Source organism: Podarcis tiliguerta (assembly GCF_965153285.1).
Source record: "Podarcis tiliguerta genome assembly, chromosome: 2".
Taxonomy (NCBI): Eukaryota; Metazoa; Chordata; class Lepidosauria; order Squamata; family Lacertidae; genus Podarcis; species Podarcis tiliguerta.
In genome coordinates this window covers 82,528,854-82,597,885 of record NC_139535.1, presented here as the reverse complement: position 1 = coordinate 82,597,885, position 69,032 = coordinate 82,528,854, and the positions used below count along the sequence as shown (strand labels likewise).

Sequence of the window (69,032 nt, the reverse complement as noted above, 5' to 3'; positions counted from 1 at the left end):
ATTATTTTCCCGTGTGATCAAAACAGCAGTGACAGAGCTTTATTCCACATCTGTTAGGTAATGGGGAACTGTCTCTTTGCTTCTCCTTATCCTAAGGTTACACTGACATCTAGTGGAACTTTGCAACGTAGCAGTATAGTGAATGCCTTGAGTGCAACAATTTGAGCAATGAAACAAAACGTGTATGGTGCCATTAGTAGAAGAGTTCTGCACTGGTTTAGGTTCTAATTTACTGCTGGTTTGTTTTTTTTTAAAAAAAAAGACATTGCTGTGTTGCATTGTATTGATGTGTTTTCTGGCTGTATTGCTGATTTCCACCCTGAGTATAGATGGGCCAGAAAAGTCGCTTACAAAAGGAAAAGGAAAGGAACCTAAAGGTAAACTGCAAGTTGCTTCACACTTTCCTTTGCAGAGGAAAGAGGGTGGATGGTTACTTTTTCTTCCTTTGCTTTCCTTTGCTCCTACAGCCAGGTAAGTCCACTACTGTCGGTCATTTATACCTCCCATTTACCCATTTGCCTTGCAAATCTTTCTTGGGTTCTAGAAGTACTATGATTCAGATAGCGCACCTCAAAGCTGGGGTGAGAACACAGAGCATCCCAAACAAAGGCAGGTCAAGCAGACCGTAGACTGAAAAGCAGAGTCCATGTCCCTACCTGACCTGGAATTATATCTGACCTGGTTAAGGGAGTGGATTAAATTAAAGGATACTGATGTGTTAGATCTGGAGGGAGTAGACACTCGATTTGGATGGCATGCATACCTAATAGATGAAAAGGTAGGAGTCCACATGGGTTTTATGGACCATATTATAAGGAAATCACTGTATAAAATATGGATGAAATATAAAGGGATCCTAGAACCCAAAACACCTTGGTGGAGCTCACCCTTAGAAATCATGACTGTAAAGAGAAAGAATATGAATAACAATTGGGCAACATATAAGGTATTATTGGAAGAGGAAAATAACAAACTTAAATTGAAAGAATATAAGGAAGTTAAAAAATATTTGAACGATTGGCTGCAATATTTTCAAATTAATCAGAGATTGGCAAAAGATAAACAAAAGGGATATGAGAAAGAAATTTCAAGACTGGATGAATACTTAATCCAATCTAAAAGTAAACATTATTTCCAAATTATATGATTTGCTCCTAGAATGGGAGGTAAAGGAGGAGCAAGTGAAGACAGTGATGGTAAAGTGGGCCCAGGATTCAGGGGGAAATATTATGATGAGCTAATGGGAACAGCTCTGGAAAAGAGATATCAAATTTACGGCATGCTATAATTTAAGAGAGAATGTAATGAAAATGCAATACAGATGGTACCTGACCCCGGTCAGACTGGCAAAAATGTATAAAAACTGTAGTGATGTCTGTTGGAGATGCAACAATGGGGCAGGAACCTTTCTACACACGTGGTGGGAGTGCAAAGAGATAGTGGGATTCTGGGAAAATATCTATAATGAATTGAAAAAGATGTTTAGATTTTGATTTGAAAAAAACCCAGAATCCTTTCTCCTAGGTATCATGTCAGAGGAAATAAAAAGAATGGTCAGACCAATATTTATGTATGCAACTATGGAGGCAAGCTTATTGATTGCCAAAAATTGGAAAAGCAGCAGTGCCCCAACTAAAACAGACTGGCTATCTAAAATGATGGAATACTTCCATATTGCCGAACTAACAGGGAGGATAAGAGGAGAATAAGGTACAAAAAGTGAATAAGGAATGGGCTATCTTTAAGGAATACATCAAAATTTATGTGGAAAAAAGTAGAATTTCTGACAGATATTGAGTGAATCCAGAAAATGATTAGAGTGAAAGGAGAGTAAAGTCAAGACAGAAGAAGAGATTAAAGAAATAATGAAATGTGTTTAAGCTAGTTGGAAAAATAAAGTAGCGTAACAAGAACGGCTGGAAGTCAAGTCACTTGGTGGGTGCCCGTGGGGGGTTAGGTGTGTAGGCATGTTGATATGTATAGTAAAGGTAGGTATTATATAGAATAATGTAGGTATGTTTTATGTTATGAAAATAAGGTAGTGTGTTGTGTATGCGTATTGTGTAAATGTAAGTGTTTTATATGTTAATTTAAAAAATCGAAAAAAGAAAAGCAGAGTCCATGTCAAGCAGAGCCTATGAAAAGCTGTGTTTCATTATTGAGAAGGGAGACTAAGAGCCACACAGATTGAATTATTATTATTTATTTATTTTTGCAAGTCACTGCCTCTAGTGTCACTCCATCACCCTGCAAAAGACAAAAAGCAGCACTTGGTTAAATTCTCCCTTCTTACAGCTACTAGGGGTCTAAAGGCCTGGATCTGGCAGCTGCCACATGCCCCAAAAATTGGTGTAAAAAAGGACTGGACAGATTACAAGCTTGTGGGATCTGTTTTCTTTCTCCAAGAGCCCCATGGTTTATCTGCTGATGTTAAGTGTAATGTAGTGGCTTAGAAAGAGGGGCAGGCACACACTTAACATTAAGGAACAGAGCACCTCTGAGTGTTTCTCAATCCAAGAGTTTATTTTCAGTACCGGAAAGAGGCTCCCAGTCATTTCACACAAAAACTCAATCCTTGTTTCCCCCAAGTTTCCTTTGTTTCAGCAGTCTCATTGGGAAAATTAGAGTTGGTAATTGTTGGTGATCTATTGAAAAATAGCCCAGAGATTCCAACCTACCTTCTACCTACCCCTGGTGTAAAATCAGTGTGTGAAATTCAAATGCAAAAGTCAAGAACCACTTGGGGTGTGTGTGTCTATGACTGACACTGACACACACACAAAATGTCAGGTGTTGATTTGAACTAATTAGTCAAATATTTGAGAAATGTAGTCATTCAGCATGTCATAAAGAGATTGAGGGAAAGAGAAGCAGGGCTACCTCTTGGGGTCATTAGGGTTTCAGTGGCAGCTTGAAATTGCACTGTGCATTGACTTCTTTTGTTAACAATCTTTAGTCTATTCATAGCAACAAGCTCTGCTTATTAGAAGAAGTGAATGGGCTGTAGCCAGCCATGCTGCATCCTGACCAGGGCCTGATCAGGAATATAAAAGAGGATTCATACCCTGAAAGCAATACAGTGTGGAGGAAAGAGTTGTATCACATGCTTGGTGATGCCTTAGGTACCACTTATTAGAAGAGGTGAGTGGCTGCCTGCATCATTGCCAAGGAAGGATGTTCCTTTGATGGTCTTCCAGCCAGCTGGCTGAAGCACGTGTCCCCCACTTGTCCCACCTCAATCCAGGCCTGTATAGACCTGGCTGTAGAACATTAATTTTTCTCTCTCCCAAGGGCCATCTGACCACCTCAGCCTTTCTGCTCTCTGGACAGGAGTAGTACTGAATCTCTAGCACTCTGGACAGCACCTTTGAGGCTGCTTTGCTACTTGAGTGGTAGAAATACCAGAGACTGTTAATAACATTGATTTCCATTGTTCCAAATTTGTTTCCCCATATATTACAAATAAGTGATGCACAGGCTTCTTATACTCACAAGTTTGTTTTGATGTTGTGTAGATGACTGCATACAAGACTCAACATCTGTGCATGTATTTGTCTTGGAAGACAACACTCTATGTTTACTGATTTATTTGTTTATTTTTTTAAAAGAGCAACCATCAAAGTTTGCAAAGAAAAGAAAAGAAATTTTCTTGGGAAAATAAATGTCTTCTAAGAACATTGTGGCTCAACTCTGCTTTAAGCCCATTATTTGCAGTTAGCTATGGATGAGTGAAGGGAGCGTCTCAAACAGGGAGCTGCTATGCAGAGTTACCCTGTCATCAAACAAAGTGTGGAAAGGAAGGGAAGGCAAGGGCAAGATAAATCTGTGGAAAGCAAAGCATGCAGCCCAGAAGGAGCCTGATTTCTCTTGTACATGAGCAGCTGATAGCGGCTTCCTGGGCTTCTGAAAACACATTGTGAGTGCTTTAGTACCAGCAGATGGCGACCTTTATCATGTAATCTCTGCTTCCTATTCTGCTTTGGCATCTCTGCAAGCACATTTCCTATATACAGCAGAACTGTAAAGCTGGAAGGGTTATTGATATCGATGGGGCTGGCCATAACTCCACGAGACAGATACTCCACTGCTGTTAGCAAGCTCTGTTCTCTTTGTAAAACTACTGGGTTTTTTTTATTAAACACATGAAACAGACTAGAAATACAAAGCAAAGCAAATTCCCGCATATTTGCCGGTGCATGCTGAGCAAATAGAACAACCCAAAGTGTTCTATACAAATAGAACAACCCAAATGCAAAATTTCTATGTCTCTAGCAGGCAGGTTCAATTCATACAAGAAACAGCCAGCCTAAACAAATGTGGGGAATATGGTCCCTCTTGATCACAGGACTGGGGAACCTTTTTCAGTCTGAGGGCTGCATTCCCTTCAAGGCAATGGCAATGGTGGGCAGCACCAGAGGCAAAAGTGGGTGGAGCAACAAATAGGAATTTTACCTTTGTACTGTAGGCTATTTTCTGTGCACACACTCTAGCCTCCATCCAGACAAGCAAAAGGCATCATTTGAGTTCAAGGAAACATTGCAGCCAGACAAAATGAGTTGTGGGTACAAAGCAGGGCTAGTGAAGGGTGTGATCAAAGAATGGGGTGGCCTGGAAGATTTCTGAGGGCAAGAAAGAGAGGGCTGGAAGGCCACATCTGGTCCCTAAGCCTGAGATCCACCACTCCCACCCACAACTATCATGACGGCTTACATTTGTTGCTACTAGTTTCCAGGAGAGCATCTGGCTAGGATCCAGCTAATAACCTCCATTAGTTGAAGTCTACACAAGAGCTCCCACTAACACAATGAGGGGCTTTCCTTCCCTCTATTCCCCACCCCCCAAAGTGGCTCCGTGGGTCAAGAGAACTCCCATAGCAGCATGTAAGAGAAGGGGATTGTCCCACCTAGCAAGCTGAATAGCTTGTGCTGGTGAAATGATTCCTGTAGCACTACGCTAAACTCCCCCTCCTTCAGTGCTTATACACAGCAGCAAAGCAAACAAAGAGCTCTGTGGTACTGAAATGGCTGAACATTCCCCTATGAGACAATAACAATGTAAACTTATGCATGTATACTCAGGGGCATCCTCATTATGTTCAATGGGGCTTACTCCCCAGTGCAGAGGTGGGAACCCAGATGTGGTTATCCAGATGTTGCTGGCTCCTGGTTGGAGCTGACGAGAGTCAGAGCCCAGCAACATCTGGATCCCTAGCATGCTACTTTGTACTGAGTCAGACCATAAAAGGTAAAGGTAAAGGGACCCCTGACCATTAGGTCCAGTCGTGACCGACTCTGGGGTTGCGGCACTCATCTCACTTTATTGGCCGAGGGAGCCAACGTACAGCTTCCAGGTCCTATGGCCAGCATGACTAAGCCGCTTCTGGCAAACCAGAGCAGCGCATGGAAACGCCGTTTACCTTCCCGCCAGAGCGGTACCTATTTATCTACTTGCACTTTGGCGTGCTTTCGAACTGCTAGGTTGGCAGGAGCAGGGATCAAGCAACGGGAGCTCACCCCGTCGGGGGAATTCAAACCGCCGACCTTCTGATCAGCAAGTCCTAGGCTCTGTGGTTTAACTCACAGTGCCACCCACGTCCCGAGTCAGACCATAGTAGGTCCATTTAGCTCAGCATTGTATTTGCTGACTGGCAGTGGCTCTCCAAGGTTTCAGGCTGGGGTCTTTACCATTTCTTACCTGAAGATGCCAGGGATTGACATTCTGCATGCAAGTCACATGGTCTACCCACTGCGCTAAGGCCCTGCTTCAGTTTATTTTAAGATTGCAGCCTAACAGCACTTTTTGAGACTCTGTCATACAGGATGAGTGAGTGGTAATAACGTGGGAAAATGGAAGAGAAAGCAAATGCACAATTACTTTACAGATGGATTTAAAGCAAGAGTCAGCATAAGCCCTGATGTGTGAAAAACACCCTCACTTAGTTATTTGTTGTTTGAGTGAATCATGACGGCATGATAGACAAATGTGCAGTCCAATTTTACAAGGAGGGGTCTAAAAGGTGAAGAGTCACCATCTGATAACAGAGAAATAAGTACAATCCAATTACTTAAAGAAAATAAGCATATTTTGCATGTACCTCAAGGTGATGTATAAACATACCATGAAAACAGCTAAAAGTATATTTTAAATTGTATTTATGTTTATGTCCTCTCAGGCATTCCCAGACTATACATGAAGTAATCACTATTTGTCATGAAATATCCACCAGTTTAGGCTGCAATCCAATATGTACTTATCTGGAAGTACGTCCGATTGAACTCATTGGGATTTCTGAATAGTACAGGACTGTGCTGTCCATTTTCCTTCAGAGGGGAAGAAGTATCCATTGTGGATGCATTAGAATTCAGCCGTATCACATTCCACCCACCACCTCAAACTTTTTCTTTCGCTTAAGCACTTTCCTTCCCAAAACTCCATACACTTAGGGTCAAATGCTGTGCTACATGGATTCGTGACTGGATGTCCCAACTATTCTAGGACTTGAACACAGCTATGAGGAGCATAGCTAAGATGCAAATGAAGCTGCCCTGAATTGGTCTGTAGAAAAGGGGAATTTCAGCAGGTGTATCTTGTCAATGCAAATAGTTTCTAAATTAATTTTTTTAAAAAAATGCTTGTTGTTGTTGTTTTTAAAAATGACATTGTAAGTTTCCAAGACTTACAAAACAGTGAGGGAATAGATATAAGAAAAATCGGAGTGACTCATTCCATTGCCTAGAGGGGGAACTTCTGGGTTTACAGAATGTGGAAGACAGAAACTCCAGTGTTTGCTGCTCCCTTTGGCTAAATGAGGGGATCTAGTCACAGCTATTCTAACAGAATGGACTTCTCCATTGTCTTTCATGGACAGCTTTCACTTCCGCCTCAGGGGACAACAACAACAACTCATGCTCAGTGCAGTCAGTAGATTATCTCATTAGACCCGACTCAGGCAAACGTTGGCTTCTTTCCACTGTTGCAGGGCTGGCCCTACCATGAGGCAAAGAGAGGCAACTGCAGCATCTTGTTCCTTCTAAGACCTCTGGCCATTCCTCTCTGTTAGAGAAAAGAGTTTTGTAAGCTACATGACATGTCTTTGCTCCTCGCCAAACTAGCGAGTTTCCTCAGGTGTTCATCATATTCATGCATCAGTCCAGTTGGCTTCCATACATAGAAGGGTCACCATCTGGTCCTTCAACTCAGGCAGCAAAAAATATTGGATTGTCCCCAGTTGTTGCATAGTACAGGGAAGAGACTAATGCTGAAAGAGCAGGCTCTTATGCAAATATACACCATGCCACATTGTGAAACCAGCTTCCTCCTTTTAGTGTACACACTGTTGATGACAAAGGCCCTGCAGGAGAGAGAAGGTGCTTACTAGATCTGATCCATCTACCAAAGGAAGAGGAGGCTGATTTCAGGCTTGCTTTATTATTAGAACGCCAAGATTTACCAATGGGAGCCTAGTGCAAAAGAACAACAGGGTATCCCTGAGCACATTCTGAACCTAGGGATTTATTTTCTGAACTGAGCTCTCGGTCCTTTTTGACAGAACAACACTCCTGTTTAGCTTTCTTCATGTCAGCACCCTGCTGGCAAATGTGATTTTATTGCTGCTATTGTTAAAAGGATTTGGAATGAGAAAGCTTTGCCAACCTATTGCAAACCACACAGAGAACTAGCAGTAGATCCTGATCTTTCTTCTGCCTGCCCCTCCACCAAAGTAATGGGGGGGGGGGGGAATGACAGTCAGCTCTCATAACATAAAACCCCATGAGTTACGTACATAGAAAGGCCCACATCATATAGAGCTTAACAACATTATATTAAAAGGGCATGTGCAAGAGATTTTATCAAATGACTGTCTTCTTGATTGTTTTGAGACCCTAACATTGATTCAGTCTTAGTCAGTTTTATTGCACATAGCCAAAGGCTGCCGCAATGTACACAGAATTATTTGACAATTAAAAGAAAATATACTGAATTGGTAAAAAAAGACTTAAAACATTTGTATTATTAAAACATTACGTACTCTAAACAAAGCTATAAAAGTACCCCAATGTACAAATAAAAACCTTAAACAATAAAATTCATAAGCTAAAATCATCACATGGTCACTAATGTTAAAAACAGTATCAATTAATACAGTGTGCAATTTATACTCAGAGTTTGGTGACAAAGATAGAGCATAGCCTGAGGTAGATAGATGGGATCAAATAAATTCATCTCCTTTACAGTTAATGGCTACCTTGGCTATATAATTTGCTCTACTTTTCCTAGCAGCAGTTCCAAAACGTGCTACCCGCCAGGTCACATACTTATCTGTGTCTGCAAGGAGATATAACATCATGTCAAGGGGGTTCTGGTCAGGGGACCCTGTCATTATAGGTACCAAAAATCTTTTTCTTGCATCATTATATAACGGACAGTGCAAGATATAATCAATAAGGTCCTCTACTTCAGAACATCCCCTAATGCAAACACGTTCGTTTTTTGGTATGCCTCTGTGTCTCCCATCTCTATAAGCAGAGCTTATTGTATTTAGTCGTAGCTCTGTAAAAGCTTTTCGAAGCTGTGCAAAAGTCAATTTATTATTTGGCATTTTGGTTAGACCTGTTTTCATCTATGTGTTTGAATTTTAACCTGCCCTGTCTCAGGAAGCTTGGCCTGGGCTGACAACATTTTAACTAAGTTGTAAAAACCCTGCTGTTACCATAATCCCCTTCCCAATCCTTGGCCGCAACATGCTTTGCTTGCATTCTGAGATATTGCATTGCTGCTGGGAAATGCTCAAGCTGGACTTTGTGAGGAATGCTGTTCCACAACAGAGCAGCAATCAGCGAGAAGCAGTCTTTGCTGCTTGACCTGCTTGCCACATGGGAGATGGAGCAACTGCCATAAGCAAGCACAGGAAAAGGGACCATCTTTGAGGCATTTACAACTCAGGGAGTACACATACTCCCATACTGTATAGGGATTGGGGGAGGATTGCCATGTTGTTGTTGTTTAGTCGTTTAGTCATGTCTGACTCTTCGTGATCCCATGGACCAGAGCATGCCAGGCACTCCTGTCTTCCACTGCCTCCCGCAGTTTGGTCAAACTCATGCTGGTAGCTTCGAGAACACTGTCCAAACACCTCGTCCTCTGTCGTCCCCTTCTTCTTGTGCCCTCCACGTTTCCCAACATCAGGGTCTTTTCCAAGAAATCTTCTCTTTTCATGAGGTGGCCAAAGTATTGGAGCCTCAGCTTCAGGATCTGTCCTTCCAGTGAGCACTCAGGGCTGATTTCCTTAAGAATGGATAGGTTTGATCTTCTTGCAGTCCATGGGACTCTCAAGAGTCTCCTCCAGCACCATAATTCAAAAACATCAATTCTTCGGCAATCAGCCTTCTTTATGGTCCAGCTCTCACTTCCATACATCACTACTGGGAAAACCATAGCTTTAACTATACGGACCTTTGTCAGCAAGGTGATGTCTCTGCTTTTTAAGAAGCTGTCTAGGGATTGGGGGAGGATTGCCATGTGGCCCTCCAAACTTTTCTGGATCCCAACTTGCATCATTCTTGGCCATTGGCTTTGCTGGCTGCAGTTTATGCAAGTTGGGAGTCCAACACGGGGGGTGGGGGTGGCATGGGTTCCTCACCCCACTGCTGTCCTTCACAGGCTAATAGTTTGAGCCAAAGCATCTAGCCTAGCCTCCTCTATGTTGTATTTCCTTTCCATGGCAGGAAGATTTTCATGTTGGCCACTTTCAAGCAAGCCCACCCCTACGTGCATTCTTTCAGTGTGGTTCGGTCACATGGAGAAACTATAACAGGTGCCCTCCTGGATGCTAGAATCACCTGAGGCTATTCCCATAACATTTAAAACACACCCACTGCATAGAATCCTGGGAACTGTAGTTTTTTTACGGATGCTGGGAAATGTAGCTTTGTGAAGTGTAAACTATAGATCTCAGGATTCTTGTGCCATTTGTGTGTGTGCTTTAAATGTATGGTGTGTGCGCAGCCTCACTCTTTGAAAAACAGTGCACCCTCTTAATTAATATGACTAAAGGGGAAATATATGCTGCTTCTTTGTTCTCCCTATCGCTTGGATGCCGACTTTGCATATTTCTAAGGATAGGTTTGCTTAGAGAAGGGCTATGTTTTATGCAAATCTGTTTCTGCAGAAAAATGCCAAACATGGTTCTGGGGATATTGTGGGGCCAAGGAAATCAATGGGAAAAGAAGAAGCCAAGGGAGCCAATAGTCATGCCACGTGAGTACCAGGAACAAATGATGAATTTGTATGTCTTGCGTTACTTATACTGGTCTCAGATGCAGCTGGGGTGGTCATGTGAAAAAACGGGATGGGACTCCCGCACCTGCCATGGTTGTGCAGAAGAAGGGTGTTTAAGAAGTATAGCTTGTCCTGAGAGACGCAACAGCTGAAATTCTCTCTTCTACACCACTATTGAAAGGTCTGCAAGGCTTATTCCCCCCCCCCATCCACTCTCCTTTTAAGCCCTTCTGAAAGAAGTGGGGCAAATTAGTCATGAGTAACTGCTTTCGTTAATTTCAGTGGGACCTAGTCATTACTAGCTTTAGCTGGATCGGTGCCATTTGATCATTATCTTAAAGACAGTCTTGTTAACTTTGTAAGCTTTGCTTACATTTACAAATAAAAGCGTTAGTAGGAAATGCAAAACTCAAAACCAGCTTTAGTATTCAGGTGGAATTTGTATGTATATATGTGTGTGTGTGCGTGTGTGTGTGTTTGTGTATACTGTATATATCTCCTTAAGAAGGAGTCTCCTTAAGAAGGAATCTCCTTAATGAAAGAAGGAATTGCTTAGAAGGAATTGATTTTAGATTTCTTATGGGAGTGCATATTTGCTTTGAACAATTCTTTGTAGAGGTGTGGAAGCTAATTCTGTTGCTGAGTGGTTTTTTCCTGGGGGATTACAGACACAGCCCAGATCATACCATGCCAATTCTATAGCTCAGCTTAAGGATAGATGCCACCTTGTTTACATCTTTTGTCGCTGACAATTGCAGCAAGCTCCCAGCCAGTGCACATGGCCCGGAAAACCACCTTCCTCCTTGTTCTGCACTTCCTTCCTCCCAGCATGAAGCCCCCAGAGCCTTCGGCCATGTTCGGTAATCCCCTTCGGCTGGCAACCTGCCAAGGAGTAATTCCCTTGAGCCGACTTGTGGGTTATGGTGAGCAGACCATGCAAAGCTCTGCAGCTAGCAGTGCTGTACATTCAGGACATGACTTCACAACTCACAGAACTGCATGCTTTCTAGAAGCTACACGTTGCACAGGTTGAAGAATTAAGGGAAGTTCCTCTGCTGCTGCACACCACACAAGAGAAATACATGCAGACCGAATCAGATATTTTGGGACCTGGCACCAGTGATAATGTTAGGGAGTGGCCCTGAAAGCCCAAAAGCTGACCCCAGATCTCCAGCCTGCTCCCCCCCACCCCCTTTTAAAACTCCCCTTCTTTCTTTACAACTCTGCACCCTATACATTTGTGCAAATCTGCCATGGTCTGTGCCCGGAGTCCTTTAAGCACCTAGCAACACTCATCCTCAATGTGGCTCAAGTGCAAGCAATGCAGATCAGAAGCATGGTATGCAGTGGTGCAGTGGAGTAGAGATGAAACACTACTACTTATTTCACAGTAGGGACTATGACACCATCTCCTGTGGTGCTATTTGCCAATCCTCCACATGCCATGCCGAATAAACAAACTTTGCTCACAGAGAGAGAGAGAGAGAGACACTAAATAAGCTAAGCAGAGGAAGAGGTGGGTTACATTGAACAAGCATGGCTAAGGGTTAGTCTGCCATTTTTATTTTGAAAAATTCCAAAGGCCTCAGGCTGGATGTTGAACAGGGTGGGAGGGAGAGGGAGAAAAAAGTAATGATATCTGCATTGTTCACAGGAACATAAAAAGAGCTCCCCTTGATCAGATCAAAGGCCCATCAAGCCCAGCATCCTTCAATTGTTTTTTAAATGCATATTTAACAAGGAAAAGAAGAAATAAAATTAAAGATCAGAGTGAGCGAACAGAAAATAATAATAATAATGAAACAATACTAACAATGACAGTAGACCACATCAGTACACAGTTCTTAAATGAAACATAAGCTAATATAAGCCTTGCAGATATCCGCACAAGATTGATGCCCATATGAAATATGTTTGAATGTTGCCAGAGCAGTGAGGTCCTCAGACTATTGCGTAGTAAGACAGTGGGTAGTCATCCTTCCAGGCTCAACGTATCTTAGTCACCATAAGGGCTTACACAATCCATGTAAGAAGAGCCCTCATTGATCAAATCAAAGGCCCTTGTAGTCCAGCACTCTGCTCTCACAGCAGCAAACAAGCTGTAAGTGAGCACAACAGCACCCTCTCCTCCTCCTCATGATTCCCACCTACTGGTCTTCAGAAGCATACTGTCTCCGCTGCTGGGGGCTGTAGATAGCCACCCTCACTAGAAGCCATTGCCTTATTCTCCACTCCACATATTTGTCTTACCCTCTTTTAAAGCTGTCCAAGGTGGGGACCACATCCATAGCACAAGATCATCTTTGCGTTGGAATGGCATGCGTCTTCCCTCGTTCTCTGACTTGGGGGCATGACCCTTCAATTTAAGGCAGGGGACACACACGGACACACACACACACACACACACACACACACACTGTACCTTTAAAGCACATCCTTTCCCCTCGAAGAATTCCAGGCCCTGTAGTTGGACCCCCTTGCAGGGTAAGTGTTCCCAGCAACACTTCACCATAGAATCACAGAACTGTAGAGCTGGAAGGAACCCCCAGCAGGGTCAACTAGTCCAACCCCCTGGCATGCAAACTACAGTACCCAGAATCCTTTGAGGGGAAAGGTAGAGTGTGTAGCCATGGCTGAGAGAGCACCACACACTCTTATGGCACCAAACCAAAAACTCAAATGCTTTCCGGTGTCGTCAAGGGACATTTGTTTTCAGGCTGCAGCAGTGCCGGATTTACGCATAAGCTAAACAAGCTATAGCTTAGGGCCCCACTATCTTGTGGGGCCCCCAAAAAATTTAAGGGGAAAAAACTGGATGTACATTTCCAAAATACAAGATAAAAAACAAATTAAATAAAACCTATATACAGCAACAGTGTTTTGTGTTGTGTAGGATGCTATGATGTAAGTAATGGGCCTCGCCTGCTCTCCTGCTTGCTAAAATATCACTGGTTTCCTCCTCCTATCAGAAGGTCGGCGGCTCAAATCCCTGCGATGGGTCCCTGCTCCTGCCAACCTAGCAATTCAAAAGCACATCAAAATGCAAGTAGATAAATAGGTACCGCTCTGGAGGGAAGGTAAACGGCGTTTCCGTGTGCTGCTCTGGTTCGCCAGAAGCGGCTTAGGCATGCTGCCCACATGACCCGGAAGCTGTACACCGGCTCCCTTAGCCAATAAAGCGAGATGAGCACCGCAACCCCAGAGTCGGCCACGACTGGACCTAATGGTCAGGGGTACCTTTACCTTTACCTTTATATCCCTCACAGTAGTGATAAACTCCTGTTTGTGGTCCCTTTACCTTCCTCATATAGGGACGCGGGTGGCGCTATGGGTAAAACCTCAGTGCCTAGGACTTGCTGATCGTATGGTCGGCGGTTCGAATCCCTGCGGCGGGGTGAGCTCCCGTCGTTCGGTCCCAGCTCCTGCCCACCTAGCAGTTCGAAAGCACCCTTAAGTGCAAGTAGATAAATAGGTACCGCTTTATAGCGGGAAGGTAAATGGCGTTTCCATGTGCTGCGCTGGTGCTGGCTTGCCAGCTGCAGCTTCGTCACGCTGGCCACGTGACCCGGAAGGGTCTTCGGACGGCGCCGGCTCACGGCCTCTAGAGCGAGATGAGCACGCAACCCTACGGACTCGACTGGCCCATACGGGCAGGGGTACCTTTACCTACCTTCCTCATGGACTGGTTGCATGGCAACATGTGCAAATGGCTTTAGATACCGATTAGGTCCATAAATTACCACATAGCATATATTCAGCACAAAAACCAGCGACAATTTGTTGTTGACAAAGGACCGCTGGACATATAAAGGGCGCCATTACCTTCAGTAGCTTAGGGCCTCATCAAACCTATGGGCTGCAGCGCTACCGACCAAAGAGAGAGGTCGACCCCAGCGGACTCAGCCGGGCTGACTTCCGAGTCAAGCGCGCCTCAGACTGTGGCGACCAGCAGCCTTCTTCAGAAGAAGGCCGGGCGCTACATCCCTTCACCCTCTGACATTTTGAAACCAGCGGCGGGGAAGGAGGAAGTAAAGGGCGGGTTTACTTGGTTGGGGGAAGGCGGCGGAGATAGCGACCGAGTCGGTCAACAAACAACGCCTCGCGCCTCAGCCCCACCGGCAGCTCTGAGGGCGCCCGGCTCGCTTCCTCCGCCCGCCACCTGGCCGCCCGGGGAAGGGGCGGGGCCAGCCCGGGGCGGCCGCTTCGCGCCTCTTCTTCCCTCAGCTGAGCTCGACGCCTGCAGAGTGTTGCTCGCGGCGGGACGGCGATGGCGAGGACTTGAAGCGCCGCCGCTGCTGCTGGGCTGCCGCCGAGGATGGGCGAGACGCAGGGAGGAGGCGCCCAGAGCAGGTCGGTCGTCGCGGCAGCACTGAGCTGGGGCTTGGAGAGCTCGCGGCTGCTCCAAAGTGGCGGGAGGGCGCGTCCCGGTGTCTCTCGGCTTCGTGACCCGGCTTCGTTGGGAGGGGGCCCGGGGAGCGGGCGCGCGCGTTTGGCTGTCTCCGAGGCGGACTGAGAAGCCCGGCGGCTGTCAGTGGAGCTTCATCCTGACTGAGGTCGCCTGGGCAAGGCGTCTCCGTTTCAGAAACGCGTCCTGTTGGTTCGGGGCCACCACACGGATGCCGCCTCTGCCTTGGGAAGGGAGCGCAGAGGCCATCGAGTCGAGCCCCGGTTCGGTGAGGAAATCTTGCAACATCCCTGGTCCTCCTCCAGAGTTTTGCTTAAGCCCCTCTTTGTGTGTGTGTGTGTGTGTGATTTATTTATTTTTTAAGGTGGGTGGGAATATAAAATGGATAATTTCACCGGTGAACGTTGCCTCGTACCATTTCTTGGAAATGCATAACGGGGAATGGATGGGGGGCGGGCGGGCGGCGATCTGCTTGCCTGCTTCGTTGTGCTTCCCTGCCAACCCAATAGAGGACTTGCTTCTCACGGGTTGGGGAGGGGGAACGGGTCAGGGTCAGGGTGTGAATCCTGAACCAGTTCAATCCAGTTTCTGGGTCAAGGAACGCGAACACGGATAAATCTTGCACATTGAGCCCACGGGAACAACTTTAATTTTTTTAGTATACATTTCGCACCATTTTGCTGTGTTTACTGCTTTGCATCGTTTTATTCCGGTTAGGGAGGAAGGAGCTATTCAAGGCACGAAGGGCGTCCTCCCCACAACTACCGGAACTCTTTTTCAGCCCCTCCCCTCTGGCTGAAATGTCCCCTTCTGAGATTTCTGAAGGTAGTTTGCTGCAAACTTTGCGAGCTCACCTTTCGTCCGCAAGGACTAGAAACTTGTAAGCGCGCTCTCTTTTTAAAAGAAAGATCCTAGAGAAACTGAATCTTGTTCCTAGAACAAGCATCCAAGTCTTCCCCTTCTGCGCTCTGCAGAATAACAGCCTTGATGAGAGCCCAGCAAACTATATTCAGCGCTTCCTTCAATTTCCTCTTCTAGCTCTCAGCCTCCCCTCCCCTTATGTGTTGCAAAATCAACTTGGGGCATATTTTGTGGGAGGGGGGAAATCCTAAATGCATTGCTTCCCTAAAATGTAACCAAATGTGTATTTATTTGTCAGTAGTGGTGCAAGGAAAAATATGGAAGGTTCAAGCTACTTCATACTCTGCATTTTGTACACACTAGACTTTTAAAGCACACCCACCCACCCCTGAAGAATCCTGGGAACTATAGTTTAAGGGTGTTGGGAATTATAGCTCTGTGAGTGGCAAACTACAGTTCCCAAGATTATTTTCTGCTGGGAAGGGAAGTACTTTGAATGTGCTTTAAAGGTATAGTATGTATACACAGCTTCTAGAACTGTGATTGGTGTGGATGTGTACTTTCTCATCTGGGGTGAAGGACCACCTGGTTATTTCCTCTTTCCATTATACCAGGAACTGATGTCCCACCAAATGCCACTGGGCTACAACTCAGGGGATCCCTGACCATTGGCTGTGCTGGCTGGGGTGGATTGGAATTGGAGTCCAACAGTATATATGAATAGCCATACAGGTTCTCCACACACCTGCGTTATATGCCTCAGGACGTTGGTGCAGGTGGTGACTTCCAGTGTGGACACTAACAGTGCAATCCTATGCATGTCTACTCAGGTGTGAGACTCATTGTATGTTACTTGGGCTTACTCCAGATGTGTGCATCTGTTGGTTCCTAACAGTGTAGTTGGGTTTACAGCCAGATAAGTGGGTTAAGGATTGCACTCTTAAGTCCCCTAACCTCACTTTGGCAATTATTTATTATTGAGGGAGTATATGATCACATTGCTTATTCCCAGGCTGATGGACATGTCTGAAAAAAATAACATGTTGTGGCCTTTGAAGAATCAGATGGTATTCAGTGTTAATGCATACTTTTTATCTGCATGGTAAAAAGATAATGACTTCTTTACTTTGTAGAGATGTTGATTATGTTTCTTATATTTGTCCCCCCCCCGCCCCCACTTCGCCATAAGGTGCTGTGTGTGTGTGTGTGTGTGTTTGCAGTCTGATAATAATTATTAATATGGGAAGTGGCCTTGCCAATTTAGTCAATTTGTTGGTGTAAAAATACAGAAGCACTCTTGAATGTGTATTGCATTAGCCAGCCCGTTCCTGGGTGCTCAGAGCTTGGTTTGCTCTTGCAGCTTGCTTAAGAGGTTGTGAAATGCAGTGTTGTTTTCTGGTCACAAGTGCTTTGTCTAAATTCCACATTCATTGTCTTCCACTGTTAGCCTGCCCATTCCCCTCAGCTCCTTATCTTGTTTTATCAATCCTCCTCCACAGCTCAGTTGTTTGACTAATTTGAAATATAATCAAATGATCATTGGTGGGTTGTAAACCACATAGATACCTGACCTTAAATTCCAGGAGGGGTGCAATTCCCCCCCTCCCAAGACTTTGCTTCTAGTTTTTACTGCCTAACTCTTGAGGAGTTCACATTCTTATCCTGAGATACAGCTTGCTTTGCTCGTTTAAATACTGTATTTTATTGTTCATTTGAAATATCAGTCAGGGTCATGCCTTCAAACTTCTTTTCATGTAGCCATGGCAAGGATACTTTATTATTATTACTGTTATTCTAGATCATCTTGTATCCACTGATCTGTCCAGTTTTGGAATGTGACACCAACAAAGGATCTATTTGCAACATTGAGGCTACAAAGCTATGCATTCTTTCTCTGGATGTAAGTCCCACTGAACACAGTAGGACTTACTTCCAAGTAAACATGGACAGGCTTGTGCTGCATATGTATTAACTAGAAGTGATATGCATTTAAGAAACAAACGCTTAACAACAGTTTTAGATGCTACAGTTTGAAGGTTCTTCCTCACTGAGGCTTGCTTGGCACAAGCATTCCTTTCCCTACTCCTAGGCATTTGGTGGTATGTGACGGGCTAAATTTAGTGTGAATTGGTTTAATGCTGGTGATGTCTTGCATGTATCTCTCTATTTTTGGTGTTGCATATTTTATTGTTATGGTTGTCAATTTCTTTTTGTGAGTTGACCTAGAACTAATTTTGTGCAAAGGGCCTACGAAATCAAAATCAGGTTAAATAAATGATACAGTCAAGCTTTGAATTTGGGCTCCCTTGTTTAAGGCGTTTGCCATTTCAAATGCTTATGGACTGATGCTACTATCCTTTTTTTTTAAAGAAACCAATACTAGTTTCAATTACAGTGTGGCTTCATACGAAGCTTTGGTATCACAGAGGAGGCTGTGAGTTTCTGTAGTAGCTAAAAGTGGAGCTTTCATTAAGAAACGAGAACTCGGGAGGGTATGCTGCTTTCATAATGAGACAGTTTTCTACACTGCCATTATGGTGCTGAAGAACCCAGCTGCCAACTGCTACTTTGGTAGCACAGTTCTCCCCTCCACCCCCACTTCACCCCTTCTTATAGTGTCCTCTATGAAGCTTTGTTGGTAAAACACATGTTTTGCTTCCCTCGTCCCCCCTCCCCATTTAGCAGATAGAAAATGGACAGAATACCCTTGGAAGTCAATGAATGAAATCAATTTTCTAAATGCTTTTTAGAGCCTTAATTTTGTTTGCTTTTTGCAATACATATGTTTCCCCTGCAAGTAAGGAAGAATGTGGATGGGGGTGGGGGATGGGGGGAACGGGACGAACATCCACTATCTCTAAATGAAAATAGTTTTGAAGTCCAAAGAAAGGCTTAAGTCTCAAGGGAGTCAAAGCCGTACATACCCTTCTGAGAACAGTAATGGGAACAAAAGCTTCATTCATTTTAGAGTTGAGTTGGATGAACATATGAGGTGTTTTGATTTATGTCCTACTATTGAGCTCTAGTGAGTGTTGGAAAACCTCTTGCAATTTTTACCTAAATGAGTGCACAGGCTAAACGATTGCCCATATGAAGCAGAAAAAGCAAGAAAATCTTAACATGAGGCTGACACTCCACACAAAGTTGTCTCCTCCTGGTTTCCAGTGCCTCATCTGCCATTTATCTTTCTCTCTCCTCCCCCAGCCATACATGAAACTGTACGTTCATGTTGGATCCCTCCTCCCCAAATGCTCCATGCTGCAGTCACTTTGTGTGTCAAGTGTCTGCAGACTTTATGTTGCAGGGGCAATTGATCTAATTGGCTGCTCACCCACAGTGCGGTTTTCTCCTTCCTTACATCTTTATCACAGAATCATAGAGTTGGAAGGGACCGCAAGGATAATGTAGTCCAACCCCCTCCAATGCAGGAATCTTTTGTCCAAGGTGGGGCTTGAACTCACAATCCTGAGATTAAAAGTCTCATGCTCTGCAAGCTGAGCTACCTCCCATCACTCCTGAACCATCTAGTCTCTGCCCTTTAATTTAATCTGGCTGCCTGAATACAGCAGGCATTTTATGCATGCAACTTGGGAGCAGGTCCATCACTATGGGACTTAACTGTGGGGAAACCCCATGGGAAGGAGCCGTGAAGCTCAATGGACATCGGGGCTGTCCTCTACTCACCTGCTTGTCCTATATATTTAAGAACAAAAACCAATGGAGCAAAAAATTCCAGAGCACTGCTACAGATGTTTGTGTACATTGCCTCTTCTGCTCTATCACATCTTCATTTTGTAAACTGTCAATTATGACTTTCAAGTTACGGTGTTACAATTTTTTCAAAATGCCTCCCATTGTTTTTGCTTGATGTTGACTGTTCCCTTGAGGCGTTATTCCAAGTCACCAGCATAGTATATCTATTTAGATTGTATCCTGGATCTGGAACTTTGTGTAAACAAAACAAGCATCCTTCCAGGTGCCACTTCCTTCTATTTCCTCCATTGTTTTTAGCCATCTGCATTCATGAAACATATTGGCTGCTTTTTAAAAACAGTTCACATGTATTGATGCAATAGTTTGCCTAGTACTCCTGGTGTTTATCGATTCATAGGAGAGCAGATCTGGGATTTACACTGGCCAGGCTCCAGACCCTGGCCCAAGACATTTTCCTGCCTGAGGTGAAGCAACAAATGTTCTCACATCCTAAAATCAAGGTGCAGAGTCTCCAAAACTGTTCAAGGTATTTTGGCACCTGAGACAGAATATCCCATATTTGGCTCCCTCTTTCCCTGAGAGCAGAAATGAAAAAAAATGCCTCTTCTGTACTACAGATTTAAAGCAGAAGCTTACCATTTTAAATAGTCATGGCTTTCACCAAATAATCATGGGAAGTGCAGTTTGTTAATAATAATAATAGTAACAACAACAATTTTATTATTTATACCCCGCCTATATGGCTGGGTTTCCCCAGCCACTCTGGGTAGTTTACAGCCTATATAAAAACATAATAAAAACATTAAGGGTGCTGAAAGTTCTTAGGAAACCCCCTAATAAACCACAGTTCCCAGGAATTTGCAGGGAAACCTTGACTGATTAAAGTGGTACGATACTGCTTTAAATGTATAGTGCAGATGGGGCCAATAACAATTCACTGGGTTTATTATTATTATTATTATTATTATTATTATTATTATTATTTACTTCAAATCAGTTGCCTTGCTCTGTCTAATGGTAGAGTTGTCCTTGCCAGGGTCTACAAAATGATAAAATGCAGTAGTGCACTATATAAATCACATCTTGAGGCAAGAAACATTTTTTGTCTTTTTTGTGCCACTAAACAAGGGCACATGCTCATGTCCTGCCACCTTCAAAAGAGCCAACAGTGAACAACATCCTGTAGAGGAAAATTATTTGCAAGACATCTGCTGCCTGATACTGTTGTACAGCTTATATTCTCCTATTTTTCCCACAGTCAGTGATGAAAAGCAATCTTGTGGGGCTACTAAATTGGGGCCTCATTGCAAAGAGAAAAGGCTAGATCACCTTCTTCTTCCAGACATTATGCAGGGTGTAGAGAAAGTGGATAGGGAAAAGTTTTTCCCCCACACCTCTTCGGACTTAAAAATTTCAGTGGTGTCGTGTGCAATGGTGCCAAAATTTGGTGCTCCCCCTCCTTTTGCTTTCAATTGTTAGTCATTGTTGCAGTGCCCCCTATGGTGCCCTCTCAGCTCAGTGACCACCAGTGTGGGCGAACTGGTTGCCCTTCCCTAAACCTGCCTCTGAACTTGTGTCCATCCAGTGTTGGAAGGTTCAGCTACAGCTGGGTGAAAAAACTTTGCCTGAAACCCCAAATAGCTTCTGCAAACCAGCACTGAGCTAGACAGACCAGTGATCTGGCTGCTTATAATACGGCTTCCTATGACCAGGAATGGCTGTGGCCCTTCAGATGTTGTTGGACTATAACTCTCCATCATCTGAGTCCAGTAGCACATGGAGAGCTGGTGGTTAGCCAGCCCCATCTAGTTCTTTAGCTAATCCCCATTGCCACACTTCTCTTCTCACAGTATCTGCTAATACATGGGGGCATGAGATGCAGGCTGTGTAATAAAACACTGCAATGTTTTTTCCCATGTTTGATAATTGTGTTGCTCACACAGGGTTGAGAACGGTGAACTGGACCAGACTCATTCCTTTGCATTGGTAGAAATGTTTAAATCTTTAAGTAGCTGGACTTTCATCTTCTTTTGCAGAGCTGTGGAAATGACCTGCCAGCCAATAGGTTTGAGGTAGAATAGTAGTTAATAGTTGAGCTATATAGGTCAAACTTTAGGCTTTCTACCTAGAGGTTCATGCAAAGTTCAAGAACCAAGAGGAGTGGATGCTGATTAGAAGAGGCAAGACAACAGTTGTAAAGCCAGTGAAGGTATAATGGTAGGGTTGCTACTAACATAGAAGAATGGAGGTGAAGAAATGCAATGGAAGAGAGCAGGAGGGGAGACAACCTTGAACTTTATCTTAAGCGGTGCTCAGGACTTAAGTGATGTGCAAGTGTTCTTTGGCTGATTGGGAACAGTGACCACAGTGCTATCAAATTCAACACATTATACGCAGGTGAGCAATTGCCAAGAAAGTCCAACACAGTCACATTTGACTTCTAAAGAGGAAACTTCCCTCAAATGAGGGGATTGATAAAAAGAAAGTTGAAAGGGAAAGTGATTTGGCTCTCCAGTTAATACATCGTTCTGATCTAAATATTTTTTTAATGTGAACTTTTCCATATAAGTGGCACATCCACACTGTACATTAGAATAGAATAGAATAGAATAGAAATTTATTTGTCATTGTCCGTATATACACAGTATACACAACAACGAAAATCAAACACCCACCCAAAGACCGGCTTCACATACACATTTGCACGTACCTCCAACACTCTCATCCCATTCAGACATAATCTATAAAACATACATAATCCAGAATATAACATGACCTATTAAAAGCATATCATGACCTAAACCCTATCTCATTCCTTCCTACTCCCTGCTTGCTATTTCTTACAACTGGCCCTGAGATCATTATTTAGTGCCATCAGAGCTCTTGGATAGAAACTATTCAGAAGGCGTGTGGTTAAAGCATTCTTATACCACTTTCACAGTCAGGAGAACTGTAGGAATTATTAAGGGTGTATGGGTGGCGCTGTGGGTAAAACCTCAGTGCCTAGGACTTGCTGATCGCATGGTCAGCGGTTCAAATCCCCGCGGCTGGGTGAGCTCCCGTCGTTCGGTCCCAGCTCCTGCCCACCTAGCAGTTCGAAAGCACCCTTAAGTGCAAGTAGATAAATAGGTACCGCTTTATTGCGGGAAGGTATACGGCGTTTCCGTGTGCTGTGCTGGTGCTGGCTTGCCAGCTGCAGCTTCGTCACGCTGGCCACGTGACCCAGAAGTGTCTTCGGATGGCGCCGGCTCACGGCCTATAGAGTGAGATGAGCACGCAACCCTAGAGTCGGACGCGACTGGCCCGTACGGGCAGGGGTACCTTTACCTTTACCTTTTAAGGTCAGATTGTAAGTCTGCAAGGTCAGTATGCAAGATTCTTGCGGAAGCCTGACAGTTAAAAAGGCATAAGCGTGCTTTAAATGTATGGTGTAGCTATAACAAAGAACAATTATATGTTGTTATTTGATTATTCATATTGACAGCTAATATCCCTTAGCCAAGTATTGCTCAGGAACGCAGTACCTCAAGGACTGCCTTTTCCTGTATGAACCTACCCAGACCCTGAGATCATCTTCTGAGGCCCTCCTTCGTGTGCCTCCTCCCTGAGAGGTCTGGAGGGTGGCAACACAAGAACAGGCCTTCTCTGCAGTGGCTCCCTATTTGTGCAATGCTCTCCCCAGGGAAGTTCGCCTGGCGCCTTCATCTTTAGGTGCCAGGCAAAAACGTTCTTTTTTAACTAGGCCTTTGGTTGATCTGATGGACATCCTATACCCTTTTAAAATTTGGCTCTTTTTTGGAGGGAGGGTTATTGGGTTGTTGTTTTTATTCTGATTTTATATGTTGTGATCTTTTCTGTGAACCGCCCTGAGACCTCCGGCTATAGGGTGGTATATAAATTCAGTTAATAATAATAATAATAACAACAACAACAACAACAACAACAACAACAACAACAACAACAACAACAACAACTCACTCTATAAAGCTGGGAGAAGTTGTTGTAAACTACCATAATAGAAGCTCTGCTACTAGAATGCAGACTGCAATTGAGGCAAGGTGGTACTAGGAATGAGAGAGTTACGATCACTGGTGTTTGTGCATTGGGATGTACTTAATTTTTTTTAGGGTGGGCATCAGTGGCTATGTAAGCTGGACATTTTATGTGAGGCAGGAGGTGAAGGGGATTTTTGCATATATCATGCAGTTTGGGGAAAGATTTGAGAAACGCTTTCAGCATACTGAGAAATTACTTCATTCTGCCAGTGGTCTGGGGGTGGGGAAGTTCCCTATTTTTTTTCCTGCATCAAAACATGAAATCCTGTGACATTATGGTCATGAAGAAAGGGTTTATAAATAAAAGTCTGGAGGAAGCATGGGTTTGCAAAATAAAATATAGGGATGTTTGCTAAAGACCTCTCTAAAAGTTCATTTAGGCCAGAGATGTGAAACTTGTGCCCCCCATCCCTGATGCTGTTGCACTCCAAGTTCCATGAGCACAACCAGCATGGCCCATTGGATAGCTGATGCTGCTTTATAGAATGAGTACTGTCCAATTTGTTTTGCTGGTAACACAAATGCAAGAAAACCATCCTGGGAGCGGTGCACTGAGGCTTTTAGCAATTGTCTGGGTGCTAGTGGCCCCCAGCAAGACAAAGAAAGTCATGCTATTGGCTTATTAACACTAGATCTTAATCTAACCACAAAGACATAGCAACCCACCACAAACAAGAATACACACTTTGCTGGCTTATAACTGCTCATGGTGATAGTACATATTTCTACGTGCAGAAATTAAGGTTTCTCTTACTGATACCCACACATCTGCTTCCGTCATCCTTATCTATGCACACATGCTTAATTTCTTACTTTATGCTGCTTCTTCCATTAAGAGACATCTTTCCATCCCCACCACCCTTACCTGCCTGGGATGGAAGGGTTTGAAGTCAATCAGTGTTTTAATAGAACTTATTGACTGCTTTTCGCCAAAAGGTCCCAAAGTAGTTTCCCAGCATAATAAAAAAGTGCAAACCTTAAAGCAAAATAACCCGACGACAACAATTAAAATTCTACTTCCTCCTTTCAGTTCTCCTGGGAAGGTCTTGATCTATACTTGGGGAGAGATGTGAGCTCTTGCCATTCAATGTGGGTTGCTTCTACTCCAGGGTAGAATAGTTTTGCTTCATTCACTTATATCCACACAATGCCGTTCTCCTATGAGGCCATCTTACATTTTCTCTGTGGCTCCTCCCCGTTTTGTCAAACCACAAAAAGTCTGACTTTCCCCCAAGAAAAATGGAAGACAAGTACGATCTCTGATGGTGCAGGTACCTTCCAACTTTGGCTATAACTTTTATTATTACAGTCATACCTTGGGTTGAAGACGCTTCGAGTTGAGCGCATCCAAGTTGCGCTCCGCGGCAACCCGGAAGTAACGGAGCTCATTACTTCCGGGTTTCACCGCTTGCGCATACACAGACGCTCAAAATGACATCACGCGCATGCGCAGAAGCGGCGAAAAGCGACGCGTGTGTGTGCAGACGTGCCGTTGCTAGTTACGTTTACCTCTAGATGCGAACAGTTGAGAATTAATTTTATAATGAATGGTTTTAGAGTGTTGTTTGTGCTGTACTTTTGTACTGTTTTATTGTTGTTAGCCGCCCTGAACCCGGCTTTGGCTGGGGAGGGCGGGATATAAATAATAATAATAATTATTATTATTATTTATTATCTGGCTGCCTCGTCCTCTCCCACCCATTTCCTTCGCCTCAGCCCACCTCCTCTACAGGTGTCCATGCCCTCTGCCCTGCTACAGCATTATTATAGTATGTGTCATTAGACTGTAGCATCATAGCGGTATGGTTATAGCAACCCTAAACCTCTTTCATTTAAAAAAGCCAGAAAAGTGTGTTAGTGATCATTATTAAAATATTTATTTACAAGAAAAGCAAGCTCACAATATGACAGCCACCACCACCAGGGATATAGTGAGTGTTCCCTAAACTGCAAATGGCCTTGTCCACTGGTATGGGGAGTATACAAAGAAAAAGTTTGACACTCCTGAGAGAGTGGAGAGTCAACTGCAATTCCACTTGCAGATCACAGCAGAGGTGCGGGTGTCTGGGTAGCATTAGGAGTCCCCTGTCTGGAAGCAGGCTTAGTCTGTTAATAGCAAGACGTAAGAAGCTATTCACATGACATCAAACCCTTAAACTTGAGTAACCCTACATTATGGGGAACTGTCTTCTTCATGGTAACCCTCGTGGTATTCTCTGTTATGGTTGCTTTAAAGAATGTTGGAGAAGCGAGAGACTCCTTTCGTTTATGACAGCAGCCTCACTTCCTTTCCCCTGCCTGCCACACACATTCCCAAATGTTGGGTGTCCAGATGCTTCTATTGGCAATAAAGCCACCAGTGTATCCGATCGTGGAACCAGCGGTAGCGTGGCTGCTCCTGGAATTAAGAACAGGCCTTTGTGATGATGTCTAAATGTCTCCACAGGCAGGTGCAGGGAATGGGGCTGTGGCATAACAACGACTGTGCTTCATGGGTTCTATGGATTAGCTGCAGCTAAGCCTCCAGCATATTTGTTGTGCTCCCCACAGGGTCATATATGTGCCTGTGTGTGTATTAGCTTTACAGCCTTTACAGCTGAAAAGCATTTTTAGCAACATTGAAAAATAAGAAGCAACCTGGAAATTCCATGTTGGAGATGAATATATCTAAAAGCTCAATCTGTGTAATATTCTCACTCTTTCTGGTCCCCTCCCTTTGACTACTTCTGCTTCTACTCTTTCTGCAAACCAATTTCCACTTCTGCCTTGGGGTTCAGGCCTCTGAAGTCTCTCTAGTGGCTGCTGTTAAGGATGTGGCCACACACATCTCCTGTATCTAGAATAGTGCCAGATAATCCTCAAAGGTAGGTGATTGTGGTTTTGGAGCATCTAGGATGGGAGCTTGTGCCCCTCTAGAAACATTTCCAAGGCTGCTGAAGCTGGGGTGTGTGTGTTCATGGCATCTTATCACCACTGCGATGTGGAGGTGGGAAGAGTTGGGTCTGCATTTTCCTTATTGACGGTATGTGTTCATGCCATTTGCACAACTGCAACATTTGGCCATAGTGATAGCAAAAAGGAAGGGAAATTGTGTTTTCCTGTAACAAAGCACTGAGGGTTTTTTCCTGCAGTGATGGTGTGATCTCCCACAGCAATAGAATGACAGGTGTGCTTTTTGGAGGGAGAATGTCTGAATCATCTCCAGTAACAGATTAATTGCTGAGCTCTGCTTCTTTACACTATGATGTTGAAGTCAGTAAAATCTTTGCACTTCATCACCATGATGCTGAATGTGCTCTGTGATACAGAAGTGCAGCATGTAGAATTTGGTGCATGCAGTCTTGGCTGGTTCATAAGGAGTGAGACTGGTAATGTCTGGTGTGTGTGTGTGTGTGTGTGTGTGTGTGTTTTACACACACTCAGTTGTTCTTAAAAGTTTTGAGCCAAGAGTTCAGCAGAAGATTAACAGAAACAAAATGACATATTTATTTATATACTACCCTTCAGTAAAGAATTGCATTACAGTACTTAGAATCTAGCAGCATTTGGTACAAAATCTGGGCTGTCCATGTGCAAAAATGATTAAAAGCGCTGTGTACAGAATCTCTCAGAGTTTATGAGCTGCTTCTGTATGTCTGTGCTTTTCTCTATCTGATTGAAGATGAACATGTACTACACAAGAAAGAGTCATTTCCACATAGTTCATGTATGTGTCAGTTTTGCACGCCTTGTGCAATTGTGGATTTCTGAGATGTCATACCTTCCAACACTTCATGGATCTAAAATGGGGAACTCTTGTAGGACTTACCCTACTTCCACCTATAGGTTGTATTAATTTATTCTGCAATAATCTGTGCAGTAGAGTCAAACAAGGTAAGACAAGGTGAGAAAGGTCAACCGACTGGTGACATGTTGGTCAAATGGTGGTCAAGTATTCTTACTGAAACACATCTGCATTACTTTCGTGCCAGCTCTTAGCATGTGTGCTAAGAACAGATATAAGCATAAATGAAACAAACTGTAATTGGGAATACAGCAAAAGCATAGATAAGGCAATACCTCAGAAGATTTTGTTTCAGGAATAGCCAACATGGGGTTGTAAATACCTAACCTTTACTCAGAGTAGCCCCATTGAAATTAATGGATTGAATACAACCCAGGATCCCCTCCAGATGTTATGACCAATAGCCAGAGATGGGAATGTCTAAGGAGTGGATCACTCCGTTTGAGTCTTCGGTGTTGAGTTAATGGGTAATGGTGATTTTGTGATTGCTGGTGTGTTGCCTTTCCACCCAACAACTTTCAGATTATGACAGTAAATTATTAAACACATTTCTTCATGCTTTCCTGTTCCCCCAAATCCAGCTATAGGTTTTGGAACTTGTATTGGTGCTTAATCAACCAGCCTCTTTTCCATATATTGAGACTGGGCACTCATAATTCAGTTTCTTTTTAGGTTCCCTTCCCTTGAAGTGCTGCAGAATGAAAATAAGTCAAATCTGCCACAGAACACATGATGCTTGTACAGTAGAACTTAATCTGGGACTTGGGCTGCACATAGTTATGAATGGGGAATGTTTATTTGAAACCAATTGAGAAAGTGAACTTTGCTGTCAGCAGAGTTGGTGCACTGGAAATGAAAAGCAGAAGTGGGGAGAAAAAGAGGAACTGAATGGGCAAAATGTTAAATTATCATTTGGTTGATGCTGTTGGATTCCCCCAGCCCACCCTTCTTCCACTCCATACACAAACAAACACACTTCCCTCCTGTCTATTTGTACAGAGAATAATGCTGACTGTTCTAGGAGATGCCTGAGTCTAGCAGAAAATAGCATCCAGGAAAGATAGAACCTGAATCAGAGCTGAATCTCTAGATACACATGCTTGATGGAAAGTATTATAGGAGAAGATGCTTAGATAATGTGGACCTAGACCATTTAAGGCATTGTAATGTTAAAACCTGAAGGGACGCGGGTGGCGCTGTGGATAAAACCTCAGCGCCTAGGACTTGCCGATCGTCAGGTCGGCGGTTCGAATCCCCGCAGAGGGGTGTGCTCCCGTTGCTCGGTCCCAGCGCCTGCCAACCTAGCAGTTCGAAAGCACCCCCGGGTGCAAGTAGATAAATAGGGACCGCTTACTAGCGGGAAGGTAAACGGCGTTTCCGTGTACTGCGCTGGCTCGCCAGATGCAGCTTGTTACGCTGGCCACGTGACCCGGAAGTGTCTTCGGACAGCGCTGGCCCCCGGCCTCTTAAGCGAGATGGGCGCGCAACTCCAGAGTCGGACACGACTGGCCCTTACGGGCAGGGGTACCTTTACCTTTTAATGTTAAAACCAAGTACCTTGCATTGGATATGGGGAAAGAAACCTTTTAATACCTGCATATGTCTTCAAATAGGAGTTGTGTGATCACACAACAAGCATCCAACAGTGATTAGGTAATGGTGTTCAGTACTAGATGGAATTTCTCAGCCATCATAAAAGGCATTCCCATTACAATAATCTACATGGGAAGTCACTAAGGCATGGATGCCAGTGTCCAGGTCTCTGTCTTCCAGAAGGAACCTCTACTAGTGAGTCAACAAACCATGGATTGCCACTGACTGCAAGCACTGCTTTCTGCAGAGGTTGGCTGCTCTGGTGGGTAAGATTGCCCTAATAAGTATGTACTTTGATGCATTAATCCCAAACTGGCCATTTTGACATTCCATAGACTAGTCTTAACAGTCTTGGCTTCTTAATAAATACATGGGTCCTCACCTGCCTGGTGCAGTGGAGTTTGTTATTGGAAGAGGCTGGAGCCAAAGGGGGATGTGAAGTCATAGTCCAGATCGGGAAACTGCAACAGACACTTCCCAGCACAGAATTTGGTGCTTCCCCTTGAAGGTGGTTTATGTGGGAGCAATTGCTGTATTTAAAAAATACAGAAGTATGGAAAGCTGGTAGGATCGCTTTTGATGAAGCAACCATTTGATGGGCCTCCATGGAAGCACAATAAACAGTTTATGAGCATGAGAGAACTAATGTCCTGTAACCTTGCAGCTTGTGGAAGAGTTAGTCAAATCCACAGAACCAAGAGAGTCAAATATTTCTTCACCATTGCTGTCACCAAGGAAACCTGACTGTTGTATGGCAGTATTTCCTCCTGGGGTTTTCTCTGATTGTTGAGTACTGTCCCCCCCCCCCCGCCCCACTTCCCACTATGAACACTATAGTCACATCATAGGAAAGTGAGTCACAAAAATATACAGCTGATGCCTGTGTGTTTCCTGGTGACTGGCCAGTGTTGCGCCAAAATGGTAGCGTGAGGGTTGCAATTGTGACAGTGCTGGTGCAAGAGATTTTTCTGTCTGAGTCAGAGTAGTAAACGTAGTCTCCCACCACCAACACATAAGTCAAGGTGCATAATAGCCAATGCTGCAATAAATGTTAATTCCTTCAAATTCATTCTAGTACCCAATGTCACTCAAGTTATTTGGATGAAAAACCTACAAGTGCTTCTTCCCTATTCTAGCAGTAAAAATACAACAATAATGAATAAGCCAACAATTTGCTGCTTTTTCATGATATCTGCCTGACAGGTGCCATCTTACTATGGCAAATTATAGAGTGGGCCCTGCTGAGCTACCATCTCTTGTTTTCTGCCAATGGGATGTGCCCAGATGATCTAGTCTTGAGTTAATTGCTTAATGGCATCTGATGTTGCCTTGAGGTGGACCTCCTTTGTGACATTTCAGAGCCTTCTGTGATTAACTAGAGATGCTTTTGCTCATCTGTAAGGGAACAGATAACCTTTTAAAATCTTCTGTCTACAGCTTCTCAGGTCTGTGTTTTGTGTGAGAGAGGAATTATTTACTTCCCATGCAAAAGGTTCTTCCAGTCCGTGTAGACAGCACTGAGCTGAATGGGTCAATGGTCTGACTCAGACAATTCCACATGACTTCAAAATGTTTTGGACTTTTCTCTAAACTACAGGGTTTATTCCATAGTTCTCCAAATAACCTTGTTTGATAATCATCTAAGGCTGCTATAGATTGCTGTCATTTTTGGTGCTGTCATCAATTCTCTGCCCACAACCAAATGTCACCTGGGCGGTGGTTATGGCATTATTCCATCGATACAATTTTAACCTACTTTCCAGTCGACCTTTATATAAGAAATAAGCAGATAAAACCACTAAGCCACAGCAACCCTGTTCTGTTCTTTATGTTGCATTTCTGCCAGAAATTGAAGCAAAATTTTTGTGTGACAAAAATAGAGGGGCAGCTGCCAGAAGAACCCTTTAAATAAAGCATTAGGCAGAAAAGTTTCAAATCTGACAAAGTAGGTTTCCGCCCCCTTCTTATAGGTCAATTTTCATTTCACACGGAAGTTCTAGCAACCTATATGCACAGATGTTTCTGAGATACCTCTTCCCACTTCCATGTATCCACCCCTGCACTTACATTGTTTATTTAACCCAATTAGCTCTTCAGTAACTTCATGGGTTGATGATTTGGCCATATTTTGCTTCTGAGGTACCCATGGCAGGATGCTCTGGTTACGACAAGTGGTTCTTGTGGGTTAAATACAACCTCTTTAAAATTGTTTGTGCTTGTTTTCTTTTTTAAAAAAGTTTAATCCACATTTGTCAGCTTCACAAACAATTTCATGAAGATTTTTTTTGCACGGTAATGAGGTCAGCTTCTAGTTCCTTTTGAAAACGTTCATGGCTACGCAGCTTTGAAACACGTTTCCAGACCCAGACCCCAACAGTAAGACCATCTCCCATCCTGGTTGTTCACAGACGAAGTAAGCTATTGCAAAACAGCCTTATTCAAATGACCCATAGCATTTTAATCAAGTTTTTTTTAAAACAAAACAAAAGAAAATGAGCCCCCTAACAACCTTGAATTCTGGACTCCAGAATCTTTCCTTTCCCTTTACACCTGAGTTTATTAATGGTCAGTTAAACTGGTGTTTGGGATGCGGGTGGCGCTGTGGGTAAAACCTCAGCGCCTAGGACTTGCCGATCGCATGGTCGGTGGTTCGAATCCCTGCGGCGGGGTGCGCTCCAGTTGCTCGGCCCCAGTGCCTGCCAACCTAGCAGTTCGAAAGCACCCCCGGGTGCAAGTAGATAAATAGGGACCGCTTACTAGCAGGAAGGTAAACGGCGTTTCCGTGTGTGGCTCTGGCTCGCCAGAGTAGCTTCGTCACACTGGCCCGTACGGGCAGGGGTACCTTTACCTTTTTAAACTGGCGTTTTAATAGCACATTAAGAATACAAAGCCATTGGCAAACATTAATTCCTTCAGTTCTGTGAAAGAGGTCAATACTGTTACCTGTTGGTTTCAGGCATGACACACAGAACGATAAACAGAGGGTGTGTGGCTAAGTTAGATTTATGTCCAGACATAATTCAACACATTTTTTGGTGATGTATTTTGTCTTTTTCACCTTTTTTGGCAATGCATAAATAACTATGCTATCTGTCTCTGGTGCCACCGAATCAAAGAGGTAACGTTACATGGATATAGGAGGCAAACTTTCCTTTGTAGCCAAGGGGTTACACCTAAGAATGAGACTCCCTGTTGACTAGCCCATTTCTTAATTCTTGCAATTCTTTCCTTGGGATAAGTTGCACTCATTTTTTTCTCTTACATAAGGACTGCTCTGTTTTTGCTGTGTAGCAATATGTGCAGTGCATTGGATATGTCTTCTCCAATCCAGCTCAAGGAGGATGGGGGAGAAAGTGCCCACAGCTCCTCCCAGTGTGCCAGCCCTTCCTTTTCTATCCCCATATGCACAAACAAATCTGCCTTGAGTCAGAGCACTGGTCCATCTTGCTCATTATTGTCTTCTACACTGATGGGTAGCAGCTCTCCAGGGCTTCAGATAGGAGACATTTGCCATCTACCTGAAGATGCCAGGGCATGGAAAGCAGATGCTTGTAACACTGAGCTACACATGGGAACAGAACATACAAATGCTGACATCTGTGCATACAGTTCAACACACACAGCTGCAAATCATGTGGTTGAGTTCCTCCTTTCACACAGCAAATGGTCCATATGACTTTTCACCTAAGTTTGTTGGCTGAAAGATGGTTAGGTGGCATTCACACAATCCATATGAAGGAGGCAGGGCTAACACACTCTGTGCATGTGGAGCAGCTGTGCATGCTTTCTCCCTTCCATGCTCTGGGCTGGACCAGGGGAGATGTATCATCTGATTTGGGCTTGTGTTAATTTAGAGGACCTACACATATATGTATTTTGACATTTGTAATGATATTGCCAGGATAATGGTTATCGGTCCATCTGTGAAAGAGTAAATCCACTTGCATGTTAGTAAACAAACTTCCAACAGGCCTTTTTGATTGCTTTGTTTTGGTCCCTGTGTGTTTAAAGGAGCATATTTAAGAATCTGAGTGCAGAGGAACAACAGCAGAGCATTTGGGCCTCTGTGGATACTCTGTCTCTGACCTTCAGGTCTCTGGGCAGCTTGAGATGTGGAATAATGCAAGAGGTTGCAAAGCTGGAATTCATCCATACGTTAGACTTTCTCAAAGCTTGAGCAAAGATAATTGCTGGTGCTTGCACTGCAAATAATGTATTGGATGTGGACTGAATTTTCTCAGGGGATCCTCGGCAAGGTGCCTACTGGCCTGCCTGCATATATGTGCATGCATTTATGCAGGTGTGTGTGCACGTACATGGTAACTTTACCAGATGATGATGGCCTTTCACCCTTCCATTGGGGTGGTGAGACAGCCATGCTCAACCTGGTTCTGGTGACGGAGGCTGCAGCTGCCTGCAGACTATATTTCCCCCAAATATTTCTGAGCCTTGCAATTCAACTCCCAGAACAAAAAAGACTGCAGTGATCTACTTCATAGTTCACTTTCTATAATCTCTTCCTGTCTTTTATGCCCACACTGATAATATTATTGCTACTGCAAATGGAGCGAGCTATATTTTTTCTGTCTTGTATAAGATTTGTTTAGTTTTCAACCATTTCCTCTTTCTTCTTCAAGTGAGAGAAAAGGAAACATGAGGATAAAACTGATCGTGAGTGCAGAAGTATGTGGCTCACAGTGCACTGCATTTCTAAGAAATTCTTGTAAGCCTCATCCTTCCTATATTGGCCACAACTATGTTTGCACCACCCCGGGAGGTTTCAGATGTGCTTATGGCGTGTGCTGGTGAAGTAAATACTGTTCAAAGGTTTTATGTTTTTCAAAATCTTGATAGCATGGTGCCTGAGTGCTGGAAGAAAGACCTGCTCCCTGCTGAAAGGCCCATTTCCACCTGGCCTAGGGTTCGGGGCTCACTACTCACCCTGAACAGCTAAAAGAGGCCACTGGGGCATTGTTGGAACAACTCTTGGGTTGGGGCAACTGGCTAAAATGTTTAAAAATGTTTTAAATGGTTCTAATTTTGGTTCCTCTGTTTCATTTTCCTTGGGTTGGTGTTGGTTAAACGTTTAGTTGGGGTTGGCGGTTACTTTAATTTGGGTATAACTGTAAACTGCTTGTTATTATTGTTATTGATTTTATTGTTTTATTGGTCTGTTTGTTGCTTGTATAGGATATCTTGTTTTTTTAATGTTGGATGTTTTGTTGTGTTTTATATGTTGTAAGCCACCCAAAGTGGCTGGGGAAACCCAGCCAGATGGGTGGGATATAAATTAAAAATAACAACAACAATTATTATTATTTTTTTATTATTATATTATTATTTTATTATATTATAACAAGGTGACAAATGTGAATGAGGCTGTACAGAAAGAATGAGGAATTTTCAGTGCAGGTTTGGGGAGAGACAGCAACCTTGTAGGGTAGGTCTTTAGATTAAGGTTTTGAATAGTCTTGCTGAAAATCTCTTAGATCAGCTGCCTGGTGGCCTCTGGGTGGTTTGGGCCTGAGCTTCCATCAGTCCCAGCCAGCCCAGTCAAGCTGGCCATGGCTAATGGGAGTTGTAGTCCAGACCATCTGGAGGGCACCAGCTTGGAGAAGGCTGCTTTAGATATTCCCTCCCAATTAATTCCTTCTAGTGGCCTTCAAGCCAATTAAATTGCCTTGGTCAAGCATCCTGATCCAGTAAATTAAATTGGCTTGGTCAAGCATCCTGATCCATGGAGAGTTGGGAGGCAAGGGTTGAATGCCTGCATGGGAAAGCAAGAAGGAGGTTCTTTCCATGAAGAGAACAATGCAACCTGAACTTGGAAGTGTCTTCCTTGCAGACTATTGACATTGCCTATTCTGCCAAAGCCAACAGAGAACGATCCTTGACACACAGCTGTATTTGCTCAACATTGTGCATATGCTGCAAAGTCTGAATGGTGGGGTCTGGCACCCATCCTCACCCTTAGCTTATTTGCTTGTTTGAATCCTATAAGGGCCATCTAGTCTGACCCCCTGCAATGCAGGAATCAAAGCTAAAATACTTCCACTCCATGATTCAGAAAAAGAGCTCCCAGAGCAGCTTAACATATATCAGTAGCATCATACTCCTTACTCTCTCAGACTTACAATCTAAAAGGTGAAGCACAAAAGGAAATGGCATTGGAAGGGAGGAGGAAAAGTGGGGCCCTGTCCCACCGAGCATACTTGTTATTGTGCTAGTTGGAAGGCAGCATCGCAGGTGCAGGCACATGAATGAAACAAATTGTGTCACTGGAAATATGTCTGGTAGCTGTTCTTCTTTGCCAAAGCTGCTACAGTGTCCACTAATGTTCATTCTAGCTTTCAAAAAGTCTCCTTTCAGGTTGGATTCTGGAACAGATTTGCATATGGTATTTGCAATATGTGTATGCTCTGTTCAGATCAATGAGTTTGTGCAACAGCATTGAGAAGGTGGTGTTTCCACTGTTGCCAGTTCTTTCCTGATTTTATTTAACACTATTTGGATGCTGCTTAATCACGAAAACTTCTCAGCAGTCCCTGAAGCCAAACGATACGCATTTTGTACGTTGTGTCCTTGTTCCTAATAAATGCAGGCCAGTGAGAGGTGAAGGGATCTCACAAGCGTGCTTATATTCTCATTACCGTGTGTCTTTGGAGCCACATTAAATCCTAGTAATAAACCATTGATGTGAATGGAGTCTATGCCAGAGATGAACGCGTTTCTTTGTATTTAAGAACAGAAGAGTGATTGCACTGAAAGCCTGCCTCTCAGGGCAATAAACAAAGCCTTGTTTGTATCGAGATATTCGGTTTAATTGGTTTGCTTTGAGGCAAAAAAAACAAAGCAAAACCCAGGCTCTCCTTAATGTGTCTGCAGTAGCAATAACCTAGTAGAGACTGAAGACGGACTGCCAACAGGTAAGGGGAAGGGGGTGTGTGTGTGTTGTGGTCAAAAGCCTAACATCTTAGTTCCACATTTGTCAGTTTCTTTGGAACTACCATCTTCAGTTCAGCAGCTTGTTACAGAGAATCTAGAGAGAATGTTTTTCTCAAAAGGCTATACAGTTCAGGGTTCCTCTTTTGGCCTCCTATGGTTTTTCAATCTTGACTGATGGCCATTTGGTGGCGGGTGGGAATAAAAGGCAATTGTAGCACTGCTCTGTCTAGTTTGAGCAGGCAAAAGCATATTGAGATGTTTCAAGGATCCTGTCCCTTTTTATTTTAAAGTCTCCTGCTTGCAGGATGGGGCCTATCCATTCCCTCAACCCCCATGGACCATGCTGTGGATTAGCGATGAACAGTCTCTTATTTGCACCTTGACTAGTCTTTCTCGGTTGGCCCAGTGCCTTGCTTTTGTCCTGGGCTGGGGAAAGGGGGGCAAAACAGCTTTCTGTGCATTTCCCTCACTTCACTTTTAAAGCAAAAGAGCTCAAAATTAGTCCAGGAATTATGAACCAAAAGATTTGTGTTCTGGATGCTTCTTTAAAAGTTGATTAATACATGCATGTGCAAAAGTTGTTCATGTAGTCTCATGCATTTGGGTTATAATTTAAAATAGCTTCTCAGCACACACCCCCAAATATAGTGTTATATTAATAATACTTTCCTGAGTAGGTGCTATTCTAGCCCTTGTCAACAATGGTGACTTTTGTTGTGTTTTCTCTAGGCACAATTCAGTGTTAGGGCCCCTCCAAATTGCTGTTCATTTTGTTTTTTCATGTCATTGATACAATAATACTGCATTAGTTAAGTATTTATGTTGGACCACCCACCTATCAGTCTACTTTATTAGTTGGTCTGAGATGGTTGCCCAGTGTTTCTGCATTATTGTCATTGGGAGGGGCACTCTTGCACTGTAGTGCATTCAAAGCAACACACACCTGAAACATTTGTGGTACAACAAGTTTCAAGATTTCAGTAGGAAGCTGCAGGACATGCATCAACTGGAAACAAAGTAGTATGTCTGCCCTCAAAACATGCAGGCTGGGAATTGTAGTCTAGCTACTTCTGGAAAGCACCACATTGACTATCCATGCTATATAGAAGCCATTGAGTGTTGTGTAGCTGGAATGTAGCCTACTGTACAAATGTAAGAGTGGCTGAGTTGCTCCGCCCACTTCTTCCTCTGGCCTGAACCACCACTGGCAGGTGGCCCCTGGAAGGGAATGTGTGGTCTGTGATCTGAAGAAAGTTTCTCACCCTGGCATTAGAGACCATACAGTTTGCTTTCATAGAGAAAGATCAACAGTATCTCTTACTTAGTGGGTTTGGCCTTTGCTAATTGTAAGAAGGTAGCACACACTCTTCACACATGTGCACTATTCGCCTGGTTTGTCAAGATTGCAGTTTCCAAATACTTGGTTCTGAACCGTGAGCTAATACTGTTAATTGCCAGTATGGAGTTTTGAAGTCTTGCTGTTCTGTTCTGCTTTACCTTCAGCAGAAGGAATTTATGTGGTGGTGATATTTTCCCTAGCCATGTTCTTCTTCCTGTTGTGTTTCCTCTTTCAATTCACTTAATGACAGTGAACTTTATATGCACACAAAAACATACTCTAGGTAATTAGGAAATAGATTGCATTCATCATGTGCAAGTCTGATGCTGTGGAGTCTAGACTTGGAAAATACTGCTTCTCGATAGCTAAATTTGCAAGAGCAGGGATAAATGGCAAGGCTTTGACTGTGGTTGTTATGGCTTCTTCCAAGTAAATCTCTGACCAGAAGATGGGTTTCCAGTGCTGCAATTTAGAAATAAGCTCAGTCCCTCTACTTTCTTTTCTTTCTTTCTTTACTTAAAAATTATATTTTGTGAGTGAAGTATATTTATTTAATCATCATGGTTTATACAGTGGTACATCGGGTTACATACGCTTCAGGTTACAGACTCCGCTAACTCAGAAATAGTGCTTCAGGTTAAGAACTTTGCTTCAGGATAAGAACAGAAATCGTGCTCCGGCGGTGCAGCAGGAGCAGGAGGCCCCCTTAGCTAAAGTGGTGCTTCAGGTTAAGAATAGTTTCAGGTTAAGTACGGACCTCTGGAATGAATTAAGTACTTAACCTGAGGTACCACTGTATTGGGATAACTGACCTTTGGCCCACCAGATATTGTTGCACTACAATGCCCATCATCCCTGATTATTGACCATGCTGTTTGGGATTGATGGAAGCTGGAGTCCAGGTTAGTCACAGCTAGTTTATACGGAGTGCGTAGTTCAAAGATAAGAGGAGAATTAAGACTTCTGTTGTCAGTTTTTTTATAGGAGGCCTATCCCTTTAAGAATCCCTGTGTTGTCCAGCAGACTAACTATTCCATTTCAGAATGGCAGGCCTATCATGTCATTATAATGTTACTTAATGAAAAATCAGCATCAATGTAGTGGCACCCAGGAGTCTTCTTTGTGTAGGCCAGTGGCCTATTCACCATAAGCAATGGCGATGCTTTCTTGAGTTGAATGCCGAAGCTGCTCATTTCTGCCCCCCATCCTCCAGTACATGCTTTGGCTGTACTTTGAGTGCGGTTCATAAAACATGGTTGTCCGTGAGCCAGTCCTGCTTTAGGGAAGAATGTTAATCAGTTGACGCATTTACTGGTTGTTAATGTGACTTTAGACTTGTGAACTTACTTTATCATAAACCTCTTGAGTGTGCATACTCTGCAAAAAAATGGAAATATTAAAAGAACAGCTAGTCTAGGGGAGTTCTGTATGCATGTGACTGTGGTAAGCAAATGTCAATCTATATACAAAGGTGTGTTTATGTTGCCCCTGGAAAAGGCTTAGATTTTTTTTGGGTCAAATCTCCTAGGGAAAAGAAAACCATCAATTGTTGAACAGTAGCCAAGAATACTTGTTGGCCCTCATTATTCAGGAGTTTCTGCATGAGTGGGATCACAAAGAGCTAAACCTTGGGTAATCTCTTTCTTTAGCTCTTCAGGCTAGTCATGTTTAGCGCCTTACATTTTTGGGATTGAGCATAATCTCCCACTGACTGAACGACTGTGGGAATGAGTCCACCGCGGTTACTTGACAACCTACCCACACCTAGTTCATTGCACATCAGTGGCTGAAAAAGAGGCGGGTTTGAGTAGAGAGGGAACCTGGATGCCTCTAGAATGTCAGTTTTGAGTTGTGGGAGCAATTCAAGCACATATCAGGAAATTAGAATTTATGCATTAAAAAAACACAGTTCAATAATAAAAAGTAAATAGTAGCAAGGAAAAGGGTTTTTTTTTTTAGAACAGCTAGAAGTGATTTCAGTGTGAAAGAAAGTTAAAATTGTTGCTGGCATCCAACTACCTTGAGAGAGACCGGAATGTGCCTCCAGGGATGGAGAATCACAGCGCCTGCTGTGGCTGCAGAGATTGGTGACTCATAACTGCGGCCTCCTGCATTGTTTTGCTGTGTTAGCATCTCTGAAGTGAACTCTCCAGGGTGCAAGCCTGGACAGTGTGTATGGAGGCCCTGGGCTGTGTGAACAAATTATAAAGAGGTGTTTCATTTGTGATTCCTAAATTCAATGAACAGGACCCATCTTTCAATAAATTTGCTTGGTAATGGCATTATATTGCATATAATTGCAATATAGTGGGTTTATGCAATTTGAAGAGGATTAAAGCATTCTGTTGCCCCAGCACAAAGAAAGAAACAGCTGGGAAAGTAATGGTGAAATGCACTGGAAAGTATGGAATGAACAAATGGTTAACATGAAGACACAAGCAAATAACGATGAATGCAGCTTGAATGCTCATTGTCGTATAATATCCCTACAAACTAATGGGAAAGAATGTTTAAAAAGACTGGATACAATGTAACATCTGTACAAGCAGATCAGGATGACTATTATTATTATTATTAATCGGCTTCCACACATGTGTCTTAGAGTGATGCACAGGATAAAATAAAAACAGCTTTTAAAAGCAGCACAAAAATATAACAAAAGTGTTTTAAAAACAATGCAAAGTAGACACCTGTAGCAGAGACTTACTCATATAGCTGGGAAAGCTGTAAAGATCATCTGGAGGAACCCTTGCTTATCTTTTGGTTCAGGAAAGCTTGCTTGTCTGGACATTGTTCTTCCTTGCCCAGAACCAAGCAACTGTTTAAAAACTTGAATCAGGCATAACATTCCCTTGGGTTTCTAGGGACACTTGTATGATAGCAGATACCACTGTAATATAAGGCATCATTCTGTTCTCTGCCAGCCTTTTGGTGACTTTTGAACCCTTTTGATTTAGCTGATTTCAGAAAGTTGAAACCCGCCCTATGTTGTACCGTTTTGGTTTCCTTGTTTTGTTTTTTATCATCAGCGTGTATAAGTGAATTGCAGATAGGGCCTTTATCAGCAAGATTCTGCTCTGCAACAGTTCTGCAGGAGTACCCATTTTTCTCTAGTCCTGCTGCCAATGTTCCTTCTTCTCGCCATCCATTAGGCATTCAATGTAAGAACTACTTGAAATGTAAATGTAAATGCAAAAAAATTAAATTGAAACTGAAAACCAACAAAACACAATATTTTCTAAATACAAGTAATTTCTAACATAAAATATAACTCATTCCTATTATTATAAGGTGATAGATAATATTCCTCACACATGTGGTTTTCTTTTCTTTTAAAAAACCAAAACCAAAATAAATAAATAAATAAAGTCAAATATTAACTTAGGTGAGTGGTTGAAAGCAGCAAATCCTTTTATATTCAGAAAACAAAATCCCTTTGTTATGAATCCTACCATTGACATTTTTCTTTCTTTCTGATATAATGCATTAATTCCACTGTAAGCACAAATTCCCATGTCTTTTGTGTCACTTTTTGAAGGCATAACTTCTAATCACCATATTTTGGCATATAAGGTTCTTGTTGTTTTAACTATGCACAAGGCTATATTCCTGATGAATTAAGGTACCCATGTAGTTTAACCCAGGCAGACATATGGGCCAGGATAGATCTTGTCTAATAACAACTATTATAGGATAATTCCCCCACCTGCTTTTCCTAATTGACATTCACACCATATATGACACAACTTTCCCTTTTTTTACCCTTGCCATCTCCAGGAAGTGGGTGGGTAAGACAGATAAAAATCAATCTTATTCCTCCTCCCGCTTAATGCTTTTTTGCACATGTGTATACATGTCTTGACATTTCACTGCCCAGCAGGGTATTCTGTTTGAGGTGGTACTCAGTGTGAACTATCTGACTGTTTCATACATGGAAATATTTACTTGATGCTGCAATCATGGAATAATAAAAGCATGTGTGAACCTACCCTTAAGGCTACTTCCTATGCAGAAGACACTTTAGTGGCTTCTCCCTCCCTTTACATTCCTGAACTTATATTCACTGGTGGCACTGCTGTTGTGGAATGCTCTCCCTGCTGAAATAAGAGGGGCCCTATCAGTATTGGCATTCCGCTGGCTCTTGTGGGCACCACATGTTTAGGCAAGCATTCCCCTGAACTGAACTTCCCCTGTAACTGGTTTTTGCCCCAATAGAATTGTGGTGTGTTTTAGTTATGTATTGATTGCATAGTTGTAAGCTGCTTATTTTGGCCCAATAGTAATAATAACAACTATTTTATAGTTTATTATCATTATTTATTAAATTTATATACCACCCTTCATCCAAAGATCAGTAGCCCAAAATAATTTAAAAAGCAACCCTCCCAACACACACACACACACACACACACACACTTACTTACTTACTTAAAAGGCTTTAGAATATTAATTAGCCAAAGGCCTGGTTGAAGAGGAACATTTTCGCCTGGCAGCTAAAGATGTATAGTGAACGTGCCAGACAAACCTCCCTGGGGAGAGCATTCCACAAACAGGGAGTCACTGCCAAAAAGGCCCATTCTCAGTGTTGCCACCTTCTGGACCTCTCTACTACCAATTTATGCCTTTCTCCTCTACATAAATCTCCCTTCGGTTTGAACATCCTGCAGCAAAAAAAAAAAAAAACCTAGTTAGTTCTTTTTACTCCAGCAGCTTTTTTCAAAAGCTTTAAAAAGATATAATACAGAGGTGAGAAATATCTAAGGGGTTCCATCGTTGGATCTATTTAACTAAGGGATGCATAAGCTTGTCTTGGTTTTGCTTGTGACTCTTCCTATCTCTATAGGGCTATAAAGAAAGGGACTGAGTGGTGACAGTTGCTTTCAACTTAGCAACAACATGAACTCTGGCCAATTGCCCTTGATGAATAATTAGTAACCCCTGAATGGTGCTGGGAGTAACTAGCTGGGAATGTATATGCTGCCAAATTCTGCATTGGCTGGAATTTGGCAGCAGAATTGAGTTCCTGCCAATTTTGAGTCCTAGAATGAACCAGGCACTTGCTGGAGTCTATAGCCCTTTACACCCCAGCTCTAAATGGCTTCTTTGATGTTGCAGGTTGTACCTGGAGATGTGATGACACTTTGGCTGAATAGGTTTCAGTGCTATGTAGTATGGATCGCATTACTGAAGTGGGGTGTTTGTAGATTTTTGACAATGTTCCATGCTGCTCCAGTACTCTTTGAAATGAGGAGACTACAGAGCAGTTATTTCTCAAGGCACAACTATCCACTTCAGGTATAAATAAGGCCTTTCTGAGTCTTCTCTGGATAGATATGAGAGGTGGGTGGGTGGAAATGGAAACCACCGAACTTAGGTGATGTATGAACTATACTCAGAGGCGGAGCTAGCTGCTCCAGCACCTGGAGCGGCGCACAGGCTGTGCACCCAGGGACGGGGCTAGCAAGTCAGGGGGGCAGGAGACAGGACAGCAATGTCACCCCCCTCAGGGATGACGCCTGGGGTGGACCGCACCCACCGCACCCCCTTCCTCCGCCAGTGACTATACTTAGTCACCCACTGATAATTGTCACATTCCTATTTTTTGGCCTGAAATGATGGTGATGGCAAGTATGACTAATGCTAGTTGGTGTGGTGCAAAATGCCTTTCCCCCAGGAAGCCACGTGCCAAATGCTTCTATACTTGTTCAACATGATACCCAAGCCAGGCATGATTTTGTTTGTAGTGGAAGATGAACACAGAGGTTCAGTCCAAATCTTGCAGGTTCATTGTGCACCAAACCTTCAGATATGGCATCAACAGCCTTTGGCAATCTGTGTGTAGTGCGTATATTATTGATTCAATTAAAAGCAAAGAGTAACATAAGATCTGAAGGGGAAAGAACAATGCAGGACCTTTTCTTTTTCTTTTACAAAAATCTGTAGAACAGAGCAGTAAAATAGCAGAAGTGGGATTGGGAGGAGGGAATTGGCAGCAAAAAAGCTACATGCAGACTAATTATAAGTAAGGCATTGCCTTGTGAGCATGGCCATGACTTTAACATAATTATATAGTTTTATATAGAAATCTAAGCCGTTTCCTGATGTGTAAAGGCAGGAGTCTCTGGTGGCATCGTGTTAGGAAACGATGACAGGAACAGAATCTGCATCCTGTGGTTTTTGCACATTACGGGAATGTCCTGTCCCATCTCTGCTGTCAGTTCTCGATTGCACAACCCAGGGTTTTGAGAGAGACCAAATTTGCTGTGAGGACTGGTCAGACTTCCTGCCAGTGCGTGACCAATTGGGGAAGGAAAGCCTTCTGCTGATCACACTTTGTGGTGTCCCATAAGGAACTGACATAAGAGAAGACCATTTCCAGGCCACTTTCAGGGTGTGAATCATGCCCCTTGTTCAATCACCACTTTCCTTGACATTTGCATGAAAATGTGATTAAGATGTTGAGAGAACGTGGGGATGCATATATCCTTTTTTATTTATTCTATCCTGAGCTCCTTTGGGTACACATAATCTCTTCTGTACTGTTGCTATCTTAGAGTGGTAAACTTGCCCATAGAAGGATGGTCTTGTGTTGAGTGTGCATGGAGACCTTTAAACCACCTGGGCATGTTGGCTGCTTGTCCTAGATGCACCTCTCCTGTGGAAGTACTCTTTGTCTAACTTGCACGAGTTATTGGTAACACTTTGATGCAGTGACTCCTGTCAAAATGCAAGGAAATTGACTCTTCAAATGTCACTTCAAAGATTCTTGTAGTCCTGAAATTCTGATTGCATGAGTTCTAGCTGGTCAATTGGCCACCCTGTTTGGTGTTGATGGGAGTTGTAGTCCAACAACATCTTGAGGAACATAGGTTCCCCAATCCTGGTATAAAAAATGGATGTGTATGAACAGGAGAAACAACAGGACGTGGTAGAACGCAGCTCAGCTGTGGATCCTTGCCTCTCTTTTATCTTGATGCCTTTTGAACGTATAGGAAGTGCAGAGTTGTGGATTTTCATTTACCCTCTTGGCTTTACTGTTGGGTTATGTGAGGAGTCAAAACGAAGGCAACTGTTTCCCTTTTTCTGACATCTCTGAATCCTACATGATCATGAGCAGAAGAGGATTGGGAAGCAGACTAGACACCAACTGGAAAAATTGGAATAAACTAAAAACTGGGTTTGATTTATGTTTACCACTTGTGTGTGGCTAACTCTGACTTACTTCTTTTTATATCTACAGGAGATGAATTAAAATGCAGCACACGACGTGCACAGAGGACAGGATCCACCATGCACTGGAGAGGTGCCTTCATGGCCTCAGCAGAAGCACTTTCTCTGCTAGCACTTGGACTGGTAAGTGACTAACCCCATCACCATACCAGGATGATTTTTCTTTCCTCTTCAGTTTGCTATTGAAATATATTTGGATGCTTTCCCCCACCCTTTAGTGATTCTTACTGCAACAGCAATGTTTGTTCATGTGTAGTCAAACTATTAACCAATGAAAAGGGAAGCAATTCAGCATTTAAACAATGAACTGACGTTAATCCTCCTCCTTACCCAAACTCTCTTGATTTTTCCTCCTTCTAGTGAAAGCGCTTGAAAGCCTAAGCAACCACCTGCTAGTAAAAAATGTCTCATTGATAATTTGGGGAATAAGGTGAACATCACAGATGTTCCCAAATATTCTAGTATCAGTAGAACAGTGGTCACATTAGCACACTACACTAAGGCAAACCATGGTTTAGTGCAAATGCACTAGCTCCCAAGGAAGAATTTGCAGCTGCTCTGCTCCTCCCTGGGCTTTTTAGGTCAGCACAGTGCAGCAACTAAGTCAAGGTTTGACCTCGAATGCTGTGTGTCTCCTCCTTAACCATGGCCTTAAACTATAGGAGATTGTGGTTGAGGAGGAGAGACCTTAACCACAATGCTGGGTTTGGAAGACGTGCTAAGACTAACCTTGGTTTTGCTGCTTTTCTCCATTGACCTAAAAAGCATGGGAAGAGGAGCCAAATGAGCACATGTTGATCTCCGGAAGCCAGTATTCTCATGTGGTCTTGCTAAGCTATACTCTGACTTACTGTGGTGTGGAAACCAGGCCATTACGCTGAGCTCTCGCCCCACATGATGGGACATGTTTTCAGAAGCACCAAGGCTATCACAAGAACCAGTTCCAAAGGGCAGCAGAGGAAGATGCTGCTTTGGAGTGGAAGCTTGCAAAGGTCCTTCAAAAGAAGTCTGAAACTAACTGGGGCTATGCAGCCATGTTGCCAGATTACTGATTTGAAATCCTCATCATACAGCCTCAATTTTTTAGTTTTCAACATGGCTTTTATGGATTGTGGAGTCTCAATATTCTTGATTTTTTGCTCCAACTTCTTTCTTACAACAGAGTGGAGGGCAGGAAGATATTTGGCAGCATTTACACCATGCAACACTTGAAAGTGCTGCAATACCACTTGATGCAATCGTAGGCAGCTTTATAGGTTCACATTTTTATATTGGCCTGCTCCAGGGTTTGGTGGGCATGGAGTGGGGCATGTGCGACTCACACGTGGAGCCATGGTGGTAACAGCATCTCAGTAAAGTTTCACAGCAATTGCTGGTTGCAAGCCATGAGCTGCCCTTGCCTTTCAGAGAACTGAGAGAGGAAATGCTAACCATCAATGCCACCCTACGCAGGCAGCACTTGCTGGAGAAGGCAAGCAGTCCTCAGAAGAGAACTCACTGTTTCTGTTCCAAGAAAAACATCTCTTGAAGCTCATCTTAAGCTGCCAGCCGCAAATGTGGGTGCTGCTGCCACCCAACTTTTTTTAGCTGTGCTGCTGCAGTGTGTTGCCATCTGGATACAGCCTTGCAATGTCAATTTCCTCTGTTGCTGATCTAGCACTATTTTGCTAAACTAGAGGGGGAGGCCCAAGGTACCAGAAGTTAAGGAAGAGACAGCAAGGAGCGTAGCCAGCTCTGGAATTTGCCTTCCATGCTGACCCTGCTATGATGATGAATTACAATAATAGTTGAATTAATAATAATATTATAATAATTTTTTATTTGTACCCCGCCCATCTGGCTGGGTTTCCCCAGTCACTCTGGGCGGCTTCCACAAAAACCAAAAATACACTAAGATGTCACACATTAAAAACTTCCCTGAACAGGGCTGCCTTTAGATGTCTTCTGAATGTCAGGTAGTTGTTATCTGATGGGAGGGCGTTCCACAGGGCAGGCACCACCACCGAGAAGGCCCTCTGCCTGGTTCCCTGTAGCTTTGCTTCTCGCAATGAGGGAACCGCCAGAAGGCCGTCGGTGCTGGATCTCAGCGTCCGGGCAGAACAATGGGGGTGGAGACACTCCTTCAGGTATACTGGGCCGAGGCCGTTTAGGGCTTTAAAGGTCAACACCAGCACTTTGAATTGTGCTCGGAAACGTAATACCCTGCCCTTCCCCCCTAAGGAGCAAACAGAGCAGCAAACAGATAAAAAATTTACAAGCAAAAACAGATTGAAACATTCTAAAAACAATTATAATTTAAAACATCTAAACACAAGTACAATTTATAACATTCTAAAAGCAATTACAAGTAACAGCTGCATCCTTCCAATTATCCTGAGGTTGCCAAGTTGCTAGGCCCTTATCTACCATTTAGATTCTTATTCTCTAATACTTAAATCCTCCCCAATAGCTCAAGGTGGGACACATGCTTCTCTCTCCACCCCCTCCATTTTATCCCTACAACAACCCTGTGAGGTTGATTTAAACTGAGAGACAGTGGCTGGTCCAAGGCTACCCAGCTAGCTTCATGTTTGAGTGGCGATTTGAACCTGGGTCTCCCCAGTCCTAACCACATTAACCAGTATGCCACAGTGGTGCCCATCCCTGTGTGGTTTGCACACACTGCCTCAGTGTGTATGTGTCTCTTTCTCTCTTTTAATCCTTCCATGCAGGACCAGCAATTTAACCGCAAAGATGCAAAAGCGATGCAAAACTTTGCCACAGATCCTGTAGCAGGAAGAAGATGGAGAGTAGTATTGTCTATGGCTGCAATGGCTCTTTGCTTTTACTGCTTCACCTCAGGGACTCAATGAATTATGTGTATTATGGATTGCTTATATTATTTGGACATGTTGCCATAGGAAACTTTGAGGCAGCTCTACCCTAACAGTTAGTGCACATGATTTGCTGCAGGCTAATGAATTAACCCCAACTGGGAATAATTGGTGTAGCTCAAAAATATATTGTTTCCCTAATGCTGTATTCCGGGTTGTTCTTATCCCTAATAGGGTGGTAAATGCATTTTCTCTCTTGAAGAACTGGATCCACATAGTAGTGTATGAGCTTTCTTTCTCAGTAGTTACCTATCTTTTTTTTTAATGACTCCACACACATCTCTTCTCGTAGCTTTCATTATGGTCCATGAATCTCTTTCATTTTGCCTATATTCCATCTAGCTCAAAATTGCAATGAACATCTGTCTTCTGCAATTAGGACACTGAGTGCTCTGGAATTCGTTCCATGCTCAGAACGTGACCTGTTTCTTCATTTTTTGGCAGCTGGGCTTTGTCTGAATTGTTGGAGTCTCCAGGAGTTGGTCAGTCGTGATGCAGGGAACTACCTCATCCTTCTGGAGAAAATCTTGCAAAAGACCCAAGAGGTAAATCAAAGAGGGCAATAGGAAAGAAGAATATTTGTACAAAGGGAGTTCTTGCTCCATCTGATGCTCTCTCTCTCTCTAAGAATCTGGAATACCTCTAGTACAAATAAGAATGAAAAGTGTCTGGTTTCTTTGTGCATCAGCCCAGCTTGCTGCTTATTTCAGTTTGCCTTTGACCAAGTTCTGTGCTATGCATGGTGTTTCAACATGTTAAAACAATTTAAAGCAAGAGAGCAGATGTACATAATACCTTGCAACGGGACTACTTCTTTCCAAAATGGCATCAACATGTCCTGGAGGAAGTCGCTAGTTTTTGAAGTCATTTGTAACTCATTGCTCTGTATGTTGGAAACAGAATCTGGTGTTTAGGTCAGTTTGTCACTCACAGAATTGCTCCCCCCCCCCCTTTGCGCCCTGGGAACCCACACATAAGAGGATATGTCCCACTTTTTAAATGTTTAGTATTTTACAGGTAATAATAAACCAAGCAATAATCCCACCCCCATCCAACAAACCTGCCCCTGTACTTGCTATTGGTTGAATCCTGCTTGGAGTCAGCCATATCTTTAGGGTAGCAACAAGGAACCTGTGGCCCTCTAGATGTTGCTGGAGTAGAAATCCCAGCATCCCTGACCATTGGTCATGTTGGGTGAGGCGGATGAAAGTTGGAGTCCCTGGAGGGCTTCAGGTTCCTCATCCCCTTTTTTAGAGTAAGGTATATTTAAAGCTATGGTTTTCCCAGTAGTGATGTATAGAAGTGAGAGCTGGACCATAAAGAAGGCTGATCGCCGAAGAATTGATGCTTTTAAATTATGATGCTGGAGGAGACTCTTGAGAGTCCCATGGACTGCAAGAAGATCAAACCTATCCATTCTTAAGGAAATCAGCCCTGAGTGTTCACTGGAAGGACAGATCGTGAAGCTGAGGCTCCAATACTTTGGCTACCTCATGAGAAGAGAAGACTCCCTGGAAAAGACCCTGATGTTGGGAAAGATGGAGGGCACAAAGAGAAGGGGATGACGAGATGGTTGGACAGTGTTCTTGAAGTAACGAACATGAGTTTGACCAAACTGCGGGAGGCAGTGGAAGACAGGAGTGCCTGGCGTGCTCTGGTCCATGGGGCCACGAAGAGTCAGACACAACTAAACGACTAAAGAACAATCTGGCCTCAGCAGCAGTCTCTGTGAACTTTTAAAGGACAGCAGTTTGCCAGTTACTTTGTTTTGCACATTGCTGCAAGGAGTGGGCACAAGACACCATTTGTATTACTTCTCCCCACTGCCTCCCCACCCTGCAGCAGAATGTCTTGAGCTGGAGTTGACCTTGCTGCTTATGTGGCAATGCAGATACTGTGCATGGGATCCTATGGGATTCAGAGTCCTTGAGGATCATGGGTTGACTTGAGCCCAGCTCTGCTCTCTGTTATGCTGGATCTGGAGGTTTGAATTTCGCTGCTGGGAAAAAGAGGACAATGAATGAGTTAGAACACCTGGGTCAGCAACTGTCAGAGTCAAGTGGAGATTTCCTACTTCCTGCTTTGTCCAACACCTCCCCATTAGGGAGCAATTGTCTCTCACATGGCAGAATGTTAGGAGCTGCTTGGCAGGCTGAGCTCCCTGCCTCCATTGTTTCCCAGCTATTGTGATGGCAGGCCAGTGGGGAATTGAGGAAGGGAGACCCCAGCTTGTGGCATGCAAAAGGCTTTCCAGGACTCTTGTTTGCAACAGGGTCACAGCAAGGTTGCTGCCCAGGGAATGAATGTAGCAGGTTTTCCTGTGAACCCGTTAGTTAGAAGTTGTTTCCCCCCGCCCTTTCTTTTTAAATTGTTGTCAGACAGTATAACTTCCTGGCGGGTTTAATGGGGGCCCTGCCCTGGCTATTCTGAGGAATTTTTGGCTTAAAAATAGTCTTGTGGCTCAACATGCAAAAATCTGCAGCAGGTGAGAGCCCGCAAGAAGAAACTGTACTGCACTTAGGGGTACTATGTGCCACAGCATCATTATAGGGCCTTGCAAGAGCACAAAGGGCTGTAGACGGGTTGTTCCCCTCTTCAGGGAGCTAATCATCTCTCTTCCTTCTCTAGGAGATACTTCAGCAATAATAAAAAAAAGTAATAATTAATAAAATGATAGTGATAGAAATAATAATAGTAATGAGCAGGATGCACCTAAGCTGTTTTGTTCACAGACCAAGGTGCCCTTGTGCAATCGGACTTTCCCTCTCTGCCCCCACCCACCCCCCAGTGCCCCTCTGTACCCACTAAATCTGCTCTGGAGGGTTGAGGAAACCCCAGAACAAATTTAGGAGGCACATGTGAGGAGGAGTGCAGGAAAGTCTTCTTGAGCAAGTGGACCTTTTTCTACTCATGCAATGCCCCACTTAGCCCTACGCTGACTTCCACGTAATAAAAAACCCCAAAACAAATTAGTATGATTAGTAGCAGCAGCAGTATTCAGAGTCCTACATTTTAAAGCGGATGATTCTCTCTACTGGCTGAGCAGTCTGACTATTGCTTTCCAGTGGCTTTACGTAAGAAAACCACAGCATAAGAAATTTGACCTGGAGATCTTGCTATCAATTTACCTGTGCTAGGGTGATACTGAGACCCTGTCACGCAGCTTCTGTTGTATTTTGTTGTGCAACATGCAGCCTTTGCAGCTGTTCTGACTAAAGATGCAAATATACCATGTTTAGTTGCTGAAATGCTGCTTGGTTTCTCTTCTTGACAAAGAGGAACTGTGTGAGAACTTCCCCCTCTTCTCTCTCTCTCTCTCTCTCTCTCTCTCTCTCTCAGCTTACCCAATGATATTCTATCACTGGATCAAAAAATACCATATTGTTAGGAATATTTACTAAGGTGTGCCAGGCACATCTTCTATATACAAAAAGGGAAATGCAGGGGGGGGGGAATTAAATGGCTAGGAAATAGTGACACACTTCTGAAATGTGAGGGCCATTTGGAGAAGGTGATTGAAGAACCCATGAATGATATGACTGGGCTCAAAGTCACCATGGAGGAGCGACTTGCCACTGCAACAAATAACACCTGGAGAGTAGACTTTACCTAGAAAGAAGCAAATAGCAATCTTGTCAAGTCACACATCAATTCTCCTCCAAAGCTTCCAGGTGATCAGTTTGGGTAGCTTTTCTTTGGGTAGTTCTACCAGAATCTCACTTCCCTCTTGTGCTTTCTTTTCTTCCTCTGCAGGTCCAAGAGAAATGCAACTATGATCTCTTTGCTCCACTGGCTCTGCTCTTCAGCTCAGCTGTTATGTGTGTAAGTTGTCCCAGCATTGCTAGAATGAATAACGGAAGGCATTGGCTCTGTGGCTGTTAAAGTTGACGAGAAAACCTTCTGTTTTTGTTTAAAAATTTGTATCCAGATTTTCACCATGTAGGACTCAACAGAGCTCATAGCAATTCATACATACAAAATTAAAACATAGATTAAACTTTGAGTTTCCCTACTGACTCAGGTCAACCTCTGTATTCCTGAATTTTAGAAGAACCATTGGTAGCTGGAATATTTTTATCTAACTAGATACTGAGTGCTAGTTTACACATGCATGCTCATTGTGTGCCGACTTGTAACACTGACTGATCGGTTTGTTCACCACCAAAGAGCTTCTGTCTCACCTGATGTCAATTATTGGTACTCTTCAACAGAGGAACTTCTAACTGTTGACTGCAAATTGAGTGCTGCAAGGATCCATTGATGAATTCTATATGTGTGTGGAAACCCCCCCCCCACAACCCCCTATTTATTTATTTATTCTGTTTCCTTATATGACTAACAGCAAAGTCAAATTACACTTTGGGTTTCACCTTGATGCTTTGCTTTCCTCTGTGTTGGTGGTGTGTGCACATCTTTTGGGGCTATTACTCAAAGCATTCAGCACTGTTGCTCAGCAGGGGTAACTTGAACTTGAGCCCATGTAGCATCAGCCCATCTTCTTTTTCTCCAATGGCTTCCTTGGTGGGGGGGGAGAGAGATTTTGCTGAAGGAACTTGATCACAGAGCTGGCAGCTGAAGCTGGCAGTGGGAAATGTGCATGGTTACAGTTGCTGAATTCCCAAATCTGGAAGAAGGTAAGGAGATGCTGGCCTCCACTTCTTGGTCTATTTATGCCACTGCTATTTTCTTTATAGACACCACACTTTCCTTTGGAGTCAGATTTCCTTCTGAGAGCCATGAGGACGTACCGTGACTTCCTCACCTGGCCTGTGCCATACTGCAATATCTGCCAGGAGCTCCTGACCTTCATCAGCAATGAACTCAAAGCCCCAGGTAGGGATCCAGATTGTCTGCTCCCAGCAGGGTTCCTTTAGCTCTCAGTGGTGCTTACTCTTCCTTCTTGGGGTGTGTGTGTGCTTGATGTTGATGAATGACTGAGAAACCTAAAGTTGCACCAGTACATTTATGAGCCATATAGCCATTGAAGCTAACACTGTGCTATGAACTGGAGTGGGCTGCATACATCGTGGCAAGGGTTATTGCCAACAATGCAATAATAGTCAAGACAGTGATCCTGAAAGTTGATTTTTAAAACACTCGTAGCCATATGTGTTCATGTAGAGGCACTCTCTACAGCAAGCACAACATTTTTGGAGGGTGTTTCATGCACATGCCTATAAGAGTGTGGTGGCTTCATCCCACACCATAATCCTGCTGGCAGGCTGCATGGTGTGCAAATGGTGCCAGCACATAGGGTAAAAGCATTAAGGCTGTTTCCTGATGAAAGAAGCTTACTCAGTGCTTGCATATCAACAGTATTGGTTCTGAAACAAGATGCATTACAGACCTAGATGGCAGCCTTCCAAGGGCCACATACCAGTGCTGGTAAAAGTAGGCAGGGCCAGAGGCAAAAAGAAAGAAGAAATGAAGTGTGGAAGAAGGAATGCAGTGTCAACCTTTGGACAGTAGGCTACATTTCAGCCATGGAGTATCTCAGTTCAAGGACACATTCCAGCGAGGGTAGTATCTTCCTGTAGAGATTAAAAATGGGAGTACAGTGGTTTGTCTAAGGTTCCCCCTTCTGAAGGGTTTGAACCAGAGGCTGGAGAGCTCCTTTCAGTACTCTGACCTTTTATAAGCCCATGGTTTCCACCCAAGGATAGAACGTTTCTTGTGCAAAGTCATTTGCCTGGCACAATGGATGTGGTTGCACTCCATTGCTCTCCTACCCTCCAGCTTCACTTGAAAGGGGATGAATAGCTCATCGAAATGCTCCAGTAACAACAGAGAATCCATTCAGGTAGACTTGGACTTTGAATGGGTAACTGTGTCAGATAATTTCCATATGATACACTGGGACCTCTGGTCTCTGCTCATGAACTATGGTGCAGCCTCTGCTTAATGAGCTTAGACTCTGCTCCCGTTGATTATCAGCACTCATAAGGGTTCTTAAAGTTTATGCAGTGGAAGCTTCTTAATTAGGCCATGCTGGCAGCCAGCCTTCTGTTACTCCTCATTAAGCAGTTTCCCCAATTAAATGGAGAGGCTTTCTTAGAAAGTGCCTGGGTGCCCAGCATTGTGTTTCAACCTGCAACAGATTCAGTGTCAGATCTACCTTGGAAGAGCCTATTAATGCCATTAGAGGTGAAATACAGGGTGTCTCTTTTTCATTTCCTCATTAAGGCTGCCAATTCCTTGCTTCTGCTATAAGACCTTTCAGTAAATCATCACAGTTTAAATTGAACTATTGGAGTTCTTAGGAAAGCTGAAGTTTGAGAGAGTTCAGTATGCTTTTTTCATTATGCAGTGCCTGCAATCGTTAATCTGATTTATCTGTCAAATGCCCAAGGATGCAAACATCCAGGGGCCCAGTGGCTACTGGTGCCTCAAAAAACAGGTGCCTCATCTACACCATGCATTTAAAGCACATGGTTTCCTTCCAAAGAAACCATGGGAACTGTACTTTGTTAAGGGTGTGGGAATTGTAGCTCTGTAAACCTCGGAGACACCATGCACTTCTAACGTATGTCGCCAATGTGAAATGGGCCTAGTTACTACCTTATTGCTTCCTTGCAAACCATGTGACCACACGCAATAGAGAGTTTTTGAGTGGGTAAGTAAGAATTGCTCTGTGGGGTGCATGTCCTTCAGCTGGACTGTTTCAAGGGTGGAGAAGCTGCACTGGAAATGGGTAGAATATTTGTGGAACATGGAAGAACTGTTGGAGTAGCGGACATCGCGTAGGTAGCACTTTTCTCAATGTGCAATGGCTAGAGAGAGAATTGCGCAGTGGTGAATTATTGAAAGGAAGCAGTAGCTGAGCACTCCTAAACAGGGGAATGCAAAACTTTCCAGTTCCATTGGTGGACTGACTTGAAGCTATCTTTCTCCAAGGCTGAGAGATTTGGAAAGCTACTCTAAGCTTTTTGCTCACCTTGCATGGTGGATCCTCCAGTCCAACAGATTTGCTGAGAGGCAATTGGCCTGATGGGTTGTTTCACTGCTGCAAGCAAATTGTATTGGCTTTCTTTCTTTCTTTTTCTGCATAGCTCTACACATTTGGGGAAATCAATGTTGGTTAAAAAAAACACTGTGTGTCAAACTGTTTGGGAGTTAGACCCTATCCAAGAAGATAATGGTTATGAGTTGTATTCAAGCTGAATTCCTTCTTCCATTCACCCCTGCCCCCCCCCCCGTGGGGTTCACCTGTCTCTTCCACCTGAGCCCACCAGTTCTGTGAGGTCTCAGTGAGAAGTGGATGCCACTGTTGTGTTTTAACAACCTTCTCTTTCTTTTAACAGGGATTTCATTTCAAAGGCTGGTTAGGGCAGAGCATGGTCTGTCTGCAAAGAGCTGTGAGAGTTCCATTGTGTAAGTATCATGCAGGAATCATGACTGCTTTCTGTGGGTTAGGAAAGGAAAGGAGCTTTGTGGGATATTGTCCTCCTTTAAATTTCCCAGGGCCTCCTGTTGCTCAGGGCTTGGCTTGTACCAGGGCTCAGCCCCAGCATTTATTTTAGGTAACAGAGGAACAGAGGAAATTCCTGGACCATATGAAGGAAGGATAAATGAAATAGTCCCCTGAGTATGCAGAGTGACTTTCTATCACTACGAGTAGCTGTGAAATGCCCCAGACAAAAGATATGGCTCCCAGACCAGTGGTGGTAGGGTGACAGATCGTAGGTCTCAACTGCACTAGCAGAATGCTGCCACTTAAACAGCCATGGCTTCCCCTAAAGAATCATGGGAATTTTGGTTTGTTGTTAGCTGGTCTCTGTTCCCCTCAAATAGGTACAGTTTGGGAAAGGAATGTGGATGGTGGGATCGTAATGGATATGTACAGGATCAGCCCAGACTCTGAAGTGACCTGTGTCTGACCCTAAATTGATGTGTGTCTGCTGAGGTGCAGACAAGTCTATAACTGCCCCTTTTCAGTCCACCACCCCATCAGAGATGATATAGTTATGGTTATCAGTTGTTCATGGATAGGGAGGGCTAGTTGTAGATTATGATTATTTCTCTGCAGTCTTATAACTGCTAGCTATCTCAACAATGCCAGGCTATGTTTTCTAAGCATGCTGGTTCATAGAAGGGGAGTGGGTGTAGAAAAACAGAAAAACTGTGCCATCTGCTGGTGCTTTGATGTGAATTAATTGAAGTATGGAGCCTCTGCATTTTTTCTCCTGCCCTCCAATAGCTCATAGATTATGAAAGTGATCTGTGGCCCCAGGCACAGATAAACGTTGAGTCTCTCCATTTCTGAGTTGGGCTGTTAACAGCTTGCCGTCCTATTGCCTCTTCTCTCTTACCTATTCCCCACCCCCCACAGAACAGTCCTGTTGCTGAACCCTTCAGAGGTTGATGGGGAGTTTCTCTCAGTTGCTGAAAAGCTGAGCACGGCAGAGCACTCCCAGCACACGGTACTGGTGACACTCCTGGAGCACATCTACCAAGCTAACTTTGGGACCAAATGTGACCTGACAAGACTACGTGAAGTTCTCAAGGTAGGGAAAGCTGTGTGGCCTGGGGCCTTGGATGCATAGCTCTGTGGAATGATTACTGAGCGATCCATAAGTTCCAGGAGTTTTCAGTCTTGAAGAAGCAGACATTTTGATGGCAAATCAATCAAAACTGGCATAGCTAAGAAAGTGGCTTGGGTCAAAGGGTGAGAGAAGGAAGGATACTGAATAACTTGCCTCGCATTGTTTGCAGGTTGACTATTTAGTTCAGGAAGTAGATTGGTTTTACCCCCAAAACCACAGCATTATTTTTTTCTGTGTGTGTTTGTGTCCTTGCAGCACTGAAGGATATTTACTTAACCTTAATTCCTCCTGCCTAAACTGTGTGATCCTGTTCCTTGCTCAGAACAGGGCAGCACAGCCCATGCATCATGGTTAAACTCTGTCCTCCCATCCTCCCACCTGTTGTATATTGTGTAGTGTGTGAAATGGATGCTAAGACACCAGATAGATCTTCTGCTGACTGTTCTCTCTCTCCCTCTCTATCTCCAGTTGAAACCTTTAGAAAAGCTCATGGAGATATTTGCCAGCACCACAGAAGCTCAGGAGCTGGCAGCTGCCACCAGCAATGACCTTTCCATGGCTAAGGAGCAGCTGGAATCTGCTTTGCTGGAGATTGCAAAGGCAGCTGGGCTGCCTGAAATCACAGGTGGGAAATTATTAGGGCAGTTTTTCCTTGGGGTGTGGGTGGGCATGTTTGGATGTGGTCAGTTCCATACCATCCTGAAGGAGCATGTTGCACTCCTAATCTCTGGTTGCTTGTCTCTTTAGGGGAAGTCCAGCCTTGTAAGCTCCACCTGATCCCCATCCCTGTTGCCCGGTGTTACACCTACAGATGGGATAAGGATAACTTTGGTAAGCTTGGAAACATGTAAGCAAATTTGGCTTGATTCCAGGAGATGTTCCTTGGCTCCATTATGGCTTCCCATGCACAGCTGTGTATGTTTCTTTTCCCCAAGGGGTGATAATCCTGGCGACATCAGCTGTGATCTAGTGGGACCCTTGTGCCCTACTACATCTCCAGGTCTAAAATGGGTGCTATTAGAGCAGAGCGTATAAAAGCAATCTAAAATTTAAAACTGTATACATTTTCTCCTTTTCTATTCCTAATTTTGCACCTCTGTCCCTTTTGCAGACATCTTGAATGAGGTACTAGACAAAGAGGGGCACTTCCCAAAGCCTGTGGTTTTGGAAGATGAGGAGGAGGAGGAAGAAGCTGATGGCTACTGTCCAGAAAGAACTTCTCTGTTGACTTCATTGGCTGCTGTCTCCAAGGAATCTGTGTATTCTGTATTGTCGGAGGTCAGTCCCCGTGATTCGCAGGCACCGGTCCTCTCCGCCCTTTCCAAAGACTCTGAGCTCTTGTTGGACTCTAAAAACTCCTTGAAGACTTTTGTCTCCAGCCTGAAGGACTACACGGACAGCGGTTATGTGGAGGACAGTGACGAGAGCTCCCTTGAGCCAATGGGCCGCCTGGATCCAAAGGAGGAGAAGGCATCTCCCAGGCACCGGTATCGCCTGAGCAACAGGATAATCAAGCTGTTCAAGAGCAAGAGCCAGCTCATCCTGGGCAGGGAATTGCGGGACGTTTCTGAGATGGCGTCGCTCTCACTGCCGCTGCGCCGAGCCGAGAGCCTCTACAACCCCGTGGTCAAAGAGCGCATCCCCACACGCTCACGGCGTGCACACTCTCTGCCACAGCATGCACTGAGTGCCACACTTTTCCAGACCCGTTTGCCGCAGAATGCCTGTGTCCAGCGCAGGCCCTTCCTGAGCTGTGATGAGGACACCAAGGTCTCAACACTGCGGGTGGTTGTGTTTGGCTCCGACCGCATCTCTGGGAAAGTGGCCCGGGCTTACAGCAATCTTAAGTGAGTGGCAGAACAACCTGCTGTCTGCTGGTGATCTCCTCTACTTGCTGAGTCCCTGTTAAGGGATCAGCTGGCAGACACGGGAGGGATTTCCTCTTAACATCCCGCTTACCTACCTTTGGCCCAAGGGAGTGGGTGATAAGGTCCCCTCTGGAGTTTCACACCACACCATCAATTCATACCCTATCTTACCCTGTCATGCCACCAATATGTCATGAAAATGGGCTCCAAAATGGGTTCTGAGCTCTGCAGTATGCCTAACTACTACAGTACTGTACCCTTCTTTTATATCTCTTGATGGATGCTAGCAGACTGTAGCACAGGGGTGGGGAACTGGGTCTGTCTGGATCCATATCCCCTCTCCACGGGCTGAGTTTGATAGGTTGTCATGACCACCCATGTGTCAATCAGCTGAAATGTCAATGTTGTCAGGTGATCCAGTTTTCCCTGCTGGGTTTCAAATCAAACCATGTGATCAAAGGCACAGCGTTCTGTGAGCCCTGGTGACCAGGTGTAGGGCAGGTGGGTGTGACTTGGACAAATAGGGAGGCTTGTTGGGCTTAGTTAGGACTGTGGACTGAAGGCTGTAGCAGGGCGGTCTCCATCTCACTGTTTCCCATGTGTCCATTCCTATTCATTTGCTGCAGATCTCAGGAAAGCAGCTGCCCCTGGCTAACTCGGTACTTCAAACTGCAGTTTTACTATGTCCCCGTGAAGAGGAGTGGCCCTACCTCATCTGCACTGACCTACCCTCCTCCTTCTCCAGGAGATCCACATTCCCGTGGATCAATGGTATGCTTTTGGGGAATGGCAGGCTTCCAGGGAGCATGTTCCATTATGCCAGGAGGCACAATATCTTCACTTTTAGCTATTACTGGTGATTTTGGGGTGCCTTATTTTGGAAAGAACCTTCTTGCATTATCTGAGATAGTGGGGATAGCCTGGCTTATGTGCCTCCACCCTAAGAATCAAGAACCTTTCACAGCAGGAATTTCAACCTTGATCTCTTTCGATGTTGGGAGCAATTTGGGCATCCTCTTGCTATGATTCTGGTAAGACCTGGCCATCGATAGCAGCAAGCTGGCTAATGGGCTATGCTTCTTTCTTTGATTTTCAGGATCCTAGTTTGGCAGGGGTGGAGAGCAGCACAAACGATATCTCGGTCTACATTGGTATGCTGGATCCATGGTACGAGCGCAATGTTCTTGGGCTAATGAACCTTCCCACAAATGTTCTATGCCAGGTAGGTCCTGAACTCTATACTGCTTATGCTCTAAAATAGCAGCGCACTCTCTTTTTGTAAGATCCAGGCCTCATGGTGTAGCAGTGTCCTATGAGCCTACACTCAGTCATCTCCCCCATCCTTTGAGCTTAGGTGGTGGGCCAGTGTGGGTCTAGAGCCATGCTCAAGGCTACAGATTGCCATCACCACTGCCATCTCCTCAGCTGGCCCAACTAGCTGCCCACTCACTGATGTTGCCATCACCACCCACCAACTCACCAGCTATTGCTGTTGGTGCTGGGTTCCTATGGGGGCTGTATGGAGCACTCTCCCCATCTACATGTATCTGCCTGAAGAAGGGGTTCTTCTTCAAAGTAAAGCACTGAAGATAAGGCAGCTGCTGAGAATACTTATGCTGTTCTCATTTTTTCTGCAGTGGTTGGCGATTCTGGTTTTAAACAGAATTGTTGTGACTAAGCGGTGCACATTTTCAGGCAAATAGCCACAGGGTGCTCAAATGTCGACTCCTCTCTTGCTCTTGGAGGATGCCAGAGCTCAGTGGTAGAACACCTGCTTTGCATGCAGAAGGTCATGAGTTCACTCCTCAGCAACTCCCAGGGAGAGATGCCTGTCTGAAACCCTGGAAAACCAGTGCCAGTGAGTTTAGACAATGCTGAGCTAGAGAGACCAATGGTCTGACTTGGGATAAGGAAGCTGCTTATGTTGCTGAAGAAAGAGTTACTAGAGTAGGTGCTGCAGTTGAATCACCAGGGCATCCTTGGCCTAGACCTGTGTGTGTGAATGAGGGGTTTGTTCACTTTTTGCTCTTTCCATAGCAATCTGCCAAACCTGAGGGTGAGCCCCTAGAAGATACAACAGAGCAGCTCCCCATCCTTGCTGACATGATCCTTTATTACTGTCGTTTTGCTACCCGCCCAGTGTTGCTGCAGGTCTATCAGGTAGAGGTGAGTTTGGTCCTAAAGCCTCATGGGATTGGCCACACAGCTAAAGACTCACTTCATATTTGCTGGAGAGATGAGAAGCAACTGCGTGTTCCCTGTCTTGTGTTTGGCCAGGCTGGGCCTCCATGATTTGAGCCACTACTTTCACTCTGTAACTGTCACATTTGTCAAATATAGATAACTTGCAATGTGGTAGCCACTATCAGTTCTCTCTCTCTCTCTCTCTCTCTCTCTCTCTCTCTCTCTCACACACACACACACACACACACACACACCTGCCTACTAAAAATGTTGTCTGTGCCTTAATGACAGGAAAATTGGAAGCCCCTCCATAGGAAATTGATATGGGTCCCATCAGAGAACAATTGTCTGCTCTCTCCAATCCAGGACTGGAAACCCAGTTCAAACTGAGGCTTCCAGCTCTAGTTTAAGGCAAGCAGTAGTTCATAATCTTATTTTACCCAGTTCAGACAAGATAACAAACTCTGGTTTACCCTGAAATGAGAAATGAAAAAGTGTGTGAACATAAGTGTCTGATACTTATGATACTTTGTAATTGCCTGATGACTGAACCACAACCTGAATGAAGTCACTGTGTAAATACGTCCCAACTGCCTGACACAATCTTCTGCTTGTGGCTCCTCTTGAAGCCAACTCTGTGTGGCCTCCACACACACAAACTGATGTTGGCTTCCTCACTCCAGGCCTATTTGTTATACTGCATAGAGTGACTTCCTCAGCAGCATATAACTCTGGGTCCTTGTCTTCTTCTTTTCAGTGATGCAATTGAAAGGACCTAGTCTGTGTTTAAAAAGTTGTGTATTGGTACTCTGTTAATTAGAATCCCATTTTTGCCCCTAAGCTACTGGGTTGTTTTTAGAAAATGTTTGACCTAAAGAAGGGCTGAGCTGAATAGGGTGTCTCAGAAATGCTGGATTGACCTCTTCCTTCCTCAATTCCGCAGCTCACCTTCATTGGAGGACAGACAAGGACAGAGATCTTCATCCACTCCCTAGAGCTGGGCCACTCAGCAGCCACACGGGCCATCAAAGCCTCAGGTATGCTTCTGATAGATGTCTGCAACAAACTAACATAGCTATTCCCCTGAAGGGGAAAACAGAGGTGGGCAGGAGGAAACCAAATTCCTAATCCATAGAAAAAGCAGCAAATTGAGAATTTGGACAGCATGATGATCTGCTGGGATGGGTATTCTCCTATTAATACACTAGGATTAGGCACCTTTGAAACTCTTGGTGAATACAGACATAACATGTAGAAGAAGAGGAGGAGGAGGAGGAGGAGTTTGGACTTGATATCCCGTCTTTCACTCCCCTTAAGGAGTCTCAAAGCAGCTAACAATCTCCTTTCCCTTCCTCCCCCACAATAAACACTCTGTGAGGTGAGTGAGGCTGAGAGACTTCAGAGAAGTGTGACCAGCCCAAGGTCACCCAGCAGCTGCATGTGGAGGAGCGGGGAAGCAAACCTGGTTCAGCAGATTATGAGTCCACCATTCTTAACCACTACACAAGAGGACCTTTTGCAGTTGTACTGACAGACATGCATGCTACTAGAAATTCCAACGCTGGACTTGCCTCTCCTCCTCTTCTTGAGGCCTGTTGCCTGTACTGGACTCATCTGTCTATCTGGTAGCCTCTGCTGCCATCTCCTCCTGCTGGGGAAAGTTAACACAGCTGTGGACAGCAGCAGAAACGAGAGGATCACCCGCTCCTTCTCCTCCCCCTCTGCAACATGCAACAGAATAGAGAGGGGGGTGTGGAGAGCCTGGTTTTCTTTCTACCTTCACAGGATGGGGTGTGTTCTTTTCCTCTCTCAGACACCTACGTAGAGTAGGTTGATCAATTCTGCGAAGTTACTTCCAGTTGAACTGGGGAATGTGGCAGCAGAGTATGGGGTGGCGAGCCTGGGACATGCAGAGGCAATGCTGATGACTGGGGCAGCTTTTCAGTTTTTTGACTTGCGCATCTGTTTGTTCTGTTGCGAAGCCTTCCATGTTCTGCTGCTGAAGAACCTGCCCTTATGTTGCATCTGCCTTCCCCTTTGCTCTTGAGTATAATGTCCTGGGATACATTACAAGAGACTCTGCACTACATAGCCCTTGTCTGTAACAAGGTACTACCTCCTCTCTTTCCCCCTTTTTTTGGTGCAGGTCCAGGCTGCAAGCGACTGGGCATAGATGGAGACAGAGAAGCAATCCCACTAACACTACAGATCGCCTACAGCAAGGTAATTCAGAGGTAGCAGCTGCTGCTTGCTCCTATTGCTGATGTTTGCCTCTAATATTCAAGCCTAGTGCTTTAGCTGGGCTGGAAAGGAGAGGACCAGCTGCAGAGAGGCAAAATACAGGGAATGAAGAGGCCACATGTGAGCGAAAGACTTGCACTCTGGAAGCACTTTTGGAGAATGTTTTAATTAGATGGGGCTGGGGCTGTGAGCAGTGGTTGCCCCCCTTTCTTGCATGCTTCCACAGACTAGAGAATAACTGGGGTGCTGTGTGATCCCTCCAGAGAGCAGTCAGTGGACGGAGCCGCTGGAATGACATTCAGAAAGTCTGCACAACCATCAATCTCAGCAAGACCTGTAAGAAACAAGAAGAGCTTGGTGAGTCTTTATGCTAGGGTGAACATGACTTTTTGCCACCTTCTCCCAGCACTTAGGTGGAGAATGGGCCAGGTGATTTGGAGAAGCCCTTTGCAACAAAGGCAGCTCCTGATGTAGATGAGCATGCTCTTCTCAGTGTCTGTCTGTGTCTGTGTGTGTGTGTGTGTGTGTGTGTGTGTGTGTGTGTGTGTTGTGAGCAAGCTGTTTTGTCACGTGTGTGTATTTCTATATAAATATATACACTGTTGTCTTGTTATGATGGTTCCTTGTTTTGCTGAAGCATATTGAAGGGAAGCTGCTGACATGCACATTTGGAATGGAGTTATGCCACTTCTGCCAGGCAAGGAAAAGGCTGCTGCACACAAAATCCACACAATCTGGCTCTGTTGCATGTGTAGTTAGCCCCTTGGGGATTTCAAAACCTCTTACAGATAGTGGGACAGTTGGCATAGGAATGTAGGCCAGACCCCAAACCACGACCCACCTGGATTACTACTTCTGCATGTTGCATTTCTGTTGACCAAATGCTGCAACTTCCTTTTTCATCCCTCCCCTTTTGCTTTTTAAAAACAGCTTGACAGCTAGCTTCAGAACTAACTAATCTGCCAGAGTCATGCAGTAATACACTTGGCCACAAGGTGTCACAAACTTTCTGGCTAATGCTGCAAGGACTCTGGCTCACCTTCTGCACGAAACTCAGGGTTGACGCTGGTCCAGCTCTTTTAAAGAAATTCTATTTTTAGCCCACTATAAAGCAACTGGCTTTCAATTTGAAATACTTTTAATTGCTTGCATAGACTGAGTGGGGTTTTCTCACGGAAATACATTTTTAGGAACCATCTAGCAGAACATCACAGATTGGTTCTTGGATTTTGTAAGGTGTGAAATGGGAAGGCACTGCAGAAAAGTGTGGGCAAGTGTCTGCTGTGTGCAGCTTTGCCCCCAAATTATGTGCCAGGGAAAGGGATTGAGGTTAAGATAACTAACACATTGGTATTTGATACTATGGTGGTGAAGGAGGAGGAGGGATGGGAGATGAAAGTGTGATGAGTTTTGGAGTCAAGGGTGTATTGAGGTGCTGCAGAAACTGTAGCCGCTGGACTACACCTTTCATAGACTTCTTCCTGAAGCTTACAGAACTTTTGCAGAGCAGCCCTGCTGTCCATAAAATGTAACTGTGTGTGGCTTCTTCTATAATGGGCTCTTAAGGGTCCCTCCAGACTGGTGCTTTTTTGAGGGTGCATTCTGCAACGTGTCACTAGTGCAGTAATAGTGCATTAGCGGCAGGTTGATGCTAAACCATCCACACATCATTCAACTCTACTAGTTGTTATTTCCTAGTGTTACTGCATCACAGTGTTCGAAACTCCCATTGTTCTAGGCACATTTTGTGACAAGAAATTTCATTAGCGCAAGCCATTTCTGAGCTCTGGGCGCAGTAACATGCCTGAGATTTCAGATTAAAACTGCAGAGTGGAAGGAAAGGAGGACCTTTTTCTGCCTCCCCATTTCCAGCTACTCTCTGAAGACTGGAGAAGAGACCCTCTTAAGAATATTAGGGGGCTGGGCAGGGGAAGGACTAGACCATGTGAAAAATGAACATAATATTTTAGCTGCAGTTCATTCATTTTCAGCTTTGTATTCTTGTTATACAAAAGCATGCCTAGACATTCCATTGTTCTGTCCATAACCTAGGTTTAGCGTGCCATTTAGCTTTTAGCTTTCATATCTCAGTTTCTCACATTGCTGCATTATTGACGTCTGGAGGGGCACTCTTGCACAAAGTGCAACAAAAGTGAGACATCACCCACCTCCGGGACATGTGTGGTATGAAAAGTGACAGGCTTTCAGTAGGTAGCTATGGAACATGCACAGATTGGAAACATGTCTGCCCTAAAACCTCTGCAGGCACAGAGTATTGAAAGCAGGATCATGTATAACCATCCTGATACAATCAGAACACAAATAATCATGAATGCACAATAAAAAGGATGTCTGGAGGTGTTGTTCTCAAAGTTCCATATACTAGTATAGCTCCTTTCCTGTTTCTTCCAGATTCAAAAACCGAATGCTTAACTCTCACTGCAACAGAGGTAATCAAGAGGCAGAGTTCCAAGTCCAAGAAGAGTTTCAATCAGGTAGCCTGACCTGTGGGTCTTGACCCTTTGTGGATTTATTTTCATCTCATGGTGTTGTTGGGTGGGCAAGAATGCTTTTAGCCTTGGTGAATTTCCCTGCTGCTGCAACCACCACCAATAATTTGACTGATTTTTCTTCTGCAGCAAATCAGTGTGTCTCAGATGAAAGTGGACAAGGTCCAGATTATTGGGGTGAACTGTTCCTTTGCTGTGTGCCTGGACCAGGATGAGAAGAAAATTCTGCAGAGTGTCACCAGGTAGGAAAAACATGGGGTTGCGCGCTCATCTCGCTCTATAGGCCGAGGGAGCCGATGTTTGTCCGCAGACAGCTTCCGGATCATGTGGGCAGCATGAAACCCGAGCAGCACACAGAAATACCATTTACCTTCCTGCCGGAGCAGTACCTATTTATCTACTTGCACCTTGATGTGCTTTCGAACTGCTAGATGGGCAGGAGCTAAAACTGAAAAACAGGAGCTCACTCTGTGGTGGGGATTCGAACTGCCGACCTTCTGATCGGCAAGCCCTAGGCTCTGTGGTTTAGACCACAGCGCCACCCATGTCCCTGGGGTGAAGCAAATTCTTCATTCCCACCAAGTTCCAGCAGATCCTGTAAGAAGGTTTAGTTAGTTTGGAGGACATATTCTCTAATCCTCAGCTGCTTTGATTGTTCAGGGTGACCCAAGTAGCCCTTTACAGCAATTTGATTTGGGGGCAGCCTGTCAGTCGTCTCCCTCTAGATTAAGTCCATTAAAAAGTATATAGTGTTGAATATTCTTTGTGGATAGCCTTAAGCGTAGTCTACTTTATCCAACAGTGACCCTTCACCGTTTATGCAGCTTAGTTCACAATTGAAAACTTTCTCATAGGAGATCTCTGCAGTGATCTTCAGGATCCAAGCTGGGTGCCATTCACTTTGTGTACTTGAGCAGGCCAAACATCTGGGTTGCAATGGGGATCAGGACTTCTGATCTAGGATAAAATCCATCCAGATATACTCCTTGTGTATGGTGAAGCTGTGGCTTCTGAGTTTAAGTTTTCCAAGTAGAGTCCCCTTCACTGCATAGTCAATCTACAGGTACAGGGGCCAAGGAAAACCTGCCCTATGTATTTCTGCTAGGTGGCTGCACCAGTATGCCCACCTATTGACTGAAGAATGTGCTGCAGCTTTGCTCAGGGTTAATAATGCACTTAAATGTGTCTGTGTCTCCTCAATAAATCAACTTCTGCTTCAATCTCAATGCCCTGCTGTATTCACAGGTGTGAAGTCTCTGCATGCTACAAGCCCAAGACCAGTGAGCCCTGCATTGAGGAGAACCCCTGTTCACTTCTCCCTACCCAGAATTCCTCTGACTTCTGCTCTCTTCTCTGCTTACCCATTGCCACCTTCAGTGGGGCACTGCCCTAGGGAGTCGGAAAGGATGGAGTGAGTGAACTGCTTCCAACTCCCAGTGCTGATCAAAGGTGCTACCAGGCATCCAATGGAGATGGACCTCCACTGAAAGAGGAAAACCCATGGCATGCGTCTTCCTGCCCATGCTGGATAGCTTGGCTTCAGCAGAAGCAGGGCGTGGTAGTCCTCCCAGAACTGGGAAACAAGCACTTGACACCCCTGGAATATGAAAGGGTTTGGTGTTTTTTAGGGGAAAGAATATCTACCATCTGTGGTTCCCCCATGAGTGCTGTGGAGAGAGAGAGAGAGAGAGAGAGAGAGAGAGAGAGAGAGAGAGAGAGATTGCAGATGGCATGGCATGAATGTGATGGGGGCACATCTGAAATGCAGAGAAGTTGGAGGGTTTGACTGGCCAGTTTCTGCTAAACCACTGAAAAACTTCACTGAGAGTGAGAGAATTGCAGCTGTCTGCTCCCCCCTTTAAACAGGGCATTGTTGATGTGACTGGCCCAGGGTGGGGCCTGACAGGCCTATAAGAACTGCTGCTGTGGCTACCACCCAGGAGGACTCCCCTGCTCAGCGCCTGAGGGCCCCAGTCCTGCCACTCACCACCTGGCCCAAGGCAGGGCCTGACAGGCCTATAAGAACTGCTGCTGCGGCTACCACCCAGGAGGACTCCCCTGCTCAGCGCCTGAGGGCCCCAGTCCTGCCACTCACAGTCCTGCCCAGGGTGGGGCCTGATGGGCTCTATAAAGGACTGCTGCTGCGGCTGCTGCTGCTGGGTAGAGAGGGCTCTGTTTTGTTTTGTTTTGTTTTTGTTTTTTACCTATGTCATTTTAAACTCTGATATGAATGGTGTATTCTTAGTTTTAGATTTTGATTTATGTGGAAATTGTTTCCCATTTGGTTGTGTATTTTTTTTGGTGTGGTTTATTTATTGTTTATGACTTTTGTAATTATGTAAATCTTGTTATGCTGTAAGCCGCCTTGAGCATTGTTTTTTTAACTGTGGAAAGGCGGCATACAAATAAAAAATGATGTTGATGATGGTACTTACTGCCCTACAAACAAGTCCATAACAACAGAGGTGGGGTATTTTTTTACAGCTGGAGTTGAATGCAGCTTTTGTGCTTATGCTTTGCTGCCATTCACAAATTGCAGGGATTGCAGTATGTTGCACCTTGGGTTTTTCTTTGTTAAAATTGCCCGATGCTCAGTCTGTTAAGAGTCACCAGGAACTGGAATTTGGAATTTGGTGGCCAGCAGGAAGCGTGCAAAATGAATGAACATGCACTGAATGAAACTGAAGGGCAAATTGGAGCAGGGTGTGCTCTCAAATGGAACAGAACGGTTTGATGACAAGTGTCAGATGAACCAGAGTGCTTCTCTGTAAAAATAAGATCGGAGAAGAAAACACTAATAGCCATCTATGGTTGTCAGTGGATGCCCTACTTCTCTGCAGGAGAGCCTTTGGAGCAAACCTGTTCTATTAGCCTAACTTCCTACAGAATTGGATGGCTTTGAGGTGTTCTTGGCCACCAATGCGTTTATTCCAGGCACAGGAAGCCCATGTTCCTCCAGGTGGTGCTGGACTCTACCTGCCACCATCTTCAGCTGGGTATGGCCAATAGTCAAGGATGATGGGAGTTGGGAGTTCAGCAACATGCAGATGGGTACTGTTTCCCCATTCCTGGTATCGTGGAATGCAGGGCGTTATATGCTCTTGTGTTGCTCCAGATTTGCGACACCCAGGTGGAATCATTTCAGAAGGCACAACTGCAGAATTTATGAATGGGTGGTTGCTGTAGCAGAGCCAAAGAAGCCTCATAACAGAACTGGAAAACAGCTATCGTGGTTTCTCTTGTTCTGTAGCAGGGATGGTCCTCTAGATGATGATGAACTCCCACCGTCCCTCGTCATTGCCCATGCTGGCTGGGGCTTGATGGGTGCTGGAGTCCAACAGTATATGGAGGGCCTCAAGTTCTCCACCCTTGGTATAGAGCGGGACTCCTTTCCCCCCTGAAGATGGAAACAAAATGTTAACCTGAGAAATGTAGGTAGCACTGAGGTCCATTTTAATCGCCTTCTTACTTGAATTAAGCCATTTTTACATGAAAGTTATAATAATAATACATGCTGTTTACTTGCTTGCTTTTGAGAGGGGAATGCAAATGGGTGAGACTGATTGTTGATAGTGGGAGGTGGTGACTAAAGGGGCATTTTGAACTCCCAGTTGCAGGGAGTGTCTGTGTTAGTGTCAGCAGAATGTGGAAAGGAAAAATCCAGGTGAACAGGGTCCTCCTACCTTCTCATTCCACTTTTTATTCTTATTGAACACACACACACACACATATTTTGCATGTGTAACAGTTGCATATTCTTTTCTCAGGGAGAGGAACAACCTGGGGTTAGGTGCAATGCAGATTTCTCAAAGTATCAGCTAGTAGTTTAGTGATCAAGAAATTGCTGGGTGAAGAATTGAGGACAAGGATGTCAAGTCTCAAATTCTTCCCTAGAAAGCTTCCAGAAAGGTGCCCACACAGAAGCCATGGGATGCCACAAAGTGGTGCTTTTAACAGCTTTTGTATGTCCTGTTTTTTGTTTTTAAAGCACTGATTTTGTTCCTTAAAATGAGCTGTTTGCCCTTGGTTTCAAGTTGCAATCTTAACACCTTACCCTCTCAAGACCACTGCCACAGACCTGCCTGTAAAAGCAATTTGTGGCAATAAAGGCAGAGTGATGCACTGTGATTTTCAGTAGCTGTTTGTAAGAAGCTTTAGGAAGGAAGGAAGGAAGTGTGTGCATTATAAATGCAAACTTTTCTACTGAAATTGAGTACCTTTTGTCTGTTGGAGCATTTCCTTAATAGATGCAAGAGTTGCTTGCTTTTGTACATAAACCCACTGTGTAAATTTTATATTGTGACCTAATTTTATAAAATATTGTTGAGATATTTTATTGTAAATTTATTTGAAATAAAGCCACATTTTCATAAATCAAGACTCTGCATGTTTTAAAAACAGCCTCGTTGTTTTTAATATGTTTTCTCATTTGCTTCATTCTAATATTCAGGCTGCTTTTTAGCCAAGGGAAAGCTGTTGCATAGTTGAACCACTGGATGGCACCAAAGAATCCTACACAATTAGCATCAATAAAGCCTTGTCCATAAGCAAAACAGTGATTACTGTATTTGATCCTCCTGCACCTGCTCTGTGTGTCCTCTACGAAGTT

General features: G+C 44.2%; 1 protein-coding gene across 2 annotated transcripts; it reads left to right on the top strand.

Annotated features, from left to right (window-relative positions):
- Positions 1–14,330: 14,330 nt before the first annotated feature.
- Positions 14,331–68,797, top strand: PIK3R5 (phosphoinositide-3-kinase regulatory subunit 5). 2 transcript variants are annotated; one of them, XM_083429787.1, is made up of 20 exons: positions 14,331–14,628; positions 44,215–44,327; positions 47,522–47,622; positions 50,831–50,899; positions 51,772–51,910; positions 54,379–54,448; positions 55,407–55,581; positions 56,089–56,245; positions 56,368–56,451; positions 56,732–57,467; positions 58,115–58,259; positions 58,585–58,710; positions 59,526–59,654; positions 60,616–60,709; positions 61,819–61,895; positions 62,177–62,270; positions 64,326–64,408; positions 64,553–64,665; positions 65,669–66,315; positions 66,424–68,797. In XM_083429787.1, exons 2-19 carry the CDS (start codon positions 44,228–44,230, stop codon positions 65,814–65,816), a joined length of 2,640 nt encoding a protein of 879 aa, XP_083285913.1. In that variant the 5' UTR covers positions 14,331–14,628; positions 44,215–44,227; the 3' UTR covers positions 65,817–66,315; positions 66,424–68,797. The 2 variants fall into 2 exon arrangements, with proteins under 2 accessions (XP_083285913.1, XP_083285912.1); XM_083429786.1 differs by having other exon boundaries at positions 65,669–66,396; positions 66,521–68,797.
- The last annotated feature ends 235 nt before the right edge of the window (positions 68,798–69,032 follow it).

Coding starts and splice junctions, on each gene's coding strand:
- PIK3R5 (XM_083429787.1), top strand. CDS start 44,228: ATGCAGCACACGACGTGCACAGAGGACAGGATCCACCATGCACTGGAG. Junction 54,449..55,406: donor AGCTGTGAGAGTTCCATTGT/GTAAGTATCATG, acceptor CACCCCCCACAG/AACAGTCCTGTTGCTGAACC. Junction 58,260..58,584: donor CACATTCCCGTGGATCAATG/GTATGCTTTTGG, acceptor TTTGATTTTCAG/GATCCTAGTTTGGCAGGGGT.